Source organism: Gadus morhua, chromosome 5 (assembly GCF_902167405.1).
Source record: "Gadus morhua chromosome 5, gadMor3.0, whole genome shotgun sequence".
Taxonomy (NCBI): domain Eukaryota; kingdom Metazoa; phylum Chordata; class Actinopteri; order Gadiformes; family Gadidae; genus Gadus; species Gadus morhua.
Window position 1 is genome coordinate 13248408 of NC_044052.1, and position 70000 is coordinate 13318407.

The 70000-nt window shown below is 51.1% G+C and overlaps 3 protein-coding genes across 7 annotated transcripts in view; 2 read left to right on the plus strand and 1 right to left on the minus strand.

Moving 5' to 3' along the window:
• Nucleotides 1–3031, plus strand: part of mboat2a (membrane bound O-acyltransferase domain containing 2a) — a 33873-nt gene extending 30842 nt beyond the window's left edge. Inside the window, exon 13 of the mRNA XM_030357416.1 lies at nt 724–3031. Coding sequence (XP_030213276.1) covers nt 724–916 — 193 coding nt within the window. The 3' untranslated portion in view covers nt 917–3031. The remainder of the gene's footprint in view (nt 1–723) is intronic.
• A 1425-nt stretch (nt 3032–4456) lies between these two features.
• Nucleotides 4457–53380, plus strand: kidins220a (kinase D-interacting substrate 220a). Of its 5 annotated transcripts, none has more exons than XM_030357410.1 (32): nt 4457–4635; nt 8175–8336; nt 9559–9657; nt 10365–10463; nt 12169–12267; nt 12405–12503; nt 13108–13206; nt 13514–13711; nt 13957–14055; nt 14963–15061; nt 15259–15357; nt 15689–15866; nt 16220–16384; nt 16860–17039; nt 17526–17691; nt 18187–18338; nt 18678–18778; nt 19236–19421; nt 19851–19991; nt 21530–21767; nt 22365–22453; nt 23969–24113; nt 25033–25195; nt 39727–39905; nt 41751–41959; nt 42525–42647; nt 43629–43685; nt 48112–48228; nt 49002–49100; nt 50022–50249; nt 50553–50777; nt 51825–53380. In XM_030357410.1, the coding sequence occupies exons 2-32, from the start codon at nt 8205–8207 to the stop codon at nt 52647–52649; spliced, it is 5088 nt and encodes a 1695-aa protein (XP_030213270.1). In that variant the 5' UTR covers nt 4457–4635; nt 8175–8204; the 3' UTR covers nt 52650–53380. The 5 variants fall into 5 exon arrangements, with proteins under 5 accessions (XP_030213270.1, XP_030213273.1, XP_030213274.1 ...); XM_030357413.1 differs by having other exon boundaries at nt 50556–50777; XM_030357412.1 differs by lacking the exon at nt 4457–4635 and adding an exon at nt 5428–5734.
• A 407-nt stretch (nt 53381–53787) lies between these two features.
• id2a (inhibitor of DNA binding 2a) lies at nt 53788–56247 on the minus strand. Its single transcript, XM_030357417.1, has 3 exons — nt 55692–56247; nt 55087–55144; nt 53788–54705 (listed from the first exon to the last, which is right to left on the minus strand). The coding sequence occupies exons 1-2, from the start codon at nt 56016–56018 to the stop codon at nt 55091–55093; spliced, it is 381 nt and encodes a 126-aa protein (XP_030213277.1). The 5' UTR covers nt 56019–56247; the 3' UTR covers nt 53788–54705; nt 55087–55090.
• Between the last annotated feature and the right edge of the window lie 13753 nt (nt 56248–70000).

Sequence of the window (70000 nt, forward strand, 5' to 3'; positions counted from 1 at the left end):
TCAGTACAGACCGGGGCACTCAAGCTGTGAAGATCATTTTTGGCTATTCTTGCTAAAAGGAGCTAGGGATCGCACCCTCAACCTCTCGTTTCCCAGACAACCCGCCCTCCCTCATGACACCCTGCCCCCCTAGAAGAGGCACTCGTACTTCAGGGAATGATGCTTAAAGCACTTTACTAACATGAAGTAGGCCTAGCAACCCCCCCTCATAGGAACAGAGCAGGAGGGAGTTAGGAGTGAGGAGTGTTTCTCTTACCCTGCTGTTCCTCGGATCAGACGCTGAGCCACCTTGACAGGAGCTTAACCAGGGCGGGGGGGCTTATCCAGGGAGATGTAAAAGAGCCATCAGCTGTCCGGAACATCTGGAGGAGTGGGTGGCGTTGGAATCAGCTTCTGGAGAGAGGACATAAAGCGGTCTCATCAAAGAGGCCTCGTACCAGAAGTTAGCCTCTCAATGTTGGCCAGTCTCCCTTATTCCTGATGCGTGGATAACAGCAATCACTACCAGACTGAGCTGCGTTTCAGTACAACAGTAGTTACATACACATTCAGAATATTTTTTGTATGTTAATTGGATGGCTATCTTCTCTTTTCCTACTATTTTTAACCTAAATGCATCTTTACGTCAGTTCTAACAACAGACGAGGCTATCAAAGTACAACCCTTCGCTTTCAGCCCATGAACTACAACTCCCAACGGTCCCGTGTGCTTGTGTTTCCCCAGCTCCTGGAGCTACTGCATCCACCTGCTGTGTCTGGTGCTGGTGCTGGTCCTCCCTGTGCGGGCCAGGCGGCCCAGAGACGCGCAGCAGCAGGGGCAGCAGGCTGTGCTGGAAGGAGGCGCGGACGGGGATAAGGTGCACCAGAGCAACCCCCACGCCGCCACGGACAACAACTGCAACAAGAAGGACACATGAGCTCCACAGGGGGGCGCTGGAGGGCCGACCGCCCCGGCCCTCCTCCTGCAGAGCCAGAAGGAGTGCGGAGCTGGACTTAAGGAAGGATCAGTGAGCTCACTGGCAGAGTGGCCCAGTCCCAACACCAGGGACAAAGAACCAAATACAAGTGAACAGACTTCAGACTCTTGGAACAGAACAGACGGACAGCCTCGTTAGGTTCCCAACGTAGCAAAGAATGACTGGAATATTTAGTTGTATTTTTTTTATTTTGAGTATTGGGGGCAGTGGAAAAATGTATGCAAGGCGTGGGGATGGAGAGAGACAATGTGTGAGTGATTCTAGTGGTTCATAATTATAAGTCATAATTAATGGTTGCATACACTTAGTGGAAATGTTGCAGGGAATGTTGACCTGACTTCCAAGTGGCCTTAAACCCTCGGTGAACTCGACTGGTGAAGTGGTAGGATACTGAAAACCTCACCCTGCACGCACTGAGCTGCAGTCTCCTTGCGGGGGGCGTTTAGAGAATAGAGGCCTTGGTGTGTGTGTGTGTGTGTGTGTGTGTGTGTGTGTGTGTGTGTGTGTGTGTGTGTGTGTGTGCGTGTGTGCTTGTGTGTGTGTGTGTGTGTGTGTGTGTGTGATGGGTTTGGTCTGATGCAAGAAGCCTCCAACAAATAGAAAAAAAAATACAATTTTATGGTCAGCTGCCAATTTGTAACCGGCCTTATATTTCTTTCCTTCTGTTTTGTCTTTCTGTGTCCAGTGGGCACACATTACACTGTATATGAACCTTTTTATACTAGAGATATGGATTGAAACACGTTTCTGGGATCAAATGCCTTTTCAACACGGCCAATAACGCCCCAGAGTTTTGGCCCGTCTAAATGAAAACACAGAGATAATTTGATTAATTACAGATTTGTTGGACAAAGTATATTTATTAAATCATCCATAAATGTATTGTTAATGTATTTGTTTTATAGATTTATGACACAGGTTTTTCTGTAATTTAAAAAAAATATATAGATATATATATGATTCTTCTGATGATTCCTATCGGCTATGTTAAATCTTTGCCAATGAAAAGGATAATCAGTATCAAAACCATTCCCTATGTTAAATGACTATATAATAGTCTAATAGTTGATTTAAGTTGGTTTGTCTTCTCTATCATAAACAAAATGTCTAGAGTTCAAAGGTCATTGGGTATTTACCATTGCATCCTTCACAATAATATGACATGTCCAGTAGCAATAATTGTCATTAGTGAATTGGATTGACGACAAAACCAATATATATATTAATGCTCTGTTTATTTCAAGAAAATTTCAATTGATTAATGTAACAGGGATAATATTATTCAATATTGGGAGAATATGATTTGGTAAGTTGTGTTCACTTCTTTGGTCTCCAAGTGTGTCTTTAATGTTCAAGTAAGGCTTCTTTCAGCAATTTTTTCATTGGTTCCTAATCTTATGATATTCTCCTAACAAGTCAATCAGTTAAAAAATAATTCATGTGCTTATGTTCTGTACTTTTACCAATATTTAATTTCCCATGTTTAATGTGTTAATGCACATGTTGAGTTTTCAAGCACAAAATCCCCTGTGTTTTAAATGTGTGCAATTTCTATAAAAAACAGACTGCTTGGCTATCATTTGATTTGGTGTGGGGGGGCTCTTTATCCCCTCGCACCCTCAATAACCTTGCATAGTCCTGCCATAAGTGTGTTTGTGCGTGTATGTGTGTCTGTGTGATTTGTAAATGTTAATGTGGTTTACAGTACACTATATTTGTAGCCAGAGCCTCGGTAGGTAATATGTGACCCAACTAAAGGAAAAGGGACGTCTTCTTCCGACATAGCAAGTACTGCACTGCATGGCGACCAACCAGCAGATCACTGCACACCGTTCCATATGTCTCTAGTGCCAAATCCTGCGTGGCGCGCGTGTTTTGCGTGGGTGGGCGTGTGCCTGTGTTTCCATGTACACGTATGTTGGGTAACCCAATTGTATTTTTGTGTCAAAAGAAGATTGTGGAAAGATTTGTATTGCAGCTCGTATAAAAACAAATCGAATTTATGTGACTAAAGAGAAATTATTTTTCAACACTAATATAAAAACTTTTGTCTGCGTTTGTCTCTGTTGTTCTTAAGGTCTTCATAGGGACTGTTGTGATGCTCATCCACATATCTCTGCTACTTTAACTCCTCTCTGTGGTGTTGGCCTTTCATCCTCTCACTAGCCTTCCATGGTGTCATTTGGAAGTGACAGGGTGGTCGACATTGCGTCAATTGTCAGGTTGTTTGCGATGTCGTTGCTCAGTGCTTGTGTGGTTTGTATATACCTGTGTGAACGGTTGTTACGATGTGTTGTAAGCAGATTATAAAGATACACAGCTCTTATAGATGTGGACAGGCTAAGTTTAAACATTTTCAGGTTGAAATGATTCCCCAAAATGAAACCAAAGTTTAATAATAAATAAATGTAAAAAAATAACTAAATTAGATAAAAAAAAATGCATAAAAAATAAAGCAATGGTAATATTAAATCAAATCCATATTATACATTTTTCAATGTTAGATACCCATTTGACTTTTCCTTGTTAGTTGTGGAATTATGGGATTCAACGGCTTGCAGACCAACCCCTATTCAGCACTGAACAGATGGTAGATAACGGGAAACCTTACCCCGACCCACATCCTACCTCCGGTCAGAAGCAGGTCAAGGTCACAGGCTCGGATTCAGATCAACAACGGAGGCGTCTGCCCTGGAAGATTCCCACAGTTCTCACCGCTCTTCATACTGTAGACCTCGTATTTCTAGACCCGCTATTTACTGATGTTGCCTGCTGTCTCATGTGCATTTTGGTCAAACGTTACAGATGTTATCAGGTATGGTAGACCTGTTAGGAATACAAAGTAGTCAAACATAATCTCATCCACGCTTTGGTGAAGGATATATATATGCATGCACATATATTAATAATATAATAATATATATGTTACACATATAATATATTTGAGGTAAATATAAGATTAACCTCAAATATATTAAAACATAAAAATATTGGGCTGTTCATTTCTTAGGCAATAAAACATAAGTTCCTAATATAATTGAGCCACTTATGCAGAAACAGCAGGAAGAGACAGAGCCGGGGTTGGCAACCAGGTTGTGTTTCGTGACTGATGCACTTTCTGTTTTTTTAGTTCAGTTGGTGTTGTTATGTATACGATAACAACTGTTTAGTTACATTTCCTCCTTAGTGCTTACAATGGAACTGTAAGAACCCAAGTTATTTTGAGTCACCTTTGTATTCCACAAAAAAATAAAAATATATAGATAGATAGATACTGTAATTTACATTTCTGAAATGATCTGGGAGGCCAAATAGTATTTGAGCTTGGCCCCTGACTCCCCAGCAGACTTTCTGGGGAGTCCAAGAAGACCTCAGGGCGGGGGCGGAGTTACCGGTTCACTGTAATAGTTGGGCAGAGTGACCGGTTCACTGTAGTAGCTGGACGGAGTTACCGGTTCACTGTAGTAGCTGGGCGGAGTTACCGGTTGACTGCAGTAGCTGGCGAGAAAAAGAGTTCAAGTAAACACACTAGTAGCCTCCAATATGAGCTGAAAAGTCACCATTATCTCCACCTTATCCCGGTTAATCCGCCACAGAGCGACACGACCATCCTCTTCAGCTGATTAACCTTGGCGCGCAGGTCGTTTTTTCTCTGAAAGGTAGTTCACTTTTTATTATTACCAACAACTTTAATAGCTAGAGCAGGCGGGCTAACTGTAGCATGATAGCTCCGCTAGGGAGCTAACGGGGCTAGCGTCAAGCTGTAACTTCCTGGTGACGTCACGACCCCTCCGCCTGATCGTGTTCTTCTCTAAAAAATTTGGTTTAACATTAACAGTGGGCAGTGGGCACAAGATAAACTTGAGCCATGTCTTGTCACACTTGTCTCTCACACATAAATACCCACACCTTAGACTATAATATATTTACTATACTATAATATATTATCAGCGGGTTGTATTTCACACACATCCTGTAACGTTGGTAACATCAGTGCGCACGAGTTAAACAGTTTTAATGTGTGTGAGTTAGGTGGTTTTATCTGTCCATCTGTAATGAAACACCAGACCTGGCATGCAGAATATCATTTCGTGTTGTAGTTAGTGAGAAGTAGGATCTTGTGACCAAAGTTCTCATTTAGGTGTTTCCAACCACATGACCCGATATGTTACACACTCAATGTGGTCTGGACTGAAGTTACACACTCATTGAGGTCTGGTCTGATGTTTCCACCTAGATGTTGTCTGGTCTGATCTGATGTTTCCACCTCAATGCTCCTGGTCCATGCAGTTGACTGAAGATCTGCCTAGTGAAGGCTAAAGACACTCTTTTTGAGGGTGTATCTTGACTTCTTAGCGCCAGGGGGCCAGGTGGTTTCTCTGACGACAGGAGATACACATGACTCACATGTTGATTGGTTGGATATAAACGAATCACTGTATAAATAGATTCTAAAAAGTTAAGTATAGAAATCGCATCTGCAGTTTCATCTTCCTCCGTCTTCCTTCCGTCTAGTGCGGTAGGCGCTACTGTGTTCGCGTGTGTTGCTTGTCTATTGTGTGTGTGTTGCGTGTCTATTGTGTGTGAGAGCGAAGGGGTGTAGAGTGAAGCCCATCCCCTCATTAACATTCAGAGGCTCGTCAAAGGGGGGATGCTGAGGTTGGTCCGGTGCTTCTGATCATCACTGACCGAGCAGGGATACAGAGGGGAGACCGTTTAACGTTTTTAAAAGCGAAAGCAATTTGAACTAGAATATAGGTAAGCTGTTTATATTTTTTCGCTGCATTTTTGTCTTTGCTTCCTGTTGGCTTAGTAGTTTTTCTATAGATTTGTCTCAGATATTGTGGATTAGTGGCAAGTTTGTGTCTCATTGCTCTCCCTTTAGCAATTTATATTTTATTTTGGGGTATTACTGATTTCTCCCAGATTCGTGTTTTAATTTGTGTTTGGTTCTTGAATTCACTGTGCTGAGTTCAGGAGGGTGTGTCCTGTCTCTTTTGTAAACAAAGGATTCTCTTTCTGTGTGTCCCAGTGTTGCCAATCACATCAAACCAATGTGTGGTTGTAGCCCTGTATGTATTTACATGAAGCACATTATGTTTGATTAAATATTTAAATCTGTTCCACAGAGGAACTTAAGTTGATTGAACGGCTTTAATTAATTGATGGACCTGTCTCCTTTCAGCCACACCTTCTTTTGAAATTTGTATTGACTTGGCTCCTGGCATTACCGCTCCTGTATGTTCATATGGTGAACATTTAAGTGCTTTAGCATCACACGGCGCCATGATGACTATCATGAAATGTCTGTTTTTTTCATCCAGGATGTGGGCAGTAGGCTGTAGGCAGGACATGATGGAGAAGACATGCTTTATGAATGATTAATGACCTTTTTATTGATCGTCTGTACCTCAGACAAAGCAGGATCAGATGGCCTGCTGTTCCTGCTTCCATTAAGTACTAAAACCTAATAATTGCTGTGGTCAGCGAGCTCAACAGATAAGCCACAAGCATGGGTGGCAAGACTGGAGACCATTTGTTGATATCTGGAGTCTGGACACACTGGTGAAGATCACAAACGAATTAACTGCAAGCTGCAATGATGCTGAAATATTACAAACTGAAACAATACATTTATTGATGCACAAATACTTACAAGTAGTATACATTTCCATCAAAAACGACAAACTGATGTGATGGTTGATCTTTGATCTCCAAAGTTAGGGTCGGGTTCTGTTCCTCAGATCAATAAACATACCTCTGCTAAGAAGCTCAAGAAAACCACAGGCAAGAGAACATGGCAATCCATCTGTGTGGGCTGAGTTTCCTTTGTCACTGTATGTGATAACCATCAACTTGTTGGCAACACACCTATTACTACTTCTGTAGGCCTGTGAATTCTCTGTTTCCCATGGCTTCCCGGAGTCGTGGTTAAACGATCCGGTTAATTCGGGCCATTAAGCCATTAAGGCATGCATCTCGGCTTAAGAGGATTGACGTTTATCTCCTGGGCTCTCGCGGTCAACGTCAGTGTGTGAAATCTGAACTGTTTCTGGAAGGGGATTAGAATGCAAAGATGGCAGAATATGGTTCTGGCTGAGTGCTCAGAAGACAGCATCTAGATCTTTCTAATCTAGAGCCAGTTTGCAGTCTACTTGTAGGTGTGGGGTTAGTTATTTTTTCTTGATAGACAACTGAGCACACGTATTATATATCATATGTTGATGTTTATTGACCTTTATAAATCCAAGCATTGTGACTGCCCCCGCTTCTTGAAGTCATTTGAGAAGTCAAGGTCTTATTTTTAGCCTGAGCAGCCAGAGGGAGAAGCTAGGAGAGCTGGGCAACTCGTTACTGGCCACCACATCCCAGTAACAAGCCCCTAATCAAAGTTAACATCAGAAGGAGAGCTCCAAACCTTTTATTCTATTAAGGCTGAGATGCTCGTTGCTCATCATAGGCTACATGGAAGAGTTGCATTATGCTTTAAGGATCAGCCTACATTCTTCAGACTGAAGGTTTAAACGTGTCACTGCCTCTGGCTTATTCTGCTGCGATGGATCTCAATTCCTGGTGTTTAAACAATCATTAATCCGCTGAAAGTAGGCTAAGGTAGAAAACAAAGTATGTAGTAGCCAAGAAGAATTTCTAAGTACCGTAGATAAACTTAAATTCCTCAAAAAGACCATACTTGTTGTGCTGTATTTAGCTACATTATTTTTGCTTGTATTAGTTGGGAGAAATGTGTCATAGCTCTTGTGTAGTCTGAAGACGATATTAATACAGACTTGTATAGGGAAATACTAGACTAGCACATTTTTTCTAAGCACAGTCAAATTAGGTTTAAAAACCAAATCCTCATAATGCCGTTGTGCAGGACAACGGCAGGTAGAGAGCGTCACGTCCTACCCTTCAGTCAGTCATAAGAGACTGTGTGTGTGTGTGTGTGTGTGTGTGTGTGTGTGTGTGTGTGTGTGTGTGTGTGTGTGTGTGTGTGTGTGTGTGTGTGTGTGTGTGTGTGTGTGTGTGTGTGTGTGGTGCATGCTACCATGGCCTACTGCGTGTGTGGTAAATGCTACCATGGTCTTTACTGTGTGTGCACGCACGGGGCACGCACGGGGCACGCGCGTACGCACACGTACACACACACGTGTGGGTGGAGCATGCTTATCAGTCCCCATCCTCTGTCCCCTCCCAGCGGTGCCACGCCCGTGGTTAGTGGTTAGCCATGGACACCACCACCTCCATCAAGATGACCACGCTGGCGATCCAGAGCCTCTTCAGCCACGTGGAGGAGGAGAACCTGGCCGCCATCAAGGCCCACCTGGACAAGTTCAAGGAGGTGGACGGCCGCAGCGATGTGAGTACACATTGACGACATGTAGCAGACGCTTTTATCCAAAGCGACTAACACACACACACACCGACGGCGGTGTCAATCATGCAAGGGGACGGCCAGCTCGTCGGGAGCAGTCAGGGTGAGGTGTGTTGCTCAGGGACACCTCGACACGGGGATCCAACCAGCAACCTTGCGGTTACAAGTCGAGCCGCTCTACCTCCTGGGCTAGGCCAGTACGCATCAGGGGGCTGCTGGAGGGGGGCTGCAGAGGGGGGACTGCAGAGGGTCGCGGGGGGCTGCTGAGGGGGGCTGCAGAGGGGGGCTGCAGAGGGGGGGCTGCAGAGGGGGGGTTGCAGAGGGTCGCGGGGGGCTGCTGGAGGGGGGCTGCTGAGGGGGGCCGCAGAGGGGGGTGGCAGAGGGTCGCGGGGGGGGGGGGGGGTTGCTGAGGGGGGGCTGCTGAGGGGGGCTGGAGCTGTCAGTAACAAGTTACATGATGTTCCTCAAAGTATGAATAAGGCGTGCAAATTATGAATAATGCAGCAATAGTTATTAATGGATATATTCAGTATTGATTTGAACATATTGTGTCTGGTCGTCTAGCTCACTAGCGTTGGGGGGCTGGAGCTGTATAAGTGAATTGTTCCTCAAAGTGTAAATGTACTACTGAGTGATAAATAGTGCAGTAATAGTAGTTATCAATCTATATATTCATTATTGATTTGAACATATAGTCTGTAGGATGTTTTTCGACAGGTTGTTAGGATTTCTTTCTTATCTTTTTTACTTTGTATACATTTTATATTTAAAGTAAAATAGAGTCATGCCTACAAAGGGCTTGGTCTATTCCTCGTAATACTTTGGAAAGTATTTGGATTGTATCATTATTGTTTATTATATCGCGACAAGTGGATTTTATGGAAGTTCATAATTAAGAATGATGATTATTATTTATTGCATACATTTGATTTAATTATTGCCCTCTCTGTCCCCTTTTCACCTATCTCTCTCTTTCTCTGTCTGTCTCTGTGTCTCTCTCTCTCTCTCTCTCTCTCTCTCTCTCTCTCTCTCTCTCTCTCTCTCTCTCTCTCTCTCTCTCTCTCTCTCTCTCTCTCTCTCTCTCTCCCTATCTATTCCTCTCTCTCTCTCTCTCTCTCTCTCTCTCTCTCTCTCTCTCTCTCTCTCTCTCTCTCTCTCTCTCTCTCTCTCTCTCTCTCTGTCTCTGTCTCTCTGTCCCTCCCTCCAGAACGGCCAGACTCCTCTGATGGTGGCAGCAGAGCAGGGGAGCCTGGAGATCGTGCAGGAGCTCATAAGGAGGGGCGCCAACGTTAACCTGGATGATGTGGTAAACACACACACACACACACATACACACACACACACACACACACACACACACACACACACACACACACACACACACACAATGTGGGATTGTGCTTACTTCCAAGCGTTTGAATCAATTAATTAATATAACACTTGACCCACCCTCCCCACATGACAACATGTGACCTTTTGGCCTTGATCTTTCACCCCGCTGATCTCACAACACTGTGGCTCGGTACACAACCATTACGAGCCGTAATGACAGCCCTCTGCTCGCTCTAACCTTTGCTTCCCCAAGTAAATGACAGCATCCACTCACCGGCCAACACCCCACACCTTCCAGTCATCAGTCCCTGCCTCTGCTATTACACACTCACCCTCGCTGCACGGCACACTAGCACACACGCTCGACTCCTGAGAGAGAGACGACCGGAGCGCCTTCTCTCTTTTGCTTTTCCCCGGACCCTTGTAGCAGCTCTCGCCTCCATGAGTCTCTGGTATGACCAGCTGGTAGGTGCAGTCGGTTCGCCTCCGTACCTCCGCACCCTGCTCCCTAATCCCCTCCCTGCCGCGTGTGTGTGTGAGTGTGTGAGTGAGTGAGTGAGTGAGTGAGTGAGTGTGTGTGTGTGTGTGTGTGTGTGTGTGTGTGTGTGCGTGAGTGAGTGTGAGTGTGTGTGTGTGTGTGTGTGGGGGGGGTACTCGCCTCTGACCGCTGGCTCTGTGCAGGACTGCTGGACGGCACTCATCTCGGCGGCCAGAGAAGGCCACCTGGAAGTGGTGAAGGAGCTACTGGAGAACAATGCCAACCTGGAGCACAGAGACATGGTAAGAGTCCTCCTGTCCTCCTGGACCAGGGAGTACCAGGAATACTGCTGCTGCCTGGTTGCTAGGGAGACGATGAGGCTACAGGGAGTACCAGGAATACTGCTGCTGGCTGGGTGCTAGGGAGACGATGAGGCTACAGATAGTACCAGGAGGATTCCTGCTGCCTGGGTGCTAGGGAGACGATGAGCCTAGGGAGAGTACCAGGAGGATTGCTGCTGGCTGGGTGCTAGGGAGACGATGAGGCTACAGATAGTACCAGGAGGATTGCTGCTGCCTGGGTGCTAGGGAGACGATGAGGCTACAGATAGTACCAGGAGGATTGCTGCTGCCTGGGTGCTAGGGAGACGATGAGGCTACAGATAGTACCAGGAGGATTGCTGCTGCCTGGGTGCTAGGGCGACGATGAGCCTAGGGAAAGTACCAGGAGGATTGCTGCTTGCCGGAGGCTAGGGAGACGCTGAGGGGTTTAAAGACCAAACACACTTTAAAGTTGATTTGAACTTTAGTTTAAAAAAGCTAACTTCACAGAAACACGGCATGTTTGCGCAATCGTTTTACAAAAGGTTTTAGCTTTACAAAAAATATTTTAACATTTTCACAAAACAGCAGCACAGGAGGGCATGTTTTGTGCTACTTTATTCTTGCTTGTAATACTTGTGGCTTATTACTAGACGGTAGTTCCTGTTGCCTGTAATGGTCTCTGTCCTCGTTGGGATGAGGCCATATCCATTAGTCTAGAGACGGCCGCAGGATGACATTACCTTCCTGCGGATGCTCTCTCTGCTCGTAATCCCATTAAATGAACTCCGGATGGCCCGGCATCACAGGGAGCTACGGAGCACTACTGATCAGCCCAAATACTAAGCTCCTGCATACGTGTACACGTCTCTTTAGTCACTGGACTATTACAGTTACATTTGACTTTTACATTTAGGGCACTTAGCAGACGCTTTTATCCAAAGCGACCTACTTACATTAGTCCGAAGTTAGAGAAACTAAGGTATATCGCTTTCGGTACAATAAGGACTATTATCCATGTAGCATGAGTGTTGTTGAGCAAATGTACCCATGTAATATATTTGTATGATATGTGTTGAGGGTTGTGAGTTGGAGACACACGTGAGGGGCCATAAAGTGCACATTAATCAGAGCAAGTAGTAGCCATTAAATTGAAGTCGGATGGCATTCAAGCGAAGAATAAACCATACATATCTGACCCTACTGTCTATTGGAGGACATGTTTTCATGTGAGTAGCTTGCATGATTGTGAGTCAGCGGCTCAGTCCCTGCTAGAGGAGCTCAGTTAGGCTGTAGGGGGCGTGACTCAGAGCCTGCAGCCCTGTAATGACAGATTACAGCCCGACAACAGTGGGCCGCAACTGCGGCTGGCTCACTGGAAAAGGTTTCACATCCACCATAAATACACACTAGCAACAGTTTTTCCTGCCGCCCTATTTGCTAATAACTCACCTGCCTGAGACCTGGTTAAGTGTTAAACGCTGTTCTGTGTGGTCATAGTGTTCTCTTGTTTGATTTTATGCACTGATTCAGCGCTTGTATTCAAAGATCACATTTCATCATTCATTTATACGTCATTCATTGACGAAAATGCCTAGAAAAGGAAATGCGATCCTGTAGTGCACGTACTTTAACCCCTAAACCAAATGTTCCACATGGTCGTCATGAGACTGCTTTGTGTTCACAGGGGGGATGGAGCGCTCTGATGTGGGCCGCCTATAAGGGCCGCACCCCCGTGGCCCAGATGCTGCTGGACAAAGGAGCCAACCCCAACATCACAGGCCAGGTACTGGACCTTACCCCAACCTTTAGGACATGTATTCATCGGTTGGAAAAGTGTTTGCTGGATGGTAAATGGACTTACGATGTATACAGCTAGGCCCTGGTTACCGCTAGGTAGTGAGTCTGTCTTTTGTCCCACAGTACAGCGTGTACCCCATCATCTGGGCGGCCGGGCGCGGCCACGGGGAGATCGTCCATCTCCTGCTGCAGCACGGGGCCAAGGTCAACTGCTCGGACAAGGTACCTCAACCTCAGCCTTTATGAGGACCCATAAGGTACTTCACCCTCAGCCTTTATGAGGACCCATAAGGTACCTCACCCTCAGCCTTTATGAGGACCCATAAGGTACCTCACCCTCAGCCTTTATGAGGACCCATAAGGTACCTCACCCTCAGCCTTTATGAGGACCCATAAGGTACCTCAACCTCAGCCTTTATGAGGACCCATAAGGTACCTCACCCTCAGCCTTTATGAGGACCCATAAGGTACCTCACCCTCAGCCTTTATGAGGACCAATAAGGTACCTCACCCTCAGCCTTTATGAGGACCCATAAGGTACCTCACCCTCAGCCTTTATGAGGACCCATAAGGTACCTCACACTCCTTCTTATGAGGACCCATAAGGAACCTCACTACCCACCTTATGAAGACGATAAGGTACCTCACACTCAATATAAATGATGACTGATAAGTTACCTCACCAGGCAACCTTATCAGGGCTGATAATGTTGCCTGGTTTAGGTTGATCTTAATGGTTCTATTGCGGATCTGGATAGACCTCCTAAAGTGAAACCATGAGCCAGGCTTGTGTCCTGTGGTTGAATCTCTCTGGTCCTCTCCTCAGTACGGCACCACCCCACTGATCTGGGCGGCCAGGAAGGGCCACTACGACAGCGTCATGCACCTGCTGGCCAACGGAGCGGACGTAGACCAGGAGGGGGCGGTATGTTGTTCGCCATCATGTGGTCTGTTCAGTCTCTGCTGCTCGTTCAGGGCGTACTCACTGATCTGTATTTTTGGTATTTACTGTTTAGTTAGGCATCCATTTCCTTCCATAAAAACCATAGGCATGCATTAAAAAATGACACATGAACTTCTGTTTACTATGAGAGGGTCCAGCCTCACCCTCATTTTCTGTTGACTTCTAATACATCTGCACTAGTGAGACATTGTTAAATGCTAAGATGTTATGAACAGATAGTTTCTAGTGAAGCTTACTACCGGCTGTAACCACCCTGCGGTCTCCTCAGAACTCCATGACGGCGCTGATCGTGGGCGTGAAGGGGGGCTTCACGGACGTGGTGAAGGAGCTGCTCAAGAGGAACCCCAACGTCAACATGACGGACAAGGACGGCAACACGGCCCTCGCCATCGCAGCCAAGGAAGGCCACACCGGCATCGTCCAAGACCTGCTGGACGCAGGCACCTACGTCAACATCACCGACCGGGTGAGACCCCTCCACAACGACCCCACACTTAACCCTTAACAAGCTTTAAATGGGATGTGGGTGACCCAACACTGAGTCTAATATACGACCCCTTAACCTTAACCTTTAAACGGGATGTGAGACCGCAACACCTAGTCTAATATCAGACCCCCTAGCAACAACCCATCACTGAGTCTAATATCAGACCCCTTAACGCCTTCAAATGGGATGTGGGGGTCTAACGTGTCCTCTCTGTCTCCCTCCAGAGTGGGGAGACCATGCTGATCGGAGCTGTCAGAGGAGGCCACGTCGAGATCGTCCGAGCCCTGCTGAACAAATACGCAGACATCGACGTCCGCGGCCAGGTGAGTCCTGACTACCGCCCTGCTAGATCTGAGTCCACTGGGATGGAGACCGGTGGTTGTATCGCACACCAGCACTGCTCCCAGTATCGATGTCACCATGTCTCTGACCTTACCTCCTGGGTTCCCACATTCTTCTTTTTAAAAAGTAAATCAAATGTTAAGATCAGGATGCATGCGTGCCCCAGTGGTGTGCCGCCCCCGGTGGACTGGTAGCGCCACTGCATTCAGCCCTGCAAAATAAACCTTTCGTAACAATGGCCACTCAAAGTCAAAGCGCTTCAAATATTGGCTCAAATACAACCATTCATGCACACATACACATTCACACACCGCCGTGTCTTGCTCAGGGACACCTCGACCCTCGACGCTAGGAGGAGCCGGGGATCAAACTAGCAACCTCGCGGTTACCAGTCAACCAGCTCTACGTCCTGATCCCTCCCATGTGTCACATAGTGCACCTCAGTTATCACTCAGCACCGCTGCTGGGGTCACAATGCAAAAAGGTTAGATAGTTAACCATCGTTAACTATCTAACCTAACTCTACTCTCCTAATGCTGCTGATTCACTTTGCCCCATTGGCTGTATCCTAAGCCAATTAGAATGCTTGTTACATTCCATAATCTCTATCTGCATAAGTCATCTATTTGACTGAGGCTTCTTTTACACTAAATAAAAGATGAACCTTAAAATATGACTTAGGCAATTATGCTATGAGGCTAATGCAATGTTATATATAGGGTTTTTACTGTTATAATTAAGTATTTTTCTACCTTTTTAATGTACCTTGTTTTTTTTAAATGTATTCTAACAAGATGAACCCATTGGTAGCCAGATATTTTCTATGGGCCCTTGTTGTACTGTGCCATCATTGGTCTTAATGTCAAACCGTCTTCCATCTCCTCCCAGGATGGAAAGACTGCCCTCTACTGGGCGGTGGAGAAAGGCAACGCCACCATGGTCAGAGACATCCTGCAGTGTAACCCGGACACAGAGAGCTGCACCAAGGTATTCCCCTGGGAAACTCAACGCACAACATTCTTCATTCCTCCTCATCCTCCTTTAGGCAAGAATAAAACACATTAAGGGACTCGGATGTAAGCAGCTAAAGCCAGCTTTACACTCACTGTTTTACTGTGTGTGTGTGTGTGTGTGTGTGTGTGTGTGTGTGTGTGTGTGTGTGTGTGTGTGTGTGTGTGTCCCAGGAGGCAGAGACTCCCCTCATCAAAGCCACCAAGATGAGGAACATTGAGGTGGTGGAGCTGCTGCTGGATAAGGGGGCCAAGGTGTCCGCAGTGGACAAGGTAGTCCTCCGAATATCCTCACTTTTCTGATGAGTACTGTAGTAAAGATATGAGTGTGGTGGGTTCTGACTATAGCAAGACATGCATCCATCTGGGTCTCAATTTTTCTTTAACGTAACATACGATTATGAACTACAAATTTCTGATTTTGTTTTATCATTGTATCAAATTGTTTTTTATACTTGGCTTTTTAATATTAAAAAATAACAAACTTGTGATAGGTTAAAGGTGAAAATAGTTGGAAATTATATAAGTACACCAAAGGATGCTTTGCATGTTCAATATCAGTTCACCGTCTCTTCTATTGCCTTTGGTTCTGTGTGTTCTACAGAAAGGAGACACGCCCCTTCACATCGCCATCCGGGGGCGGAGCCGTAAGCTGGCCGAGTTGCTGCTGAGGAACCCTAAAGATGGCCGCCTGCTGTACCGGCCCAACAAGGCCGGGGAGACGCCCTACAACATCGACTGCACCCACCAGAAGAGCATCCTCACGCAGATCTTCGGAGCCAGTAAGAGCAGAGGGCCTCTGAAACATCTGGAATGAGAAGAAGTTATGGTGCTTGTTTCTTAACTGATCTCGTCCTTATCTTCCCTGTGCATCTGTTCCTCCTTCATTCCCTCCCGTCCACCATGCTCTCTCTCTCCCTCTCTTATCTTCTACACTTCTTTTTTCTTATCCCCTCCTTCCTTCCTCCTCCTCTCCCCCTCATCCCTCCCCCTCCTCCTTCCCTCCCCCTCCTTCATCCCTCTTCCATCCCTCCCTCTCCCTCCCCCTCTCTCCCTCACCTCCTCCATCCTTCCCCCTCCTTCCCTCCCCCTCCATCCCTCCCCCTCCTCCCTCCCTCCCCCTCTCCCCTTCCAGAGCACCTCTCCCCATCTGAGTCGGACGGGGACATGCTGGGCTACGACCTGTACAGCAGCGCCCTGGCGGACATTCTGAGCGAGCCCACCATGCAGCCGCCCATCTGTGTGGGGCTGTACGCCCAGTGGGGCAGCGGCAAGTCCTTCCTGCTCAAGAAGCTGGAGGGTGAGAGAGAGACTCGGCCCCACTAGGGGATGGGAGGGTCGGTCCAGAGAGGGTGGTCCAGTGGGCAGTGTTCTTAGTTCCTCCTTACTACCGGGAAAAGGGGCATCCGCATAATAATAAAAACACATCCAATTGATAATTGATAAAAAAGCAAAAGAAGAAGTATGTGTGTGTGTGTGTATATGTGTATGCACACACACATATATATATATGTATGTGTGTGTGTGTGTGTGTGTGTGTGTGTGTGTGTGTGTGTGTGTGTGTGTGTGTGCGTGCGTGCGTGCGTGCGTGCGTGCGTGCGTGCGTGCGTGCGTGCGTGCGTGTGTATGTATCGATATAAAATAATTGGTAAAGCATTTATTTTTCTGAGATCCTGTATGATATAATGTAGTAGTAACCGTAGTAGTAAGATGACTTGAAGATGAACGCATATGCACCAAAGCCCCTTCCCCTCCCCATGTCCCCGGCCCCCCAGACGAGATGAAGACGTTTGCGGGCCAGCAGATCGAGCCCCTGTTCCAGTTCTCCTGGCTGGTGGTCTTCCTCACCCTCCTGCTGTGCAGCTCCGTGGCACTGGTCCTGGGTTTCACGGGGGACCCCAAGCTCGCCATCGCCGTCTCCCTCAGCCTCCTCGCCCTGCTCTACATCTTCTTCGGTGAGCTGGAGGGGTGTGGCTCCGGGGGGGGCGGGGTCTCTGATAGAGGAATCGTAAATTACCGGAATCGTAAATTCCTCCGATAATGCCTATAATAATGCTTATTAAAATACTAAAACGTAGAACAATGTTGATATACAACCTTAAAATGGGCATAAAAATGTGCAGGTTCACAATGATGGAATGGAAAATAACTGACGGCAATTTTGATTTTAGTCAGTCATGCTGTGCCCACTAGAGGGCAGCATAACGCAACAATAGAACATGAGACCATTAGAGCTGAACCAGAACACCATCAAGTAGCGCAGCGGCCAATCACAGGCGACCTCCTCACCTGCAGTTGACTTACTGCACTCTAATTGGTTGTTGTATCTGTAATGATGACCTCATCTGTAATGTGATGACCTCATCTGTAATATGATGACCTCATCTGTCACTGGGTGAGATTGCTGACTCCTGCGCTGATCGTCCCCCTGTACCCTGCAGTGCTCGTGTTCTTTGGGGGCCGGCGCGAGGGCGAGAGCTGGAACTGGGCGTGGGTGATCAGCACGCGGCTGGCCCGCCAGGTGGGCTACCTGGAGCTGCTACTCAAACTCATGTTCGTCAACCCGCCCGAGCTGCCAGAGCAGACCACCCGCGCCCTGCCCGTCAGGTGAGGACCCGCACACACGCACACGCTCGCACGCACGCACGCACGCACGCACGCACGCACACACACACACACACACACACACACACACACACACACACACACACACACACACACACACACACACACACACACACACACACACACACACACACACACACACTTGACACTCACGCACGCACGCAAACACTATGCAAAAACACACTAGCGCAACGATTTCATTTAAGGAAGTTCATTTTTAAGATTGACATTATTATTATTTATTACATTAATAGACTAAACTTCTCTCCAATCTATATCTCTCTTTATCTGTATTAATAAAATACATCATCCAGAGTAGTATCAACAGGAACCTGTCAACAAGGTTTTGTTACGAGTTCACTCGTGACTCGACAGCCCTGGGGGGATTGGCTTGGGGTTAGACCCTGATAATGCCCCCACCTCTCATCCCTGAACCCGGGCCTCTGACCCCATCATCTGTGTGTCCCACGCCAACAGGTTCCTCTTCACTGACTACAACCGGCTGTCCAGCGTGGGCGGGGAGACGTCCATGGCGGAGATGGTCGCCACCCTCTCTGACGCCTGCGAGCGGGAGTTTGGCTTCATGGCCACCAGGCTCTTCAGGGTCTTCAAGAACGATGACATCCAAGGTGAGACTCATCCTGACCCTCCAGCCCAACACACAGTCCACATGTTCTTACTGTGTAACTCAATGTGTGTTACTAGCTACGACAGGCCTTGTTTGCTGTTGCATCGCCAACATTTAGTAGAAAAGTACCAAACGTGTGCATTACATTTAGTACATAAATGTTGACACGACGTGTGCTTGAGTAGGATCACGCCTCTCTCACTCCTTCCTTAGCTTATCCTAATGCCTTCAACTCACACTCAAATGGACCTGCCTCCCTTGACCCTCTAAGAAAAGGCTTCTGGCGCTGCCACCTATTCTGTGTATTCCTGTCACCTTCTTCTCTCGTGTCCCTCCCCAGGTAAGAAGTGGAAGAAGACGTGCTGCGTGCCGTCCTTCGTGCTGTTTGTCGTGGCGCTGGGCTGTCTGCTCACCGGCCTTGCCCTGCTCGCCATCTTCAAGGTAGGTGCCCCTGAGGAAGAGGAGGAGGAAGAGGAGGAGGTGGAGGAGGAGGAGCGGGTTATAGCGAGGGGAAGACGGCACAGTGAGAGTAGTATGCATCTTTAAAGAGTGTTGGGCTGCCTTCCCAATGAGAGGTCCTTATTGAATCACTCACTCCTAAATCCTATTAGGGGTGTTTTTGTTTTCGAGCTGCATTTGTAATACTTGCCTCATATTGCCTAAGAGATGACGTAGTTTATCCAGTTGAATTTGATTAAATTATAACTTCTTAAGACCCCCATACTACACATCCCTTTCCTCCATTCTCTCCATGTGCTCACATCAGAGTTTGAGACCTTTATCGGATCAATGATCAGCAGATTTACTGCTGTCTGTGGTTCCCAGTGGAACATGTCCCAGCTCTGGCGTCTCGGTACGACTGCGTCTTGACCCGCTGTGATTGGCTGCTGACCCTCAGGTGGACCCGCTGAACCTGACGGTGAACGCGGTGCTGATCGGCATGGCCAGCGTGGTGGGCCTTGCCCTGCTGCTCAACGTCAGGACCTGGTGGCAGGTGGCCGACTCGGTCCTCAACTCCCAGAGGAAGAGGCTGCACCGCGCCGCCAACAACCTGAACGCGCTCAAGAGCGAAGGCTTCATGAAGGTACCAAGGGAGAGGGGGAGCCCTAGGAGGAACACAGGAGAGGGGGAACCATGGGAGAGGGGGAACCACGGGAGAGGGGGAGAGACAGGAGAGGGGGAGACACTGGAGAGGGGGAGACACGGGAGAGGGGGAAACACGGGAGAGGGGGAACCACGGGAGAGGGGAGAGACAGGAAAGATGGAGACACGGAAGAGGGGGAGACACAGGAAAGGGGGAGAAACGGGAGAGGGTGAACCAGGGGAGGGGGGAGACACAGGAGGAACACAGGATAGGGGGAACCATTAGAGAGGGGGAGACACAGGAGAGGGGGAGACACAGGAGAGGGGGAGACACCGGAGAGGGAGACACGGGAGAGGGGGACACACCGAGAGGGGTTATGAGGAGGAGCTGTCTACCACGTGCTTCCGTAAACAAATTCTCCCCCTCTAGGTTCTCAAGCAGGAGGTGGAGCTGATGTCCAAAATGGCCAAGACCATCGACGGCTTCACGGAGAACCAGACGCGCATGGCGGTGATCATCGACGGGCTGGACGCCTGCGAGCAGGACCGCGTGCTGCAGATGCTGGATACGGTCAGCGAACATCTTGTCTTTGTGTCTTTTTTTTGTGTTTTTTTAGGAGATTTATTTTTTCAGTTCAACCGATCTTAAAGAAGACCATTGAGAACATATCGTCTCTTACAGTAAGGGCCTGGCCAAGAGCCCAAACACTGAAAAAACACAATCAAAATCCGGTATTTAAAACATAATGAAGACATTATTCAATATCCGAGAGAAAATCATGGACTTAAAAGCATAAATTGATCCCTGATTGGCCAGTCTCCAGGCTGCGGTCTGCTGGAATGAGGATTGTCAGAAGCCAAGCCAAGTCCTAACTGCAACCAACATTTAGATCTGTATTGTTGTTCAATATTTAGCAGTGCTTGCCCCAATTCATAGCTGGCTATGATTGCTTTGAATTATCATTAGGCTTTCCACACAAATATTTTTATATAATATATTTCAATGCCTGAAATAGAGCCGGAGCCTAAGACAGGCTCCTACCGGGCCCCCCTCCCAAACTCATTCAGGCTCCTACCGGGCCCCCCTCCCCAGCTCAGACAGGCTCCAGCAGGGGCCCCCGCCCCAGCTCAGAAAGGCCCCTACAGGGGCCCCTTCCCCAGCTCAGACAAGCTCCTACAGGGGCCCCTTCCCCAGGTCAGGCAGGCTCCTACAGGGGCCCCTTCCCGAGGTCAGGCAGGCTCCTACAGGGGCCCCTTCCCCAGGTCAGGCAGGCTCCTACAGGGGCCCCTTTCCCAGGTCAGGCAGGCTCCTAGAGGGGCCCCCTCCCCAGAGTGTCTTCACAGTGGGCCCAATCGGCCCCCTACCAGTTCAGATCCCCTCTAAAAGCTGCAGGGATGGAATTTCCCCCTGGCAAATGTTGTTATTTGCTGGAGTAATTCTCAGCGGTGGGGGCAGCGTCCTGCACACTAATCGAATCTGCTCTTCCCGGAAAGCACCTCGCGCTTCTCCTCATGAAAGCGTCTCCTGTCTGAGGGCCTCTGCTCGACCCAAACCACCCTCTCATTGTGAGCTGCTGCTATCAGTACTCCTCTGGGGGCCCCTCGGGCTGTCTCTAAAGTCAAATTATATCAAATCATTAGAACGACATTATGAGTGTTTTTATGTGTTAATCCAAAGATACCGCAGCATCTGCGGTCTCTTTGCATTCATTCATAAGCGAGGCCGTGGATCATGCTTGGTCTGAGCTTGTTGTTGTGTTTACAGAGCGCAGTGGAAATCCCCCCTCCCCGAGCGTGCAACCGTTGGCACTTAATGTACGCACCCATTGTGTGTTGTACGTCCTGGCACTTAAAAATAATACTCAGCATTGTGAGAGGGGTGGGTGTTAGAGGCTGAAGTGAGCCATGGTTGGATCAGTTAAGGGTGTGTAACGCTGCTTGACATCAAACTTTCCAAACGGTGATTGATGAAACCGGTGTTGCTCTGCAGCAGTCACAACGCTCACGTATGATCAGTCTGATCACCATCGCAGTCGACTCCAAGATGGTGACCAGTGCTCTTTCTCCTTCATCTCTCATTCTCTCTCCTTCTCCCCCTCCCTCCCCCAGGTGCGGGTCCTGTTCTCCAAGGGCCCCTTCATCTCCATCTTCGCCAGCGACCCCCACATCATCATCAAGGCCATCAACCAGAACCTGAACAGCGTCCTGCGGGACTCCAACATCAACGGCCACGACTACATGAGGAACATCGTCCACCTGCCCGTGTTCCTGAACAGCCGGGGGCTGAGCTCCGCCAAGAAGCTCTGCATGGCCACGCCCACCAACGGAGACGTGCTGCCGGCTGAGGGTACGGGGGGGGGACGCACACACACACACACATGGGCGCACTTCAACATGCACACACACACACGCATGCACGCCAACAGACACAAACAGATGCACACCCACACCGACGCACACACGGACACAAACACACACACACTTAAGCACAAATACATTTAAGCATAGACACAGACACCGAAAAACACACACACAGACAGACAGACAGACAGACAGACAGACAGACAGACAGACAGACAGACAGACAGACAGACAGACAGACAGACAGACAGACAGAAACATTGACGCAGACAGACAGACACATCGACACAGACAGACAGAAACATCGACGCAGACAGACAGACACATCGACACAGACAGACAGACACATCGACACAGATAGACAGACAGACACATCGACACAGACAGACAGACAGACAGACAGACAGACACATCGATACAGACAGACACATCGACATAGACAGACAGACAGACAGACAGAGAGACAGACAGACAGACACACTTAAGCACATAGCTACATGTAATAACAAGACTACTTATACCATTTGCGTAGGTAGTAACTGAATTATTTATGTGTTTACCCCGTTCTCTTCCTCGTCTCCAGGGTTGATGGAGGACATGGACCGGAAGCTGTCCCAGAGCAGCATCACAGACCAGGCCAAGTTTGGCAGCAAGAACGCCTTAAACCGCAGAGTAAATGAAAGCACACAAAGCCTTTCTCCTCCTCCCCGTATTTAGACCTTATGATATACACTCACCCGCAGAACAGAGGAGACACTCGTAAACACAGCATGACCTCCAGGGAGACTCTCAGGGGCATTAACGATGAACAACAGCAAACACAATGCTGGTCATAAATTACTGGACAAAACACAGCGCTACATGACATGGAATGGGTAAGCTCTTCCAACCCCACCCTAGCTATGCCGGCACGTCGCACGCTAGCTAAATAGAACACACTGAGCCCATCGGCCTGTTGATCACTTCAGCCCTGTAGTGAGGAGGGCTGCAGAAAGAGCAAGGGAGGAGAACTCTTCTGACCCCGTATAACCTTCTCATACACCCTAAGATGTGAAAGAGAGGGGGACGGAGCGAGAGCGACAGAGAGATAGACAGGATGTGAAAAGAGAGAGGGAGACGGAGAGAGAGTGAGGGAAAGAGAGACGGGGTGTCAGAGAGAGAGAAGGAGAGAGGGGGAAAGAGACAGGGTGGGAGAGAGATACAGGGTGTGTGAGAGAGAGAGAGAGAGAGAGACAGGGTTTGAGGGAGGGGTTGCGGAAGAGCGGCAGGGTGTGAGAGAGAGGGAGAGAGACGGGGTGTGTGAGAGACGCGGTGTGCGAGAGAGACGGAGACAGAGTGCGACAGGGTGTGGGAGAGAAGCGAGGGGGAGAGAGGGACGGGTTGAGAGAGAGAGATGGGGTGAGAGAGAGGGAGAGGGACAGGGTGACAGAGGGAGGTGGCGGGGGGTTCCTGGCTGTGCGGCCTGAGAGCGGGGGTAATTGATGTAATGGCTGTTTATCTCCCTGCTGCGGCGGCCCATCCTAATGACTGGGCTTAGCAGCGGTGGGTCTGGTGACAAAACACTGGCACCAGGGGCTGCTGGCGGGGGCCTAAGTGTCTCCGCTGCCATCACCCCCTCCCCCCCCCCCCCCCCCCCTCCTCTCGCCGTCTTGTTTGTTTGTGCACTCCCCGCCCCCCGCCCCCCCTTTAATCAAAGAACAACATGCTGTCGTTTCGCTCCCTCTCACTCAAAGCCTGCTAATTACTGGCAGTGATGAGCACGTGTGTGTCAGTGGTCTGCTGTATCTTCTGCACGGTGCACACCTCCCTGGGTCTGACTCACTGCAGCAGAGAGGTCACAAGACCGGAGTCACGAGCCTGGAGCCAGACCCAGACTCACATGCATCCGCCTCATGGCCCCGATGGGAACATCTCAGTCCGTAGAGGGAGGGGGAACGTCTCACCCGTAGCTGGAGGGGAACTTCTCGGACCTCCTCACCGCCAAAATATAAACATTTCTACGCTGTTGACGCATGAAATGGAAAAATATAGAGCTGGAATACATGAAGACTCATTTTATATAAGTTCATGTTAATGATCATCTAGCCTTTCTTTGTCATAAGGCCTGCAGCTCCTGGGACCTGATTGTTACTGATCAATAATCCATGTTGATATCAGTAGTGTGACATTGAGCCCTCCGTTCCCCAGGACACGTACCGGCGGCGTCAGATGCAGCGCACGCTGACGCGCCAGATGTCCTTCGACCTCACCAAGCTGCTGGTGACCGAGGACTGGTTCAGCGACATCAGCCCCCAGACCATGAGGAGGCTGCTCAACATCGTCTCCGTCACGGGTAATGCACCGCTCCTCCACCCTCTCCTCCTCCGTCCACCTCCACCCAGGGGTACACTGAAGTTCCACCTCCACCCAGGGGTACTCTGAGGTTCCACCTCCACCCAGGGGTACACTGAGGTTCCACCTCCACCCAAGGGTACTCTGAGGTTCCACCTCCACCCAGGGGGACTCTGAGGTTCCACCTCCACCCAAGGGTACACTGAGGTTCCACCTCCACCCAAGGGTACACTAAGGTTCCACCTCCACCCAGGGGGACTCTGAGGTTCCACCTCCACCCAGGGGGACTCTGAGGTTCCACCTCCACCCAGCGGGACTTTGAGGGTTTTTACACCTGATTCGTACTGGAAGCCAGTCACCGTTTACGTGGGACGCTGCTCCCTACAACGCGCGCGTTTGAGAAGTGTAAATCTTCTTTACTTGAACGTTCTGTTTAACGTTCTGTGCAAGTTTCTCATTGCGACGAGGTCCAGGAGTTTACAGAGGAACTCGCACTCGCTCCAACAGCATGTGTTCTAAAACGTCTTGGTTCGTCGTTAATGGCAGGTACCTTCACCAGTAGCTAGGGGCCATTGCCTAGCATGCTCGCCGTCAGGTAACGCCCCCCGGCCGTGCTGCTGTCAAAGGCAGCAGCAGACAACATGAAGCCACTGACTTACCGACGCAGTAATCGCGGCTGCCACCAGGGGGCGGAAGGCATTGTCTGATTTGTGTTTGCGAAGTTTATACACCAAAGTACACACAAAACTCCACAAACCCTTCTTAAGTATTCAAGATATGAGGTGATTAGAGCAAATTAATTAACGCTACTAGTAGAATCCATGCATCCATCCCAAACACATTAGAGTGTAGAGCTGCAGCGTGAGGCCTGGCCCTTCGGTGTTCCCACAAGAGCCAATCCCCTACTCTGTCCCTGGTAGGTCGTCTGCTGAGAGCCAATCAGATCATCTTTAACTGGGACCGGCTGGCGTCATGGATCAACTTGACGGAGGAGTGGCCGTACAGGACGTCCTGGATCATCCTGTTCCTGGAGGAGACCGACGGCGTCTCGGACCAGGTCTCTCTGAAGAGCATCTACGAGAGGTACACACACAGAGACACACACAGACACTCCCTCACTCCCTCACTCCCTCCCTCCCTCCCTCACTCACTCACTCACTCACTCACTCACTCACTCACTCACTCACTCACTCACTCACTCACTCACTCACTCACTCACTCACTCACTCACTCACTCACTCCCTCTGTATCTCCTCATCCTACTTTGACTTTTCAGGGAGATGTACAAACTAAGCAACCAAAGCACATATATCTTTCTTTTTTATTATTTCATTCTTTCTTGTGATATACTCTTGCCCTCAAGCAAGGAAATATCTAAGTTTCTAGCACAAACCAATCCTTTTGTATATTTGTGTGCATCATTGCTTTAATTCTGGTTCTATGGCATCGCCCATCACTGTCTCTATATCTTCAAAACTGCTTCTATCAAACATGGTCAGTAGATGGCAGTATAAGCTCTATATCTCAGCACAGGGAACACTGGCCTTACAGTCACTGCCAGGGGCTCATGGAGCCAAACCACAAAAGGCCGTAGATTAAGAGGTCTTGTAATTGATCATAATACGCAATATAAATGGTGATTGTGTACAAATCACCCGTTTGTATATAAAACCCATCAGTGAGTGATTCAAAGCAGCCTTTTTTTAAATGCCACTTCCAACTTATGGGCCCTTTACGTTAGGCTTCACAGGCCGCGAGTCAGGCCTGAACACGGCCGGTAGGAGGATGAAGAGCATCAGACGACAGCGTGTTTGTTTCTGCGGCGGTTGCCATGCATGAGAAGTGGAGGGCGGTAGCAGGCCGGTCGTCTGATCTGGGAGCTGTTGTTCATCAGTGGCTGGCCTTTAAAGGTTGCACTCTGTCACAATACACTAGCGCCTGGGACTCCCGCGGCAGAGAAGTGTCACAGGCGCTTACTGTCAGCCGCTCGGCCAGCCTGAGTCAGAAGCACCCCCCCTCTCCTCTAACACACACCCCATTGCTCCCCGTGATGCTCACACACACAAACACACATATACACATATACACATACACACATACACACACACACACAACCCTCCAAGCACTTTCTGTGATGCGAACAGCAAACACACACATATGCAATCACCCAATCGCTCTGTGTAATTCTAACAGCAAACACAAACACACACACACACACACACACACACACACACACACACACACACACACACACACACACACACCCAATCGCTCTTGTGTTGCTAATAGCAAACACACACCCAAGCGCTCTGTGATGCTAACAGCGACGCACCCTGACTGGTTAGCCCGCTGCTCCAACTGCTAGAGCCTCTGTGGTGATGCGCAGGCATCGCCTGGCCTGGTTTGCTATTTCTATAGCGTCCCAGAGTGATGTTTATACGCTGTCGCAAGCGTTTAGGGTTTGAGCGGAGCGGCCAGCGCCACAGGGCCTCGTCGGTGAACACATGAGAGCACGTCGACGCGCGCCCTCTCTTTATCACTATCTGGATCGGATGTCTTTTCTCGTTCGAGCGTGACTCCATCTTAAACGTTGTCTACGGCTAGGGTTTTTCCACCAGACTTCAACGTTCTAACGGTGTGGTTGAAAGAGAAGAAGAACGTGCTACAGTTTAACATATGCAGAGGAGTGTGGTCCACTGCCGGGCTCCACCACAGAGCTGCAGTCGACCTCACGTGAGGCCGCGCTGCGGCTGCAGCGCTGCTCGTTACCAACGGTCCTGCCCGGGCTTATCTCCCCCTCGCTGGTTATCTGAGCAGAGGGCTGCAGTGGTTCTGCCGCAGCCATCTAAGGGCCGGCCCTAATGATGATGACAGGAAGCCTCAAACGGGGCTAAACAGGGACGCCTCGCCTGTAGCCCTTATCTCTGGCGCTGATCTGCAGCAGATAAGCCCCCACCCCCTCTCTCTCTTTCTCTCTCGCATCTCTTTCTATCCCCCCTTCTTCCTCTTTTTTGTGTTCCTGTGATCTGAGAGTCCTTGTCTCTTGTTCTAATGTTTTGCTCCTCGTTCTCTTCTCTTACTCCTCGTTGGAGAGATACTCGCTGGAGCTGAGCTTCTCTCTGGCCCCCTCCCAACCAGAGAGTCATCTCCTTCCTCACAAAGAGTCCACTCCTTCCTCTCTCCACCCTCCCCACCAGAGAGTCCTCTCCTTCCTTCCAACCATAGTCCTCTCCTTCCTCCCAACCAGAGTCCTCTGCTTCCTCCCAACCAGAGAGTCCTCTCCTCCCTCCCAGAGAGTCCTCTCCTTCCTCCCAACCAGAGAGTCCTCTCCTTCCTCCCAACCAGAGAGTCCTCTCCTTCCTCCCAGAGAGTCCTCTCCTTCCTCCCAGAGAGTCCTCTCCTTCCTCCCAGAGAGTCCTCTCCTTCCTCCCAGAGAGTCCTCTCCTTCCTCCCAGAGAGTCCTCTCCTTCCTCCCAGAGAGTCCTCTCCTCCCTCCCAGAGAGTCCTCTCCTCCCTCCCAGAGAGTCCTCTCCTCCCTCCCAGAGAGTCCTCTCCTTCCTCCCAGAGAGTCCTCTCCTCCCTCCCAGAGAGTCCTCTCCTTCCTCCCAGAGAGTCCTCTCCTCCCTCCCAGAGAGTCCTCTCCTTCCTCCCAGAGAGTCCTCTCCTCCCTCCCAGAGAGTCCTCTCCTCCCTCCCAGAGAGTCCTCTCCTTCCTCCCAGAGAGTCCTCTCCTGCCTTCCCAACAGAAAGTCCTCTCCTTTCTCTCCCTCCTCTCCTTCCTCTCTCCTTCCTCCCAACCAGAAAGTCCTCTCCTTCCTCTCCCTCCTCTCCTTCCTCTCTCCTTCCTCCCAACGTCCCCCCCCCCCTCAACGTCAGACAGTGTGTACTGTCCATGCAGCTCAACCAAGAGAAACCACGCTCAGCGACCTTATTATTTGGTTATTCAAACCTAACTTGAGTACAATCTGCACTAATCCGTAAATTCCCCCGCACCACGAGGCCATGTGAACGCCGGAGCCAGCCTGTTATTCTGAGCTGCGGCCTCCGGCTAGCCTGATTGAGTTTGTCTGTTATCAGCAGCAAACCAAAAGGCAGTTGAGGCTGTGTGTTTGTATCTCTGTGTTGACGCTTGTGTGTGTGTGTGTGTGTGTGTGTGTGTGTGTGTGTGTGTGTGTGTGTGTGTGTGGTGTGTGTGTGAATGCTCACACGTTTTTTGTGTGTGTGTGTGTGTGCATGCTTGTATGTATGTACGTGGCGTGGCACGGGTGTGTGTGTGTGTGTGTGTGAGGTATGAACGTGCGGTTCGGATGTGTGTATCTCTCACCGCTGTGCGTGCCCTCCTGTAGGAGCGGTACTGCCCCCCCCCCCCCCCCCCACGCGCTGATGGCTAAGTGAACGTATTAGTGGTGGAGCGAACGCGGGGTGAGTCAGCCCTCTAATAGGTCAACTGTCGCAGCGCATCGCAGTCACGCCATGGCGGCTCCTCTTCCTCTGCAGGACGCTCAGTGCGCCGCAGCACAGCGAACCCTCGCCAGCCCCTCGGTGGGTTCGAACAGCGGACCTCCGATCGGACTCTGCTGTTGTCGTGTGAATCGATTATACAGCTGACGAGGGGGATCGCCGCGTTCTTCAGAAAAACGCCGCTCGCGTTTAAAAATAAATACGAAACACTTTAACAGAGTACGTCCCCAGACACGCATCACACACGCTGGTGTAATGAGGTTAGTAAGAACGGTGGGGGCGGCGGTTTAGATTTAAAGAGGCAGGAGGGCCTCTCTTCAGCGCCGGCTGGCATGAGGCTGGGGGCCTTCCTCTTTCACAAGCAGGGGAAATACCGCCTCCTCAGACACGCTCTTATCGTGTTCTTCAGCATTTCTCACAGTGCGCTGTCAAAATGGCTAAAAGCTGTTTTCAGCGGCTCTGCCTGGCAGTGGCTCGCTGTGTGTGAAGTTCAGTAGCAGGACGGACCAGAGGAGAAAACACGGAGCGCTAAGTCCTCTATCGGGACGCTGCTCCAGCCTCCAGACTAATCTGATGGAGAATGCCTTTGTTTGGTTCCTTTTATTTTTTTTACAAATCTGCAATTTTGTTCTTTAACCAAGAAAGTTTGTGACCTGAAGAAGAGTTTTCTTGAATTTAGCAACCTCACACACACGGACAAGCATCGACCATGCATACACACACAACGGGTCGTTTCTGGGCCCTGAGTCCAGGTCCTGAGTTCTGGGTCTGGGTCCTTCGTCCCTGGGTCCCTGAGTCCTGGGCCCTGAGTCCAGGTCCTGAGTTCTGGGTCTGGGTCCTTCGTCCCTGGGTCCCTGAGTCCTGGGCCCTGAGTCCAGGTCCTGAGTTCTTGGTCGGGGTCCTTCGTCCCTGGGTCCCTGAGTCCTGGCCCTGGGTCCAGGTCATGGGACCAGAGCCTGGATCCAGGATCCGGGTCTGAACCAGCTCTGACATCTGGTGCCCTGTCTCTGCCAGGCCGCCCCCGCTGCACACAGTACTCTTTCCTGGCGTGGTCCCTGAATATGTTCTCTTCACTAACATGCACTCACACGCACACACAGACACACACACACACACAAGAATGTATGCACACACACACACACACACACACACACACAACACACACACTTGTGTACACATACATTTGCATGACATATACGCTCAATGCAACATGTGTATACAAAGTTAAGTAAACACAGGAAACCTGTCACAATTTCTACACACCAAACCTGCTTTCCTCACACCCCCGCACACACGGAGCTGTGACAACAGTGTAGGAGCATATGCCCTGGGTCCTCTGGGAACCGGTATAATTAATCAGATACTAGGATGCAAGCGGTGCTTAGCTTGGTACACACACGCACACACACACGCACACAAAAACACACAGGAAACCTAGCGTAAGAGAGCTAATGTAGGTTCTTAGAAGTCTGACTTATTTCTGGACTTCTTATTTTTTGCACCAATAATTACATTCTTCTTCTTCGCTTTTTTCCCCCGCTTCCTCCTCGCATCCTGTTCTTCCTCTGCAGACCCGCCCCTCTGTTAGAGCCAGCCGCTTCTCGGACCCCACCCTCCATACGCACACACACACCCAGTAATGAGTGTGTGTGTGTGTGTGTGTGTGTGTGTGTGTGTGTGTGTGTGTGTGTGTGTGTGTGTGTGTGTGTGTGTGTGTGTGTGTGTGTGTATATGTGCGCAAGGCTTCCGTGCAGCCTTAATTAGAGAGACTCCTGTCCCGAGCACTAAAACATTAAGATGACACCCTCGTCATTCACCACTCCTTTAATCTGCACAATTATTGTAATTTGTTCGCAATAACGTGTAATAATAAAAGCGCTGGAATAAAAGCGCAGGCAGCTCTTACAGAGAAGCTCTTGAGTTCTCAAAAAACTGGCAGGATCCATTTGTTCTCATCGGATCAATACTTCTGAACTTCATCTGCCTTCTTGGGAGAAGACTTCGCTCTTATTCCTCTGGCTGTTGTTCAGGTGTATACACGGTCTCCAGCCTCACACCAGATGAACTGTGGAACACTCCTGGTCCTCCTAATGTCTGTCTGTCAGTCTCTGCAGCCTTGTCCTCATGTCTGTCTATCTGTCTCTATACCCTGGTCCTCATGTCTGTCTGTCTGTCTGTCTCTACAGCCTTGTCCTCATGTCTGTCTGTCTGTCTCTATAGCCTGGTCCTCATGTCTGTCTGTCTGTCTGCTTCTATAGCCTGGTCCTCATGTCTGTCTGTCTGTCTCTATAGCTTGGTCCTCATGTCTGTCTGTCTGTCTCTGTCTCTGCTGCCCTGTCCAGCAGCAGGACCCCGAGAGACGGATCTCAACAGAATAAAAACTAACTCTCAGAGCCGCCCTAAAGCACCCCTGAATTTGTTTAAAGACAATCAAATCAAATAAACAAAGGCGGCGAAGAGGCAAACATGCCCCCCTCCTCCCCCACCTCACCGGGGGAGACACCTTCTTTATTTAGCCTACACACACTGGGTCACTGGCCCCCACCCAGCTGCTGGTGGTCATGTGTTGACGGAGGGACAGCGGACCCTGAGCAGCGCTGAGGGCAGTGGAGCCCTGGCGGGGGTGGAGGGAGGGAGGGGACAGGACGGAGGAGGTGGAGGAGGTTGGGGTTGGAGTGGGATCTCTGATTGGTGGATTCCAGGCAGAGTGTGTATGTGGTGGAGGCCAGGGGGGGGATGGGCAGCATCATGTGGGTGCTCTCACCTGCTGGGTGAAACCCGGGGGGGGGGGGGGAGGGGGGGGCTTGCTTGTCTCAGGTGTGGCTGCAGGCCCCCGGGGGAGGCGAGCTGCTCGGAACACACACACACACACACACACACACACACACACACACACACACACACACACACACAAACACACACACACACACACACACACACACACACACACACACACACGCGCGCACGCACGCACGCACGCGCGCGCGCGTGCGGGCACGCACGCACGCACCCCTATCTACACACACACCTATACATACATACATACACACCAACACACACACCCCTATAATGCTCACACACTGCCCTGTCAGGCCCCTTGGCTGTTATGCTGTTTCTGTTTTCAGAGGGAAGCCAGTAATCTGGTGCTGCTGTTGTGACCGCTGTCTGTGTGTATTTAGGGTGGCGTCCTAGGTGTGTGTGTTTGTTAATTTGCTGAGCTGTTTGGGTGTGTGTGGGTGCATGTGTTTGCTCGAGGCCTACGTTGTTGATCCTCAAGCCCTCAGGTGTTTGCATGACATTGGTGACTAACGCGTGAATCAGCCTCCCCCTCCTCCCATCACCAAACCCCCACTGAGCACTGGTCACAAACCACATCGTCCACACTGTGTGTGTGTGTGTGTGTGTGTGTGTGTGTGTGTGTGTGTGTGTGTGTGTGTGTGTGTGTGTGAGAGACAGAGCCTACCCTGCATCTCCACGCTGTTGCAAAAATGTGTCAATTTCGATGTTATGTACACACCAGTATTACAAGTTGAACAATTTGAAGTTTGTGTGCGCCTATTCTGTCAAGTGAACTCGACAAGAGCATTCTTTGTAAGCAAATCCTTAAAGCCCTTTTCATTCCTCTTGCTAAGCTCCGGTAGGATTAGACTGAGAGGCACGATCACATGAACACCTTTAATGTGGATTTAGAATAACCACGCTAGCATTTATGGATTCAATATGAAAAACAAGGACCTGTCCCAAGGTGATGGACCGCGGAATTCTGTCAGAAAGTCAGAAATGTACACTTTTTGGGCCGCAGGGAAAACCAAAAGTATTTGTTTTAAACCGGTACGACAGTGGTAACGATAGCTATGCTGCTGGTGTACTAGTAGTCCATAAAAAGAGCATGTTGGCCCACATTTGTGCCTATAGATACAGTGGCCTGGTGAATTAACGCGTTCTGACAGTTGTGGTTTTGTTTATCGACCTGTGGGTGTGTGTGTGTGTGTTTCTGTGTGTGTGTGTGTGTGTGTGTGTGTGTGTGTGTATGTGTGTGTTTCGTTGGAGTGTGTGTGTGTGTGTGTGTGTGTGTGTGTTTCGGTTTGTGTGTTTGTCTTCAGATGTTTATCACATTTCACACACTGTTCTCACTAAAGATTTATCCGGGTCTGTTTTGTTGTTGGTTTAATTTATCATATGGCAGTTAAGTTCAGTTTAGGCATTTATTTGATCACCCGCTCAGAGAAACTGTACAGAGAAACTGAAACTTGATTAACTGCTAAGATAAACATTATGTTAATAGTGGCTGTGGAACCATTTGCGTCTTTGTTTGCAGTGTCTGCATACTGTTTTAATGTCGTACCAGGCCATTGGTCATTGGAAGTCATACAAAAGTGTGTGTGTGTGCGTGTGTGTGTTTGAGCCTACGCTGTGTCTCCAGGCCGTGAGAAAGAGCACGGGTATCTCTGTTTTAAAGAAGCTTTTCATTCTGGGCACGGCCGTGCGGCCAGTCGGTGTACAGCTTAAGGATTTCAGCTATCAGATTTGCCTGCTAAGTTGTCTGGAATGATGCGGTTTCATCGCTGAAAAGGTTCCCTGAATCGCAGGCGCCTACCAAGATTCCCCCCCCCCCTGGCCGAGTATTCAGGACATTGTGGAATGAAATAAAGGCGGCATCCAAAAATGGACCCACGTTTTGGAATAAACTCCCCCTCCCCGCTCCCTCCCTCAGTGGATCTCATGTTTAAGGTATTATCTAACCTCAATTCATCTTTCTAAAGGTCAGCCTGTCCTGTCTGTTATGCTATGACTCCGATGAGGGCGTACTTGTTGAGGTCTGCTCCCTGGTCACGCAGAGGGCTTTGCTTGGCTTGTAACGATGAGGCTCATCGCCACTTCTCCTTGGAGTTAGATAATCCATCCCAGACAAATGGCGTACATAAAGCAGATCCGTTTCCTGCTCTCCTCCTCCTCTTCCTCCTCCTCCACGCCATGAGATGATATGATATTAACTGGCCCTCACCGCCATTAGTCCACCACAGCTCCTCCATGGCTCAATTAGTGTCAGAACGCCTCTCTCCGTTTGTGATTAGCCCCTCACATAGCCCCCCTCCGGCCCCTAGACTTCACCGTTGGATCCTCCTGGTTCAGGACCCTCACAGCATCCCTCCCTGTTCATAAATCAGACGGCTTGAGGTTTGCAGCCTGGTCATACTTTCCCTGAACGGGGCCGGGGGCTGTTCTGAACCGAGGGTTCAGCTCAGGTTTTCGGGGTCTGGAACGGAGTGGCTGAGTTCTTGTGTTGTTTTTGTGTGTGTGTGCGCACACACGGCACATGAGTTTAATCAAGGTTTTGGAGCAAGCAGGCCGGGGCCCGCGCCTGACGGGCCAATCACGCCGGGGCTGCCGGGGAGTTTTATCAGCCTGGTGTGTTTCCCATTAGCCCGGCTCGTCTCTGTGGTTGGCGCGGGGACTCAGAGGTCCGGCTCAAACATAGCAGCGCGCAATTACGCGGACTTAACGGCCGCAGATGTATATGGAAAGCAGACGCCACCGCCGTACATTTCTCTCATTGGTTGGTACTGCCCCGAAATCCAGCAAAGCTGAGGGGGGGAGAGAGAGGGGGAAGGCAGCGAGAGACAAAGACGGATCGGGTGAGAGTGGGGGAGGGGGAAAAGGGAGGAGGGCGGGGGGAGAAAGGGGGGAAGAACATTTCTTGCAGCATTTGATTCAAATCAATGAAATATGTCTGGGGTTTAGAGCGTACAGAGAACATGGCGTCGGCCAAAGTGAAACCACATTTGCGCTCCCCTTCTCCGCCTCTGGGGTGGGGGTGTGGGGGGGGGGGGGGGGGGGGGGGGGTGGTGCTGGCATCCTCTCATGCAACAATAGCCCCCCCATCCCATTGCTGACGCCAGCGCTTTGGCCTGTCAGTGGCCCAGCCCGATCAGAGCTCTGTGGGGCGTGGGGGGGGGGGGAGAGACGCGTGCCAGCACGAGCCCCGCATCTAGAAGATCACCCGGCGCAGCGCTGTGCCTCCGACCCTCCTAATCGGATTCTGGAGACAAAGACCCCACCGCTGTGTGCGAGGCGCGTGTGTCCGGGCCTTTTATGGGACGTTTGTCAGGGAGAGATTCTGCTGCGTGCGGCCGAGCTTTAGCGTCTATGGTGGCGTCAGGACTTGGCAGAGTCAGCCCACTGATGCGGGGGAGGCAGGCAACGGAGAGGGTGAGGGTGAGAGGGAGGATAAGGGTGAGAGGGAGGGTGAGGGTGAGAGGGAGGGTGAGGGTGAGAGGGAGGTGTCTGGACTCTCTCCGGCCCGCCCCTCGGCCCCAGTGCCTGCCAGGCTGAGGGCAGCAGAAGAAAGGCCGGGTCCCTCAGAAGACGCGCAGAGACCTATTAGCATTTGCATAAGCCGAGAGGCCCTCAAGGGGCCCGCCGCACGGACGACGGCCGGCCCTCAGCACTCTTACCGCTGCCGGGCCCGGGGCCCCGTCAATGGGCCCTTTGTGTGCGAGCCGCTGCAGGGACGGCCCGAGTGTATCTCATCAGCCTGTTTAAAGGCAGCATGACAGCTTCCTCTGCACTCAAACGGGGGGCGTCCATCTTGTCGGACGACGAGAGATCCCTGATACGGAAGCTTTGTTCTGGGGTCTCAGTCACCGTGTACTGGGAGGAAGGAGAATGACAGATATCATTTGTTTGATGACTTGAATAACTAGTCAACATCAATTGACTCTAAGTGGTCTCATCACAGAGTGTGAGCCGTGTGGTGAACACTGCCAGTGTGTTCTAATGGGCAGCGCTTACCCTCACACCCCCAACACTCCCAGGCCTCCGAGGGACTTTCCTCCTTTTTTTCTGTCCCTTCATTCTTCTCTCATTTCTTCATTTCATTCTGGGTCGCCTCCCTCAATGAGTCACGTTCCTCCTTTTCTTCTTTCTGTCTTCCGCCATCTTCCTCATCCTATCTGGAGGCTGGTAGGGGGCGGGGCTAGCCCGCTCTGATTGACAGGAGCATGGGGAGCCTAACTAGGTCAGTGGAGAATGCCGGTTGCGGACCGGGTCAGTGCGAGTGATAGTCACTGCCTCTCGGTCAGTAAGCCCGGGGGGAGCTCAGTGATGGATGCAGCACATCAGCGTTCATAATCATACATTTGTTTGTTAATTTGGGTTGTTTTCAACAATGACATTGGGAACTGCGATGTAGCATGCAGAGTTTCCCTTGGCTTTGGCCTCAGCCACAATGTAGGGTTTAATGTTAACTTCACCAATAACTGAGGTACCCTCTATCCAAAGGGAAAGTTTAGCTGAAACCAGATGTTCCTAGCCAAAACATTTCAAAACATGTTCTACGGTTAAAGAATTTTTAACGGTTTTCTGGGTTGTTTTCGCTCGCTTATCTGGAAGCCAGTGATTAATTATTGTCCCATAAATGGAGAAGAATCCTCGTAAATTCATTGGATATTTTAGTTCCACAGAAGACGGAAGTGTATTTGTGTGTGTGTGTGTGTGTGTGTGTGTGTGTGTGTGTGTGCGTGTGTGCGTGTGTGCGTGTGTGTGTGTGTGTGTGTGTGTGTGTGTGTGTGTGTGTGTGTGTGTGTGTGTGTGTTCGTCTGAGTCATTGGCTCCTGTTAGTCCGTGTTCACAGACCCACAAATAAACAGCATTGAGCAGCTGGAGGTGGAGGCAGAATCACAAGCCTCTCTCAGTCCGCAGACGGGTTAATACAGTTCATGGGAAAGGAACTCACACACACACACACACACACACACACACACACACACACACACACACACACACACACACACACACACACACACACACACACACACACACACACACACACACACACACACACAAACCCGTGCATAGCCGCTGTATGATTCCCGCTCAAAGTTTCAGTTCACCACTGGACCGTTGATCCTGACGGATTCTCCTTAAATGTGAAGAGAGCATCGATGCCTTTGATGCCCTACAGGGGGGCAGGCGGACACACACACATACACACACATCCACAGCATGTAAAAGGTCCACCACAAAAGAGATTGATGCCTTGGTGCACACACACGCGTGCCCGCCTGTACATGTTTGTGTTTGTGACATCTGTCTCGTCCTGCCTCCCCCCCCCCCCACGAGTGACGAAGGTCACATGGGCCCGGGGTCATCAGTGTGCCAACTGGGTGACCTTCTGTGCGACCTTCTGCTTAAAGGTTCTCACACACAGAAAGTCAGTGAGTGGAGGCTTTGTCCGCTGGAGCACAGCTGTGGCCCGCTGTCCTCTGCTCGCCCGGCGCCCTCCCATCCTCCCTCTCTTCCCCCTCTCCCTCCCCCCCACCCCCCCCCCCCCCCCTCTACCCGCCCGGCCGCCGCACCCTCTGTGAGTGGGTGGATGACACAGATCCACCTGCAGCCGCTGGCGGGATGATGACACGATGCACCCCAGTCACATGACATGGAAACAAACAATGGTGCTGTGAGGCGATGGAGGGCCCGCCCCCCCCCCCCACAGCCCAGGGCCCTGTCACTCATCCCCGCTGCCGCCACCAGGCCCCAAGCTTGTCAGTCGACGGCCATTGAACGAGTGACTGAGTCTGATGTCTCTGGTGCTCAACGGCTCCTTTACCTACTGAACGATAGAGAGCATAGGAATTAGGGATCAACTGATACAGATTTTTTAGGGCCGATACGATACCGATATTTTTTCATCAGCCTTAGCCGATACGCCGATACGCCGATACCGATATTTAGAGCCGATACTACTTTTTTTTTTTTTTTTTTTTGCTCCCTCAATCATAAAAATTACACTGATAACAAATGTTACAAGTCTCAATTAAAAAAAGGAACATTTATTGAACTTCAATATAAAAAAACATATTTAACAAATAGTAAAAACAGGTGAGGTAGAACAAGTAAAAAAAAAAAAAAAAAAAATTGGTGAAAAAAATATCGGCGAAAATCGGCCGCGTATCGGCCGATACCGATACACGTAAAAAACGCGAATATCGGCCGATAATATCGGCCGACCGATATATCGGTCAATCCCTAGTAGGAATCCCATGGCTTAGCTTTCCTCTTCTGAACCGGTCCAGTGTACACTCGACTTTTCATCTCCTCAATGTTGCCCAGCATGTTGTCTAGTTTCCTCTTTCGGCTCTGTGTCCTCGTTGTACACTGTATCGTTTCGGAATAGCCAACATTATAGAGTGGCCCTTCTTCAGCTGCTAAGCTAAATTAAGTGAGCTACTTAGGATTCCCAGTGAACAGGACACAGGGCTTATTCCCAGACAGATGCTGACCTCCCCTGGAAAGCTTTAGCGTGTTACTTCACTGCTGGGCCCCAATCAACCAATCAGGCCACAGGACAGGCTGGGTCTCTGGTCACATGCTGTAACAGATCGGAGCACGGGGGGGGGGGGGGGGGGGACATGCCCCCCTTCTCCCGCTGCGTATCAGAGGACGATGAGAAGTAGGAGAGGATGGGGTGGGGTGGGGGTCAGCGGGGCCGGGCTGGTGGTGGTGGTGGTGGGAGATGGTGGGCCAGGGGCCGGTGGGGTGGGGGGGTGGGGGGGGGGGGGGGCTCAGGAAGGACAGATGAGGAGAGCGGCAATCGAGTCAACATGGCTGCTCGCTGCTCCGCTCATCTGATAAGGGCATGCTGGGCCGGTGACGGACGGCTGGCGTCAGCGACGTCCCGAGCACCATCTCTTTCAGTAGGACTGATCGGATTAAGTAGATGGACTGATTGTCGCCGGGCCATTAGCAGGTAGACGGGCCTCATCCGTCTGCCCGCACGCGCCCCGCTGGCCCCTGGGTACGTTACGGTGTTGGCTGACCTTGTTACTTGACCTTGCTGCTGAGGCGTGGGCCGGCATGTGGGCTCACAGCTCCCGGTGTCAGTGGAGCTCTGCGTGTGTAACACCCAAACGTCAATAAGTATCTGGGCCTCGTGTGTGGTTGTTGTTGTTGTTGTTGTTGTTGTTGTTATGTAAAGCTCTAAATCACGTTCACAGCGCCAACGCCCCTTTATTGTTATGTATCTGTCAACCCAAGGAAGCGAGTGCCGGATCGCACATGGCGGCGTTTCCTCTGCAACGCTGGCTATTGACACAGGAAACGGTAAATCATGCAGAGATGGAGCTATCGGCACGGCGGCTGTTTGCTCGGCGGGGCGATAACGAGGGCGGTGCGCTAACTGTGACAGAGCATCGCGTGCGGCTTCCGTCGGAGAGGCCTGCTAAATTGCGCTGATTGGCATCTTCTCAGATTTCCTCCTCTGCACAGCAAAGATAGCATCCTCCCTCCCACTCTATCTGCCCTCCAAACCCCCGCCCCTGAACCATCTCCCCCCGCCACCCCCCAAATCGACTTATCTCCCCTTACTTATGATGAGCAGCCTAATGGTGGCCGTTGTGTGCTGTATCGCTGCCATCCACCGCCCCCCCCCGCCCATCTCACTAATGTTCTGCTGAGGGGGGTGTTATTTTACGCCCATCGCAACAAATTTGTCATGACATGTTTTGTTTAACTTGGTGCATTTTGTCAGCATTCGGGCCGTTATGCACAGTTCTATTTGGTTTCCCTTAAAGCCAAGGCAAACTGCTCCCACTGATTTGTGGTGATGCGGCTCATTTATGTTTTTTGTTAGTTTTTAGTTGGAGCAGTGCGGTAGAAACACTGAGCGGTTTGGTGACGCGGTCTGTGGAGCCGTCTGTCTGTTGATCTGTTGATGCTGTGTTCCTCATGACCGGTCCACTAGCGCCACTCCAACGTATTCCACTCTGTTGAATCGTCTGCACTAGCAAACATCAACTTCCCCGTTGGACCTTTTTCATCATGCATAAATTAAAGTAGATCATTTCCTTCAACTTATTTCAGTGGCAATCCTCCTCTTAAATACCTCTCTTTGAATTAACGATGACACAGGGAACCTGGAGCTTGCCTTGGCCACAGCCACAATATAGGGTTTAATGTTATCTTCAACAACTGAGGTGCCTTCTATCAGAAAAACGTTCCTGGTTCTTTTGGAACAGATTTTCATCTTGTTCCGTGTTATCGTCCTCGTTAAGAGTTTGCACTGCGAACGCAAACAAGATTACAATTGATTGTATCTGAATACTCCTAAGTTCTTCTCCTGCGACTCACATGAAGCCTCCGTCTCCGTCTCCCCAGGATCTCCAAGAACATCCCCACCACCAAGGACGTGGAGCCACTGCTGGAGATCGACGGGGACAGCCGCAGCTTCGAGGTGTTCCTCTCCTCCCGCACGCCCGTGCTCACCGCCCGCGACGTGGACACCTTCCTGCCCTGCACCGTCAACCTGGACCCCAAGCTGAGGGAGATCATCGCAGGTCTGTAGCCCCTCAGTCAGGCTGGTGTACCGCCCACGCTGTAGTCCGGGTGGGGGACACAGGTGGAGTTCCCAGGTGGAGGTAGGGCCGCTATTGAACCACAGTACCTGCTCCGGCCCACCGTCAGGTGGAAACACCCACCAAACGAGACGCGGCTGTCCTGCCCCTCTGAGGACAGTACTTACAGCAGACCATCACACACACTCAGCCACTCATTAGCCATTCAGCCATTCATCGCTACTTCTGACTCTTCCCAAGGGACCGGTTGTCCCCTGTCACCGTTGGCACCGCCGTGTGTGTGTGTGTGTGTGTGTGTGTGTGTGTGTGTGTGTGTGTGTGTGTGTGTGTGTGTGTGTGTGTGTGTGTGTGTGTGTGTGTGTGTGTGTGTGTGTGTGTGTGTGTGTGTGTGTGTGTGTCCCGGTCTGTCCTCCGTCCCTGGGAGTGCCAATGACGTGTGGTGTTATGTTGCTGCATCATGGCCTTACGAACCAACAGAGACACCGCGGACACGGACGTCTGTGGTGTCGGCCCGGGGTTGAGTCACTGCGGACGGGCCGGCCGAGGTTTCTCCGTCGACAGAGACGTCCAGTCAGTAAATAGTAAATGCTGGGCTGGCTCGATCCTGTGTGTGTCCGGGGAGGAGGAAGGTGACCTGTGCTTTGGCATTGAAGTCGTTCTGTCCCACGCCGTGATGTAATGACTGGAAGGCCCACACGCCCTCCCCTGTCCCCCCTCCCCAGCCTGGCCTCCCACTCAGGGGTCCCCAGTTTTCACTCTGTGATATCTAAGTGTGATGCAGAGGGGTCCACTCTGTGATATCTAAGTGTGATGCAGAGGGGTCCACTCTGTGATATCTAAGTGTAATGCAGAGTGGTCCACTCTGTGATATCTAAGTGTAATGCAGAGTGGTTCACTCTGTGATATCTAAGTGTAATGCAGAGTGGTTCACTCTGTGATATCTAAGTGTAATGTAGAGTGCTTCCCTCCCACTCAGTGCTCGTTTGGCTCCCACAAAACCACCAGGTTAAACAGGATTTATTAGTCACTTAATATATGTTGTTTTTACAGAGTTGTCCTTTTTGTTGACAAATTCAGCAATGAATCCAGTGCCAAAGCTCTCTGCTGCCATGTTATTTGTAGAAGGCAGACTTGGCACATCTCCTGGTGGCGTTTAAAGTTACTTAGCAGCAATCAAAGTAGGAGGACGTATCACCAGTGGATCTCATTGATAAGAAAACCCACTTTTTCTTCCGTTTGCAATCGGGATGAGAATGCTCTTTTATTCTGGATGATAACGTGTCTTCGCCCCTGTTTTGTTCGCTACAGCGTGGTGAAACCTCCTAGATCCTCCCCTGTGCCCTCGTCTGAGAGGCTGGAGTCAGGCTAAAGCCCTGATGAGTGGGCCGATCTAAAGGCTGGTCAGAGTCAAAGCCAACATGTGATCTCCATCTGAAACACATCGGTTTCCTTGACATGGTCCCTCTCCCTCTCTCTCTCCCTCTCCCTCTCTTTCTCTCCTCCCTCTCTCTCTCCCTCTCCCTCTCTCCCGCCCCCCTCTCCCTCTCCCTCTCTCTCTCTGGATGATAAATTAGAGTTCAGTCCAAAATGAAGTGTTTAGCTGTAGAGCGTGAACACTGCCTTGCCCATGGGAAGGATTCTAACCCGAGACCTTCTCCTGTAAAGAATCCATCAGAGTGAAAGACCTTCATCATGTATTAGCATGATGATCATCATGATCATGATGATGATGATCATCACGATGACAATGATGACGCTGCTGATGATGATGATGATGATGATGATGATGATGATGATGATGAACGACCGGTCTCCTCCTGTCTCCAGACGTGCGCGCGGCCCGAGAGCAGCTCCACATGAGCGCGGTGCCCTACCCCACCCTGCAGGAGGCCCCGCCCCGCGCGGCCCCCCACGGGTACGGCCCGCCCCCCGCCGCCTGCTCCCCAACTGGCTCCTTCCCGGTGCCCCCGGCCCCCCAGCCTCACAGCTCCTACTTCAGCGGCATGACGGGGCCGCAGCACCCCTTCTACAACCGGGTAAGAGCACTGACCAGGCCCCTGCCCCCCCCCCCCCCCCGGGTCCCTTAGACACGTCCCTAGCCCCCCTGAGCCACTCAGGTTCTCCTCCAGACCGTTTGGATCCCCTCCTGACAGAGGACCCCGGTCAGGACCAGAGGATGATGGTTTAAGGGGACCCTCTTGTCCTCTGGCCGTCTGACGCTGGCAGACTGGGGTTCAGACTCACAGTAGAAGCACTGGACACTAGCAAGCTGCCTGCTCCACCCTCCCTGATCCCCACACCCACCCCCTCCTCCTGGTAGCCATTGAAGTGTGTGTGTGTGTGTGTGTGTGTGTGTGTGTGTGTGTTTGTTTCTGCGTGTGTGTGTGTGTGCCTGCCTGCGTGTGTGTGTGTGTGTGTGTGTGTGTGTGTGTGTGTGTGTGTGTGTTTGTGCCTGCGTGTGTGTGTGTGTGTGTGTGCCTGCCTGCGTGTGTGTGTGTGTGTGTGTGTGTGTGTGTGTGTGTGTGTGAGGTCTCCCCTGGTATGATTTCCATTGTGTTGTGTTTTTAACCCCTGCCTCCATCATTTTGTTTGTACCCATAGCCGTATTTCCCCAACCATGTGTATCATCTGCCACGGCATTACCCCCACCACGTCCCCTCCTCCTCCTTCTCCCGCCCCTCCTTTAAGGCCCACGGACCGCCCAAGGAGCACGCCGGCGGCCTGGTGAGTAGACCGAGCCTGGAGCCTTCAGTACGCTAGGGGCGTGGGGACTAGGAACAGCCGGGGTCCGCTAGAGGACCAGCGCCTGGACTCTTAACATCATTTTTATTATCATGATGAATTTGAGGATGTACTTCTATGTCAACCTATGTCTAACCATTTCAGAGCCTCTTTCTATCTCTCTATCTCCCTATCTCTCAGTCTCTCTCTCTTTCACTCTCACTCTCTTGCTCTCTATCTCTACGAGTGTGAATTAACCCTAGTTTAAGCTCCAATTCAAACACTTTGAGATAAACACGTTTTTTTGGGTGAGACTTCTAGGAAGGAGGGTGATGTGTTATAGATGTTATCCTCATGGTTATGACCCGTAGTAAACTTGTGATGCTGTTTCTGTACCTGGTTGTGTACGAGTGATACACAAGCGTTGTTTTGTAGGCTAGATGGAATACTTCACACTATAAACGGTAGGGAAGTAAAGCCCTCTCGGACGCGGACATCTAAATCTGCCGTTGCCCAGAACAGCTCCCGACACCCACAAGACACGTGACCATGTTATAGAACACCCTCACTCCCCCTGAGTCCTCTGGAGTCTTTATCTGTGATCTTCCCCCCTGGTGTCAGACCAAGTTTAGCTTGAACCCCAAATCCCAATCCCCCCCCAGTACCCCAAACCCTGGTCGGGCCCCTGGGTCTGGTTCATAAAGTTCTTGTCTCTCTAGTAGCAGACAAACTCTCAGCCTTGACTCCACTCAGAAACCTAAGCATTAATGATCCCGTACTCTACAGTAGTAGTGTAGACTCTGATCAGAGCCGCTTTGGGGAGGTCTCTGGACCCCCGCTGGTCTCTCCGGGGTCGGAGCGCCCCCAGTCCACCTCACAGACCCAGGACCAGAGGGGGAGTTCCGTATTACTTCCAGAAGCCATGTATGTACTGAGCCAGCCCCCCCCATACAACCTGCTGTCCCTTTGTCTGTGGCGTGTCAGGATGTTATCGCTGAGGACCCCAAAGAAGAGCCCCGCTGCTGCTCTGAGCCCCCAATGGTAACCCGACTAACCAGCGCTGAGTGGACCTATTGGAGCACGCACGCACGCGCACGCACATGCATACACATGCACACAAGACATGAACACTTGCACACTCACAAACACAGCCACATGCCACATGCGCGCACACACAGACACAAATGCACACATACGCACAAAAACACAGCCACAAACATGCCAAATGCCACACGCACAAACACGCAGCCACACACACACACACAGCCACATTAACAAACACAAACACACAGGCACACACAAACTCACAGGCCTGGTTTGGTTGAGGCATGGAGATGGAGAATCGGTGGAATGCAGCTCGATATCTAGTTATTATAGGCTGACTAGCTATTATGGGACGTATTTGCTAGCAAAAACGACCCCAGACACCTTTTTGTGTGTGTAATGAGCTCACACGCTGAATGCATGCAGCTGAGAGAGGACTCCTCCTCCAGGTATCTGCATGGCCTGGATGTGAAACAGGCTGCTGACTGCTGATCCGAGCATCCACCGCTGTGGTTAGTGGAGATCATCATGGAAGCCTTGGCTCTTATCACCTCATCACTGTCACACACGGCTGTATTCTGGTAGCATCCTGTGTGAGCTGTTGACGCACGCAGGGTTAACCACCAAGAACACGTGCCTCACCAACACTCAGCAACGGCCCGGAAACCCAGAAGGTGACCTGAGGCTCCTCTCCGTCCTCTCAAATCTGTCCGCCTTGGCCTGAAAAAGTAGGTGGAGGGGCGGAGTCTCTCTGCGTTTCCTGTTTTGAGGCCGATCGTACGCTCTCGGCCGAGAAGCAATACAGTGGTTTTGCTCCTATCGGTTCGGTTATCGGTTCTTCTAGGTCCGAGATGAACCGTTGTATCTCGATGGTTGTTGGTCTCCAGCAGGGGTCCGTTCCATGTGACGCCCGGATACAGATACACCCTCCCAGCAATGTGATTGGTTGAAGCAGATCTGAAGTGAAGAATTGATTCGAGCTCCTCAGCCATCAGACGTTATCTACAGTCCGATGTCTCTACCAACTAGAGGGTAGCAAGGGTTGAGATCTCATCAGCAGAGCAGAAGGCTGTCTGTTCATCGACCCTCTGTCGTTTGAGGAAAGGGGGAAACAATTTGATGAAGACTTTAAACAGCCCATGCTCCGTGACGTCGCTTGTTACAGGCCGACCGTCAAAGATTAAAAAGATTCTCTCTTTCCTGCCATTCCTCTCCATCTCCCAACTCTTCCTTATCTTTGTCTCCTCTCTCCTCCCTTCATCCTAGTTTCCCGGCTGTTCTCCACGTTCATAACCATGCTCCTACCGTTTCTGTGCGTGAAATCTTTCACAAGCTCAATAATGTGTGTATGTCTGTATGTGTTGTGTGTGCTGGTGTGCGTGCGCAGTGCGCACTTGCGATAGCCTTTGTGTGTGTGTGTGTGTGTGTGTGTGTATATATCTCTGTATGTGCTGGTGTGTGTGCGCACTTGCGATAGCCTGTGTGTTTGAGTGTGTCCCTGTATGGATGTTTGTGTGTGTCTCTGTATGTGTGTGTGTGTGTGTGTATATGTAGCAGGGCCCAGCCCTGTGTAATTGCCTGGCTGATATAAGCACAAGTACAGATTCCTCCGGCTTGCCGGGATTATCATCAGAGAGACTGTTGGGGTTGGCAACACACACACACACACACACACACACACACACACACACACACACACACACACACACACACACACACACACACACACACACACACACACACACACACACACACACACACACACACACACACACACACAGTGCGCGGAGGCGGTGACAATGAGCCTGGCGCTCGCAGGGCTTATCTCCTTAGCGAGACGCTTCCTCCCTGGCTGAGCTCTGTTTCCTCTTCCCCATCGCGGTGCCTGGCCCACAGCTCAGCCCAGCTGTAATTACAGCCTTATCACACTCACTGGGAGGGTTCTCCACACACAAACACATCTACCGCACACACACACTTGCCCGGAACGCACACACACACGCTTTCACATTCGCACGTTTGCTTTTCCACACTTGTTCTTAGAACAGTCGCTCAGCAGTCTGAATTGAGAAATAGTATTTAAGTCTTCTTCTTCCCTCTGAAACTTCTGCTTTTCCCCCTGTGTGGAGCGAGGGGATGTCTCACTCTCGCCTCTGTCTGCCTTCTGTCTCTCTCTCGCTCTCCGTGTCTGTCCTTTCTCTCAGCCTCTCTCTCTGGCTCTCTCCATGGCTGCAATTTCTCTCTCTCTCTCTCTTTCTCCCTCCCTCTGTGTCTGTCCTTTCTCTGTGCGTGTCTGTCTCTCCTTCTCTCTCCCTCTCTCTGTGTCTGTACCTCTCTGTCTCTCCTCCTATGTCCATCTCTCTTCCTATGTCCGTCTGTTATCTCTCTCTCCCTCTGTGTCCGTGTCTCTCTCCCTTCACGTGTGTTTCTATCTCTATCTCTCTCCCTCTGTGTGTGTGTCTCTCTGTATGTGCGTCTCTCTCTCTCTCTCTCTCTCTCTCTCTCTCTCTCTCTCTCTCTCTCTCTCTCTGTCCCCCCCCCCCCCCCCCTCCCTCCCTCCCTCCCTCCCTCCTCCATGTCTCTCTCGCTCCGTGTCTCTCTCCCTCCGTGTCTCTCTGTGGTTCCAGTGGGCCCGGCTGCAGGGCGGTGGTGTTCTGGTCTGCAGAGATTAGCTTCCACCGGCTCACCGCGCACCAAGCCGTAAAACAAAAACCCAATAATTCTGCTCCAAATAGCCCGGTCCTCGTCTCTGTGCTGTCTTGACCCGACCGGAGAGACGCTTCCCCACACCCCTGTCTCCCCCCCCCGTCTCTCCCCCGTCTCCTCTGTCTCCCCTGCCCTGTTGGGAGACAGATAAATGTAAATGCGTGATGTCCTGGGCTCCAGGCCGGTGTGACTGCCAGTGTCTTTCTGTGTGTCAGCCTTTCAACTGTCGCTCTCTGTTTCCCTCCCCCCTTAAGAAACACTGAGGGAAAATGGTGGAGTTATGCCTTTCGCAAACTGATGTCTGCCCGCATTTCTCTCTGCCTGACGTGCTCCATGTGCTTGTCTGTCTGTCTGTCTTTCTCTCCCCCCCCCCCCCCCCCCCCCTCCTCTCTCGAAGCAGTCAAAGTTGATGTCTTGCAAAGCCAAGCAGGTACACCGCTGGTTTTTACAGTCATGTTCTCTATCTCTCTCTCTGTCTCTGCTCTCTCTCTCTCTAACTCTCGCTCTACCTCTCTCCCTCTCTGTTCACACCTCGGTCGCCCTCATCTCATCACTAACACCACCTGCTCCAGAGCTGCGTACTGTTAGAGGAAGCATGAACGCAGACTTACTACTCGGGAATGAATGCATGTTCGCCACTAGTTCACCGCTAGTCAAGTAGCGTAAGCGACATAGCCACGCCCCCGTGGAGTCGACGCCCCCTTCTACTCCTCATCTACGGCGAGCGGAGTGGAGGTGATCTTACTCTAAGGCAGGAAGTGTCCTTCTAGAGCCAGCCGCTGTGTCTTCACCAGAGGAGCCTGTGGTCTCTCACAGGGTGGAGGGGGGGGGGGGGGGGTTATCAAGTGGTTAAGGGAGAGAGAGGGAGGAAGAGATTGCACAGACAGAACACAGGGCAAGCTGTTGGAAAAAGGGGAAAGAGGGACGGAATTTTAGAGGGATGGTTAGGAGGAAAGGAGGGAGGGGGGGAGCGAGAGGAGGAAGGAAGCAAGCAAAGGGTTCTGAGACTGAGCAGCAATGGGAGATAGGAAGTGTTGGAGCGAGCGGAAGTTCAGAGGAGGAGCACAGAGTTAATGTGGTGGTGGGGGGGGGGGGGGGGGGGGGGGGTAGCGTCTCGGTGCCAGTGGGGGGGAGGGGGGGATGGTAGTGGGGGGGAGGGGGGGATGGTGCTGGGGGGTAGTGTCTCGGTGCCAGGGAGGGGGGTGGGGGGGTGGGGAGCAGCGTCTCGGAGCCAGTGGGGGGGCGGTGTGTTGTGGTGTGTTGGCCGTCTAGGGGTCCTCACACCTCCAGGCCAAGGGGGTGTCACGGAGACGGAGCGCCCAGGGGCGCCGTGCCCGCGCCCCGCTGGCTGAGGCCCCCTGGCTCCCAGTCCTCCCAGCGCTCCCAGCACACTTCATACCAGACGTGTCTACAAGGAGCATGTTTCAGTTCCGGGTCCCGTTGACTAACCCTTTGCGCCGTGTGACTGATGCAGAGTATTACTGTGTGGTTGGTTTGATGCACCTTGTTTGATAACAACAGACGGCCCGTTTGTCTCCCAGTCCGTCCGTAACACAGATGAGTTCCTCCAAATTGGTCGAACAAGATGGACTTGGAATCCATTTTCAGGTCTGCTTTTAACTGTGTTTGTGTGTGTGTGTGTGTGTGTGTGTGTGTGTGTGTGTGTGTGTGTGTGTGTGTGTGTGTGTGTGTGTGTGTGTGCGTGTGCGTTCCACAGGTCTCCAGAAGTGTCTTGCTCAGCAATCTGAACACGGACGCAGTGTGCGAGCGCCTCCAGCTGATGGAGGGAATCGAACCCAACATGGTGCCCCTGTACAGCGCCACCATCAAGAAGGTGCCATGGTTTCCCATGTTCTCTGGGGGCACGCTGTCTCTATGTACCGGGTTTCAGGGGGGTTCAGAAGGGTGTTATGGTGTCCATCAAACATTTACGGGTAGCTTTGGAAGACACAGCACAAAGAGTCTGACAACAACTTGATCTTAGTGTTCCACGTAAGTGAAACAAATAGCAAAAACACCGTCAACAGAAGAAAAAGCCAAGGTGGTTACCAATTTACAGTAAAGGAAAACAGAAAGGAAAACCTCACGCTTACTTGCTGGGTGGTACAGCTTACCTCACTCCCGTGTCCGACGCACACCTCGCGGAGCAGGCAAATTAAACAGTGAGTCTTCTGGGTACTGTGAAGAAAAGAACCACCAAGGTAAAACAAGGATAATGTATTCAACAATGTTAGTGATATGTGTAAATGAAGGTACGGGTGTGCTAGCGTCTGTGTTCACGACGAGCGAGAGAGAAAGATTGAGCCGCCATCTTCAACCCGGCTTTATATGAGTGGGGGTGGCGCCAACAATCAAGGAGAGCCACCCAGCATCCCGTAACCACAATGCCTCGCTACAGGGGTTGATTGAGACATTGCAGGAGAGGAGCAAGGCAAAAGCAAAAGCGTTAGTGCAACAACACACAGAGGCAGCTCAAGATCCAGAACCACGTAGCACTACCACGTAACAGGGGTTAATAGGTGTTCATAGGGTTCAGAGGGGTCAGTTGGGGTCAGAGGTCACAGGTGCATGGTGGTGCGTGATGCTAACCCTTGCCCTGTCCCCCAGGCCAACGTGAACGGACGGGTCCTGTCCCAGTGCAACCTGGACGAGCTGAAGAAGGAGATGGAGATGAACTTTGGAGATTGGCAGCTCTTCAGGGGGATGGTGAGACCAGTCACATGACCCACTCTGTAGAGCACGTTTGTGGCTTCAGCCAAAGGGCCCTGACCCTCAGCCCTCTGATGGGGCAGAACTAGCAGTAGCCTGAGTGAAGATCACACAAAACCTAGTTAACTGAACCCATCTGCCGCACTAACAACCAACCACCTTCCTTCCAGGGCGAGCCCTACAGGTTTTATATCCTGAGCTGTCATCGCGACTCTGTGGTGGAAGAATTAGACGAATGGGCTAGTGTAGCATTTCATTGAACTGAACATAATCGCCATCATCTTGGTGCATGGAGGCCAAGTGATTTGAAGACCCCCACCCAACTACACTCGCTACAGACCACCATCTTCTAAATATAGGCAAACAAGGCCAACATCCTTCAGCAAACTGTGAAACGTTTTGCAATTGGTACCGCGAGAAGGTTCTCGGTCCTCCTAAAAGGACTTAGTTGTTTATGCTAGTAACACGCACACACACACACACACACAAACACACACACATGCACGCACCACAGTGCTGCATTGTGTCTCGGCGCAGATCAAACGAGCAGCTCGTACGCCGGCAGCTGGCGCAGCAGTCCTCGCGTGTCGCCGCGCTCCGAAGACCGGCCAGTGTTCGGCTCCCAGGAAGCGGCGGCACGGCCATCTGGACCGCGATTGGCCACCCCGTGTTTGGATGAAGGGAGGGTATTGTCAGGGAGGAGCCCCCCCATCCCAGCCGCGGAGGTCTCCTCCACACAGCAGGGCTCCGGGACCCGCCATCTGAGGAGGGCTCAACCCTTGTCTGTTTATCTCTGGTTGTCATGGATACCTGAGGAATTCTCCTCCAAGGTTTTACAAGCACCCTGCAATGAGGACTCTTACTCACCCCGCTACCATGAGCTCATTCTCTCTCCCCCCCCCCCCCCCCCCCCCCCAGGTGATGGAGCTCCGGCACACTGAGAGTCAGGCCGTGCTGCAGGACGAGTCCAGGGCTGCCAGTGAGCAAAGCAGCAGCGTGCTTCAGGTGGACCTCCCCGCCCCGCGACCCCCCAATGGGGGCCTGGCCCAGAGGGACATGGGGGGCTACAGCCTCAGCCTGAGCTTTGAGGAGCTCAGCGCGGTGGGGCTGGAGGAGCCCCCCAGACTCTGCAACCCCCACTGGCCGGTCAGTTAGCTGTGTGTGTATGTGTGTGTGTGTGTGTGTGTGTGTGTGTGTGTGTGTGTGTGTGTGTGTGTGTGTGTGTGTGTGTGTGTGTGTGTGTGTGTGTGTGTGTATTTATCTTTTTAATTGATATTTAGCTAGTCGCATCTGTGTTAATCGAACCGGTTATGGATTGGTATCGGTGAATCGTTCCACCCCTAAAATATTTCAATAAACATTTCAATCGTTTTTACTGAACTTTTTAAATCTCTCTCTCTCTCGCTCTCGCTCTCTCTCTCTGTGTCTGTCTGTCCCTGGTCGTCCCAGCAGGTGGCCAATCACCGCACGGCCAGCATGTCCAGCCTGAACTCCCAGGAGTCGTCCAACGACATCTGCAAGCTGACGGACAAGCAGCAGGCCGAGTACCACGACGCCTACCGCGAGTACATCGCCCAGATGACCGACGTGTCGGGCGGGGCCGGCGAGAAGCCCGTCCTGCCCCCCCTCCCGGGACAGTTCCTCCAGGCCGCCGCCGGGGGCGACGACAAGGCGGTGAGTAATGGGCGGTAGAGTTGTTTTCCGATACCGGCATCGGAAATTCCTCAGATAATGTCTGAAATGCAGGGTATCGGCGAGTACGCAAGTCCATGCGCCGATCTCATACCATCACAAGCCTGTTTACTACACAGGCTGAGAACATCACAAACACTACAGTGTTGTGCTGCGTTCGTTAACGGTCGAGTTGGGAAGACTGAAGTGGGAAACGCGTCATCTCCGACCTGCATGCGTTCGACGACCAAGTCGGAGAAGCATGGTTAAGCTCAAGCTTAACCAGAAGAATACAAATGTATTATTATAATTATAGATTATAAATGGAAATGATCTAGTTCTGGAGGAGAAAATTGTCGACGGTTAGTGAACCGATTACACACTGCTGTCAGGGTGGATCAGGAGGGGGCGGGGTCATATAGAACGTCCGGTTCTCCACCTCAAGGTTCCCCAGGAAGGGTAGGAGTCGTGTAGAACATCTGGTTCTCCACCTCTGGGTTCCTCAGGATGGGGGGGTGTCCTGTAAAAGGTCTGGTTCCTCAGGAGTGGGGGGGGGGTCCTGTAAAAGGTCTGGTTCCTCAGGAGTGGGGGGGGGGTCCTGTAGGAGGTCTGGATCCTCAGGAGGGGGTGGGGTCCTGTAGAAGGTGGGGTCGTGGGGTTCCTCAGGAGGGGGGGGGGTCGTGGGGTTCCTCCGGAGGGGTGGGGTCGTGGGGTTCCTCAGGATGGGTGGGGTTGTGACCGCGGCTCTAGCCTCTCACTCTCCCAGTGTCCTATCGGGCTACAGGGGGACCTCTCCACTCCCCTCCATTCTTAATCATAGGATCACTGTTTGTTTCTCCTGGCACACAGTGAGCCCCTTTAAGAGGCCTATTGGACACACACACACACACACACGCGCACACACACACACACACACACACACACACACACACACACACACACACACACACACACACACACACACACACACACACACACACACACACAGAGACAAACACACACGCCTGCCTATACACTCACCCCCACTCACCCAGATCTCCCCGTCCCCAGGCCAAGGACGGGGGCGACCCAGACGGCCGCAAGCCTTTCAGCAAGCGGGGCTCCAAGCCCGGCGACGGCCCCGAGTTCCTCCCGGCCGCCGACGCCCCCCTCCTGGACCCCATCAGCGAGGAGGACGAGAAGCTGGACCACAGCGTCTCCTCCAGGGCCTCGCGGAAGAGGGGCCCCGGGCCCCAGTACCACGAGCTGCCCAGCGACGACGACGACTCTGGCTCGGAGGACGCCGACAACAGCACCCCCCTGCTGCCCAAGCAGGCCCGCGGGGCCCCGGCCCCGCCCGCCTTCCTCAGCGAGGCGCTGCTCGCGGAGAAGGACTCGTCGGACTCGGGGGTCCGCCCCGGGGACAGCTCCTCCGACCGCTCCCTGGAGGAGGAGGACGAGGACGGGGGGACGCCGGGGCCCCTGGAGTCGGAGGGCCCGGGGGGGCTGGTGATGCGGCGCGGCGTGCTGCCCAGCAGCCTGCAGGACGCGGCCGTGGCCCGCATGTCCATCTGCTCGGAGGCGGCGTCGGAGGCCAGCCTGATGGCCAGCAGCCCGGACGAGGGCTGGCCCGCCGCCAACCTCAACGCCAGCACTGACGGGGCGCTGGACAACGCCCCCGCCGCCAACACCAACGCCAACAACAGCCAGCAGCGGCAGGACCTCCGCCCGGACAGCCACACCCCCACCTCCTCCTCCTCCTCCTCCTCCACCCTGGGCTCTCCGTCCGACGTGGCGATTACGCCCGGGTCCGGCAGCACCACCACCGCCACCGTCCACCACAACCAGAACCTCCGCTCCATCAGCCTGGGGGACGAGAGGGAGAGCGTCCTCTAGGGCGGCCGCTGGGGGGGCGACCGTTGGGGGGCCAACCGCTGGGGGGGGGGGGCGACATGGAGAGCGTCCTCTGGGAGTTTAAGATGGCGGATTTGGAGTCTGGAAGTCGTCGTAGTTTTGGTGTTGTGATGTGTGTGGTACCAAAGAAACGTTTCATTAAATGTTACAAAGCTTGAGTAAACAAATACAGGATCATATTAATGTGAATTTTCAACACTTTTTACATCAATTACGTAGAAAGATTGATTTTGGCGAATTGTTTTAAAGAAAACGTTGATTCAATGAGAATAATGTAAGCATCGTTAAGTAGGACCGTTTTGTGATCTTTAGTTTTTGAAGTCCTCCGCCGTGTCTGACTGCGGTGTGTTCTGTACGGACTGGTTACCATGTTACATCTCTGTCGGAGCTAGGGTGTAGGTCCATCATATGTGAAGATTTGTTTTGCTTATGTGATGGGGTTTTCCTCTGATGGAATGCAAATGTTAGGTCAAAGTTGTGGATCTAAAGAATACATGTTCGTGTTCCGTTCAGCTGGCGTTCCACTAGTGTAGTGACGGCTCTGACAAGTGAAGTCATCTGAAGTTGAATTGGGTTCCACTCTGCAGACTCAATTTGTGGTTGTTTGTGTTATAAGGGGTGGTTTCTGCATACTCCATTTGAAAGTGGTGATTTATTAGTTCAAAAGTACTTTCAGTTTGGTGACTCAATAAATTGTTAACTGTTTCAACTCCTGAAATGTGTCCTTTCCTCTTGCCTGAAGATTTCTGTTCAAAGGTTAATATTGAAGGTGGTGGTTGGTATGAGCATGTGATATTAAGTGTAAAAAATTAATGGTGCAGAAAACTTGAATAACCGTCGAGTATCTTCAATTACTAAATTTCCCGTACTGGTGTCTTCAGTGCTCTCATCACCGGTATGTCTCAGGTTCGCCGGTAGGGGGCGCCATCGGCACACAAACCTGGCGGAGGTGAGCGGTCATGACCGAAAGTTCAGGTAAGTTAAAAGCTCCGCTCTTTTAAATTATTGAATTTAAGTAATACCAAATATTAACCAACTTGTGGACAGCACGCCTTTTGAAAGTTTCGTAGGCAACTGAATTTAATTTGTAATTCAAGCAGCACCATTTTAGTGTCAAAAACCTTTTTACAAGATTGCCCATTTTATTTGAAATTCATTTTGAGAACAATTTTAATAAATATGACTACAACCATCGTCTTGAAGACTATTGGTAGCACCGTCTTCATGGTTAACTGTTTAATCCAGTTTGGGCAGCCCGCATGAGGTTTACCTTTTCCTACAGCTCGCAGGCTGGACCTAGACCAGAGTCTGGACCCTAGACCGGAGTCTGGACACAAGACCAGAGGCTGGACTCTAGACCAGAGTCCAAATTCAAACCGACCAATGCGTAAATTACACTTCATACAACGATTTCATATGACTTCCCATATTTTTACACTTTATATTATTTACAGTAATAGATATTCACGTGGCCTTTTGGATTTATTTTGTATAAAAAAAAAAAGGTACGATTTACATTACTTTTATAAAAAGTTTCAGCATAATTAAGTACAGCATTACACTTTTGCAGAAGTTTGAAATTCCCGCAACTATACACAAGATCAAACTCCAATACGAGTTCACGAGCTTCTCATTCTCTCAATTCTTTTTTTTTTTAACAACGTCCAGTCCTTCACGTGCCGACGAGACGAGACGAAACTTCACAACAAACCGAGTCTTCCTCCGCGTCCGGCCTCCGCAGAAAAAAAGCGAAGTCTTCAACGAGGAGATGCGGGGGTGGGGGGCGTCTCCTCCTACTCTTCCTCCCGTCGTCATGAGAACGACCTTCCGATTCCAGGAAGGTCCGACAAAGTCTTAAGTTAAATTAAACGAGTCCAACAGAAAACACATCACATAAGATTGTCCCGTACGGCCTAAAGTCTCTTGATGTCAACGTCACAAGAAAGAAATCCATGTGGGGGAGGGGGAAGTCCTGCTCCCCTGTTCGTGCGTGTGCGTGCGTGTGTGTGTCTGTGTGCTGTGTGTCTTGACCAAACACCTGCAAAAGATTGAGAAAGAGAGGCGTGTTTAGAAAAATGCAAACAGGGCAGAGATCCGGACAGCCTGGCCACACGCACGCAAACACGCACACACGAGGTAATTGCCGCTCAGCCTCTTCTTGGACCAATTATGTGGAGACGAGGAGTTGAACCCAAATCCTATTATTTAGTGTTACGATACAGATGCTCTTCATTATGGGATAGGAACGCAACGGAACCCTGGCGTCGCTTTTCATAGGAAAAAGCCCCCAGTCAGCGCATTATCACTATTATTATCATCATCACAACGACACACACTCTCACAACGACACACTCTCACAACGACACACAAATACACAGATGGGTGGTTATATTTCCTTCAACACACTGAGCCTACTTACCGCTTTAACGTCGCTGAGCTCGGCTGTCATCTGTCAGGTCTGACGGACACTCCGGAGACTGGAACCCAAAAGAAAAGAAACCGTGTTAATTTAACAGTTCTGAGAAGTAGCACAGCTCGAGTCCCGAACAGCAGTAGGCGACACCGCCCATACATATCCGTGACCAGTCATGTAAACCTCAACATGTTAGACCCGGGACGCTATACCATGCTAGACCCGGGACGCTAAACCATGCTAGACCCGGGACGTTAGACCCGGGACGGGGGTCTGGTGCTGCAGCTCACGGACGCGCAGACATCAAAACACTGACAGCTCTGTCTATTTCTCATCAAACGAGTCTGGCCCTAACCGCTGTCTAAGGGATTTTCGGTCGGTTCTCCCCGCTGTCTAATGGGTCGTCTATCTGGTCTTTAAGGGGGTCTACATAGTCTTCTAAAGGGGTCTCTGTCTAAGGGAGTCTGGGTCGGTCCTACCTGGCCTCCAATGGGGTCTCGGTCGTTACCTGGACTCTAAGGGCGTCTCGGTTCTACGTGCTCTAAGGGGGTCAGGTTCTATAAGGGGCTCTATATTGGGGTCTCGGTCTCAAAGGGGTTCTCGGTGGTTACCTGGAGGGACAGAACGCTGATGTCCGTGTTGAGCGCGCTCAGCGGGGGCCGCGCGTGCTGCAGACTCGTTATCGCGACACTGGAGTCCAGCGCGAGCTGCAGGTCCAGGATGTAGTCGATCACATGCTGCAGGATCTCCATCTTGCTCACGCTCTTGTTCTGCGGGATGCTAGGCACGAGTTCCCGCAGCTTGGAGTAGCAGTCGTTCATGTTGAGCAGCAGGCTGAGGGGGTCGTCTGCGGGGGTCTTGCTCCGGGAGATCAGAGCGTGGTCCGACAGGCTGGAGCCGTTTATCCGGAAGGAGCGCGCGGGGCTGATGGCTTTCATCTCGTAGTCTCGGTAGTTCTCGGAGGGCTTCGTTAGTCTCGAGGTGTTCCGTAGTCTCGATCTCTGGTAGTCTCAGTGTTTAGTAGTCCGGGAGAGGAGGTCGGACGACGGGACTGGATCATCGAGCCGTCAGCCGAGCTTATATAGCCGGCCGCCAGCTCTCCGACGCCAGGGCTGCGGCGGCTCCGATTGGAAGAGCTCGGTGTGGCAATCATCGCCGCTCCGCTCTCTCATTGGCTCGTTCTGCCGAGCGCTCCTAGCCCCACCCTTATCTTCCGCGTTACTAGGGGCAACGCGTGTCGGAGGCGGCGCCGCGGGGCGCTTCAGCTCCGGTGGGCAATTTGGGAAATTGAGCCCTTACCTGTTTGTGATCAGGGAATTAATGATTCCTAATTCAGCAGCAGACCTGGAGAAACGGCGCTCGCGTGTGGCGGGAGGTTTATCGATGCATTATTTTATTAAAATCTGAAAGTATAATATCGTATATAATACCAATAAACCCAGCAAACTATTGTCCTTTAGTTTGACGAGCGCCACACTGACTGTCGTGGGACCAAGCGATGGGGCAATTTACACTAAATATTTAAATGTTCTTTCATTTACAATCAGCGTTTCTTTTCATTAAACGTCTAAATGTGCGCGCGTCCCAGTGCGTCCCGTGCATACGGGAGATGATGTTCTTCACCCGAAGATCCGGAAGATCCTGTCGGAACGAAAACCGTTGATCTGAATCTCAGTGGGACTGCATGGTGGCCCACCTAGCAACACTGCAGTTCCGTGGGGGCCCTCCTACTGCACCTGCATGGGGGCCAAATAGACGAGTGACACTGCACCAGCGTGGGGGCCACTAGTGACATTAGGCTACACGGAGGAAGCCTAATGTGTTCCCTCTGACATCAGAGTGTCAGGAGGTGGTTGGACTGAGGTGTACATGTTGGGTTTAGATGCAGTGGACTCTGCACACACCTGGAAGAATAGCATTTTATACTTCAACATCTGCTTGAGGAACGGGAACATTTCTATTTTCTACGTGGAGAAATTACAAACTTTGACCCTTCCGTGTATAACTACGCTCCGTTCCTCCTCTGACACACACACACACACACACACACACACACACACACACACACACACACACACACACACACACACACACACACACACACACACACACACACACACACACACACACACACACACACACACACACACACACACACACACACACACACACACACACACACACACACACACACACACACACACACACACACACATTGCCCCGGGGCGGCTGGGGGCAGTTGATGGCTCCTTCTTTGCGTTTGGATTACATTGATCAATGCATTTATAAAGAAGAGCGGAACAGGTCAGATAACCTGAATATATGAACTGCCACTCATAAACTGAAGATATGACCTAAGACGCGTCATTCATAACCTGAATTTGAATGTGTTTGCAGAACACTCGCCTGAATCCTGAATCCAGCCTCATTGTTTACTGTAAAGGGACGGTGAACTGGGTGATCTTGTGATGCTTTGTGTAAAATACAGTAGAACTCAGTTTTGTCATTTATATTGTAATATATCATATATGCTTTACATTGGCATGAGCAGAAAGAGGTCTATTGTCAAACATAACGCAGTGTTCACTGCAGATCCACGCCGATCGCGGTGAACAGTCACTTCTGCAGACTTTGGTTCTTCGGTTCTTTTGGGATCGTTTTTTCACAAGTGAGTTCTTGCAGTCGTGTCCACATCTGGCGCGGACGGGTTTTTCCATTTTCTCTCCCTTTTCTGCCGCTCGCGCAGCTGTGTACATCTCGGGTGACGTGCGACAGGTGATGGACCGCTACGAGACGAGGCCGGTTCAGACCCGAGCAGAGCGCTCCGATCCCGGCTCCCCTCTCTATCTGCCTCCGTCTCTCTCCCTCTCTCTCCCCCTCGCAGACTCTCTGGCGCCGGCCCCGTGACGTCACCCTATTCACACAGCCCGCGAGCCAGTCCTCGCGGCGCCGCCGAGGCGGCTACCATGGCGACCGGACTGTCAGTCTCAGCTGATCAATGGGGCCGAACGCTGGGAGATCGGAATGTGATCGGGCCCCTCCGTTTCTTTAGGGACCTCCGGGGCCCCTCTACACCTGCATCGATTATTAACACGTCTGAAGTTACAACACTAACTTAAGTTACAACAGTAAGAGCCATCTTCAGCCCAACTCTGGAAGTTCACATCTCGGTTGAACCTACCACAAGTTCATGCTCACCGGACATTTTGTTTAGAGACTAAATAGTTTGACGTTACGGACGCGGCGGACATTTTAAAGCTCCGCTATCTTCCACCGCCGAGTCAAACAATGTGAAAACTTCTCAAGCAGAGTGAACCAATCCACGTTCGGCGAACCGTTAGTTTGGGTTCAGGAGAGAAGTTGGGGAACAAACGAGCAGAATCCGCGCGCCGGACTGTCCGTTGGGCTCGCGGTCAGCTTGTGAATGTGATCCCGCAGCCTCGCACCAATAGCGCGAGATTACAGCCGCCAGACGCGCTCCTTTCCCGCACCATGAATTACCGAAACGGTTTAAAACGTAGCCTTTAATCGGTGAACTAAATACCCGACCAGTTCAGAAACGGCTACGTTTCCTCCTCAAACGGTCCACGTCAGTTAGATTCAGGGTTAAATTCTTGCGCTCCACATTAAATTATTTGGATTAGGTTGAATCGAGGAACAAATTAGCAAATTGAATGCGACTTCATGCGATCTCAAGACCATAATTAAAGATATATTCGACCCTACAACACGAACCGCGTTATTTTACTCTGAACGTGTTTCCTTTTGTTTTTACAATCCCGTGTCCGTCATGAGCAGCACCGGTCCGTCCCGCATGAACCCGGCGCGTCGGGAGGAAGAAAGAAGCGGTCACGCGCCTGTCGCGTGCAGGGGTGTATGTACACAACAGGAGCTCGCGACTCTTGTAGCAGCGCCGACCCCTCGGGGCGTGGTCTGCATCCAGCGACCCCAGAGAAGAGGGCGTCACCGTAAATAAATAAGTCTGTCGTCACAACGCCATGCTGCGGAATGAACACAGGACTTGTTTGATTTAAAATCAATGAAATATCGGATCTCTTCCTCTTGGTAAATCAACAGCCTGGCCCATGATGATGGCACGATTCACCTAGGTCTGATGAAAGTCTGAACGATTTATTCTCTCTCTCTCTCTCTCTCTCTCTCTCTCTCTCTCTCTCTCTCTCTCTCTCTCTCTCTCTCTCTCTCTCTCTCTCTCTCTCTCTCTCTCTCTCTCTCTTCCCCCACTCTCCTTCTCTCTCCCTCCCCCCTGCTGTAACAGGAGATGTTCATCCAGTCAGGGAGGATGCAGAGCCCAGAGATGGGGTTGCCAGATTGGACGTCTGAGACAAAGGCCCGCCGGGCCCCCTGAGTGGCTGCTGGGGCCGGTGTGGAGTGGCCACTCCACCAGCATCCCTGGGGGCACCGCCCTCCCTCTACCAAAGCAGGTGGTGCACTGGAACACACGCACATACCAGAGGGTTGTAAAGACACAACTGGACACACAAAGACACACATGATGGCTGAATCACATGCAGGAACTAAACAACAAAGTGGGTTGGGAACCCACAACCTTTGGTCAAGGTGTCAAGACTACTGGCATGCTACCTAATACCATGTGGCACAATGACGTTTAGTATAGAACGTTCATTATACTTCACTCTTATTTTTTTTGTGTATTTAAGCTCATCTTAAACACCTGGTCACATCACTTGTTATTAAGTAGATAATAGATTTTGAGATTTTCTCTGAAAGGTTTCTCTGATGTTGATCTTTCAAGCTATAATATCTCTATATTTTTTCTGTCCCATTTAAAAAATCAGAGACAAACGATAAAGCTTTATTATAATGTGCTTATTTAAGGGAATGGAGTCAAAGAGAGGATGTAAAGAGCTTTTAAGTTGACATTTGAAGTGTTCTCCAGCCACTTCCTCTGTTCCAAAGGGAATTGAGACATGAAACCAGAATTTTGATTTCGCTTTAGCTCCGACTTCTTGGATCCTGTGGTAAGATGGATGCCTGCATGAATCTCCTCACTAAATACATAAATACCAGATTGGGGGAGCATTCTCTAAGCCCCCCCCCCTCTTTACCGGGGTGGGCTGGTAAAGAGAACCGGGGGTTCGCGTGACTTCATACTCTACAAACAGTTAAAACCTTGTTTCTGAGAACGTCTTTCAGATAACAATGGTTACTAAGCGATACCAGTAGAAAGTCCTTCTGCGCTACCATTGACATGTGCGACACATCCTCTGCCTCCCAAGTGAAGGTATAATCTATATGTAAATCAAGGCGCAGCTCAGGAGGTCACGGACACATTCAGCGTGGGGACATCGCAGGCGCCGCTGCCTTCACTGGCGTGTGAAAGGAAAAAACGGACAAGGAGGGAACTACTTTTTTGGCGGGGCTAAACCCGAATGAGGTCGGTTCCCGTCGGCCCTATCTCTGGTCTGCAGCCCGGCTCACTTCCTTATAACTCTCAAGCCACAGGCGAGCAGCAAGTCCCTGCAGCTCTTTCTCAATCCCCCTCTATTTATACAACCAGAGAATGGGAAGAGAGAGTTAATGTAGGAAACACGCTTTCTTTGTGACCAGGCAGCGAGCACACGCACACAGAAAGACAGACAGATAGACACACACACACGCACGCACACACACACAGACACATACATTCACACACACGCACGCACACACACACAGGCACATACATTCACACACACACACACACACACACACACACACACACACACACACACACACACACACACACACACACACACACACACACACACACACACACACACACACACACACACACACCACCACCACACAGCCTCTGAATCATGGCTCTCCAGACCAGTGCTGACCACCCGCACTTCGCTTCCTTATTACGCCCCAGTGGGGGGTAATTTATGTCTCCTTTTTGTTGTGTGTGTGTGTGTGTGTGTGTGTGTGTTTGTGTGTGTGTGTGTGTGAAGGAGAATGAAAAGCAGGGTCAGCAGGCTGGTGTGGTGGTTGGCGGTGCTGCTAGGTGTTGTCATAGACCTATAAATTGCTTTTATCTGCGCTCCGGATCTGCCAAAGACCTTCCTGCGTCTCTCCCCTCCACGCAGAGCACCAGTGGAGGGGTAATGCATGGAGCCGTCCATCAGTCCCCCGCCCGCTTTGCTTTCTGAAGGTGTGTTGAGGAGGAGGTGTTTATCATCAGGGGAAGATAAGGAAGGAGACTGCCACCATTTTGTTTTCACTCCCAATGTCCTGGTATCGATCAAAAGTATAGGCCGTCTTCTCCTCTTCAGTCTTCATCACGGCCTCGTCCACCATCTTGTCTGACTGAGGGGGGGGCCGAGGTGTGTCCACCATCTTGTCTGACTGAGGTGTGTTTGCTCTCTGCAGGATCCCCGGTCAGCGTTGAGGTGATCAGGTGATCAGGTGATCAGGTTGAGCTCCATACAGGCACAGCGCTTTTAACTGATCACAACAACAAAGGGTCTCAGCCCTAATCCTCTTTAGCTCTCATCTCCCCGAGCCCCCCCCCCCCCCCCACCCTCATTCTTGGTCCATCTCATCGGCTCACATGGGATCAGCCCCCCCCCCCCCCCCCCCGCGAGCCAGCCCCCCCAGACCTTCGCCGTCTCCCTTTCTCTCTCTGGACGCCCGGTTAATACGCCTCCGTCGCTTTCTCTCCCCCACAGCTTATCCTCTCAGCCTATCAGCATGCCCTCACCGTCTGACAAGCTAGAGAGACACACACACGCCGCACACACAAGCACATACGCACACACAAAAGCACACATGCACACCCAAACACAAACACAAACACACACACACACACACACACACACACACACACACACACACACACACACACACACACACACACACACACACACACACACACACACACATTATCACTCTCTCTCTCTAGCTTCTCTCCTTCCCCTCCTATGCCACTTTATCTGTCCTTTCCCGCCAAGGGCACCAGGCCTTAAAGGAGGGCTGCTCATTCCTTTCGGGTAACAAAAGCCAGAGTCACTTTTGAAATGAAGAACGGGCTCTTTGAGCGACACTCACTAAGCCCCATTTAAAGAGTGAGAGAGCGAGGGAGAGAGGACTCCACTCACTCCTTATCCACAATGGCTCCTGCCCCATCTGTGGACCACGATTAGGCATCAGTCTATTCATCCATTCAGCGGCTGGGAGCTCAGCGGCACGGGAAGGAGCGTTTTTCAAGAGACCCGTTGAATTTAACATCAAAATATTGATTTATTCATGGCATTATTTTTTATAAATGTGTTGATGTAGTGGAACTAGGTGTGTGTGTGTGTGTGTGTGTGTGTGTGTGTGTGTGTGTGTGTGTGTGTGTGTGTGTGTGTGTGTGTGTGTGTGTGTGTGTGTGTGTGTGTGTATGCGCATTTCAGTAACAAACACACATGCCTACGCATGAACGTCACACGCAGACGTGCTCACACACACACGCACACACTCACGTTAGCATGCCCACACACACTCTGATGCACACACAAGCACACGCAGTAGCCTCTCCGCTTGGGCATGTTCTTGCTAGCTCCAGCCAGCACAGATTAACGTAGCCATTTTCTCTATATCTGCAGAGTGAATATATTTAAGGGCTATTAGTGTTATTAAATATTCCCCGGAGAGGAGCGGGCCTTCAGCCTGATGCCAGCGGGCTCGTTGGGCGTGTAGCAGTTACCTTTAGATGATTGGGATTTATTGGAGTAACAAGCTAATGGAATTAAGGTGGCGGGTTTGGGCGGCGGTGCCAAGCTAGGGCGTTTAGCGGTGCGGTGTGTTCTGAATACAGAGCGCTGTAACCAGAGCAGGCCCTCACCACACAACACGCCTGGCTGAGCGCTACTGTTCTATGCTTGGCTCCCGAGCCACTGAGACTGTCAGGTGTGCTTCTGACAGTGGATGGACGGTGGAGGTAGGAGGGTAGGATGGACGGACGGACGGGGAATCACTCATTCATGCGAAGCTCTATCGCTGGGCTCAGAGAGTCGTCAAACTCTTCAGAAAGAGCGGGAAATCAACTTTTCCGGTTTTGAAGCTCCCTCCAGTATTCCTTGTCGGGGAGATTGAAGCTGTGGTTCTGAGGACCGCTGCTGGAAGCACACCATAGACGTCCCTGCCTTCTTCTTGAATAACATCCACACGCGTCTTCCCTTTTCTCCTGCGTCGCTCCGTCGTTCAGATGCAGTGTTCTACGAGCTAATTGCGAACATGAAAAACGGGACCAAAACGAAATCCAAATATTTACTAAAATAAACGCGTGTTTTGTTCCATTCCTCCGTCGTCGCTGCCAAACGCGCGCCTCTCCATTACAGATAATTCATCTGATGTTTGTGTTTGCTGGTGGATTAGCTGGGAGGCGTTGCTGTTGGCCCGCACTGTAAAACGCTCTCATCTGTATTTTAATAGACTAAGAAGCAGTGGGAGGATGTGGCATGGAGCCACCGCTCCCAGAGAAAAGGGATCATATGTAGCAGGTAATCTATTTGTGAGAGCGTTTTATCTGTATAAATGGAATTAGTGGATGGCTTGACAAGCCATTAAAGGCAGTTCTCTGCGTGCGTGAGTGTGGAGCACGGCTTCCCTGCTTAGGATCCCTATTTGATCAGCTCTAATTGGGTGGCTGGGCTGGATCCCTGTGTGCTGTAACTAGGCGATGTAAAACACAAACACAGAGTGATACACAACACGAGTGTTGGGTATGAAATAAGGTTTGCACAGGGAGCGCGCAGGATTGACTTCAGGGAATCACCATAGCATGAAATGTAGCGTGACCGCGGTGTAGCCTCCACAGCATAACCCATATGTAGGACGAATTAATCCAATTCCTCTGCTAAGTCTATAGCTGAGGCATCCCTGCTTTTTACTATAGCCTATATCCTAAAACCTGACAAATAGCCAGGGATGTTATTTCTTAATTATAGGATTCATAAACAGAGCTTGAACGATGCTAGGCAATTACTAGTTTTACAGGGCCGGTGAGATTTAAAAAATATTAAAATGAGGACTGTATGCCTTCAGAGAACGTGGGTGTTAAAAGGCACACATACACGCACAAACACACACACACACACACACACACACACACACACACACACAAACACACACGCACAGCGACTGCAGATGGCGGGGTCCCTCCAACGCAGGCTCCTGCGGCCCCTCTCAGCGTGGAGAGAGAACCAGCGAGCATGTCTTCCCTCAGCCTGTGAACACAGCGGTGTTGACATTGGGACGGCACCTAATGAGGTGAGGCTCCCTCAGCATGAACGGTTAGCTAGGCTGGCCCCGGGCCCCGGGGCCTCCACGCATCCCAAGGTGACTGCTGTGGGGCCGGGGGCCGCACGGCGGCAGCCACGATGTATCAGGCCGCGGCTAATGTCCTGTGATGCTATCTGTCTTCCAGGGGTTTAGCGGACTACATCTGGACGTGGTAGCTCTCTGCAGCCTCCCTCCATCATCAATGGAGGATGGAGGTCACGGCGGAAGAGTGGGCAGAGATCTGGGGCTGGACCGTGAACGTTCCCTCTCATGGTGAAGGCTTGAGGATCTGAGTTTTACTCATGAGTCTGAGTGACTGCTGTACTGCAGGGGGGGGGGGGGGGGCGGGCTCCCAGTCCCAATCCTAGTTCACTATGGTTTTCAGATGACTTCTTTAAAATCAGTGGAAAGGGGATGTGAGCTCAGAATAGGGATGTGATCCCTGCATGGACATGTGCCACGGACAAGAATCCCACGTAGAATTTCAACATCATGAGAGCGAGTGCTGTTTTTTTTTGTGTGCGTGTGTGTGCCTGTGTGTGTGTGTGTGTGTGTGTGTGTATGCATGTGTGCGTGCGTGCCTGTGTGTGTTTGTGTGTGAGTGTGTGTGTTCCTTTGGAGGATGTGCTAATGTATGTAAAGTCAAGGCTGATTAAACAAATGAAGCGGTCTCAGCCTCTCCAGGTCAGATTAGCCTCACAGGTGTCAGAGTACAAATGAGATGATTTGGACGTCTGTTAGGGGGGGGGGGAGGAAAAAGAGAAAAGAAAAGGGGGGAGACTCGGGGGAAGTGAGAGAGAGAGCTGGGAACGTCTGGACAGCCTGTGAGAAGGGAGAGAACCGTAGGGAGAGGGAGTGTGGAAGGGCGGGATATGTGGAACAAGAGGGTAGGAGGGGGGGGGGGGGGGGCGGGGCGCGGGGGGGATGTCCGGTCATGCTTGTTTCCAATGTCTTTCAAATTGAAGGGGGAGAGAGAGAGAGAGAGAGAGAGAGAGAGAGAGAGAGAGAGAGAGAGAGAGAGAGAGAGAGAGAGAGAGAGAGAGAGAGAGAGAGAGAGAGAGAGAGAGAGAGCTAGAGCAGGAGTGTGGTTCTCCTCCACCCAGGCTTCATTACCATGTCACTCTGAAGAGGGAGAGATGGAGAGGGAGCGGCAGGCCGGCCGGGCCCCAGCAGTGGGGCCGGATCCATATGGTGCTGCCGGCTCTGGATGAATAGTGAATGGCCCGGCTGCTGGAATCTGCCTCCAAGCCTTTGTGAGCAGGATGACCAAAGACAAGTGGGAGCCCTGCAGATGGCCCGCGCTATAAATAGGTAGCGAGTCTATCTCCACGCTGTCACTCTGTTCGTCTATCTGCCTCGCAGCTCCCTCCCTCCCTCCCTCCCTCCCTCCCTCCCTCCCTCCCTCCCTCCCTCCCTCCCTCCCTCCCTCCAGCCTCACTCCCCCACCCTCTCTATTCTCCCCCATTGGTCACCGCTGCCAGTCCCAGGAAGTGAGGCGCCAGCCCCACGGAGGCCCGGTTGGTCACATGCAGTGAAGGGGGCCATGGGGGTGCGGCGGAGGCGGAGCTCTTCATCCTCCACTCTTCCTCATCTGCTCCTCCTCCTCTCCTCCTCCTCCTCCTCCACTCCTCCTCATCTGCTCCTCCTCATCTGCTCCTCCGGGTGAACGGTGCAAGGGTATTTCAGCTCTACTCCTCCTGAGCCGGAGGGCGAGGCAGGGTGTGTGTGTGTACCAGAGGAGGTCCGACACTCAGAGACACACAGAGAGAGAGTAAGAGCCTCCCAGATTAAGCAGTGGTGTTTTCAGTCCAAACTTCTCGCAGATGGACTTTAAAGTGAGTGATAAATCCCCGTCCAGATTGAGGGTCCTTTTGTCATTAAACTAAGCCTGGGTACTGCCGTCCATCTGGCTGTGTGTGTGTGTGTGTGTGTGTGTGTGTGTGTGTGTGTGTGTGTGTGTGTGTGTGTGTGTGTGTGTGTGTGTGTGTGTGTGTGTGGACAGTGCATGTGATCCGGTGGAAAGAGCACCAGAAGCCTTCCTTTAAAACTAAGCTAACACACGCACACACAAACAGACGTACACAGACACACACAACCACAGGCACAGACACACACACTTTCACTCTTTGGCACCACTACTTGGAAACACATGTTAGAGCCAGTGTATGCTTCGGCTACATGGAACCCAGACTCTAAGGTGCCCGGTCTGGGGTCATATAGGATAACTATTAGGGAGAGGGAGAGGGAGAGGGAGAGAGAGAGAGAGAGAGAGAGAGAGAGAGAGAGAGAGAGAGAGAGAGAGAGAGAGAGAGAGAGAGAGAGAGAGAGAGAAAGTGAAAGTGAAAGTGAGAGAGAGAGAGAGAGAGAGAGAGAGAGAGAGAGAGAGGGAGAGAGAGAGAGAGAGAGAGAGAGAGAGAGAGAAAGTGAAAGTGAAAGTGAGAGAGAGAGAGAGAGAGAGAGAGAGAGAGAGAGAGAGAGAGAGAGAGAGAGAGAGAAAGTGAAAGTGAAAGTGAGAGAGAGAGAGAGAGAGAGAGAGAGAGAGAGAGAGAGAGAGAGAGAGAGAGAGAGACAGAGAGAGAGAGAGAGACTGACATCTGCAGTTTGCAGGATACATTTAACATGACTCTCTACTGTACAGAATTATTGTCACTTGCCATTGACAGAGAAGCGGGCACATATTTTTGTTAGAAATAAGGATAGCAGAGGATTTGCTATCTCCTCATCAGTGTTTGTTGTTTGTTAATATTTTTGTTGTATTTTGCCCATGTTGCGTTCCGGAATAGTAATAATGACTACTGGCTGTGTACACCCTACCTTCTCAGTCACGTGTGTGTGTGTGTTTGTGTGTGTGTGTGTGCTGGCACTCTGCTTGGTGAAAGCAACCAGGTGCTCACCACAGGTGCCATCGCCAAATCCCCTCTGGAGCTCTGAGGATCCAATCCTCTGGTTCACACCCTGCTTCTCACCACACACGTGTTTCACTCAGGGCACTTATTGGGAGTGTGTGTGGGGGGTGGCATGCATACAAACTTCAAACTACTAACTACTCTGTCACTTAAATCCACTTTTCATCTGTTAAGAGTCAAGGAAGCATGACACAAGCACACACAAGCACACATTCACAAACATAAACACACACACACACACGCACAAACACAGGCACACACACACAGACACACACACAGGTGGTGGGCAGAATATACACATGAATTGTTCTGTACACTTGTGATTGGTCACAGCATGACAAGGATAGCATGGTCCTCATGAATCGATTCAAATAAAGCATGCTTCATACACAACGATATAAGAAAATCAATGGAAGAATATATTAGTACAGTGAGAGTCGATCTGACAATGAAAAAGGGCTGAGGAATATTTTGGATGAGCGGGAGTCGATTTACTCCATAAGTGAGTATATGGGCTTTGACTTGAGCAGCCTTGAGGACAACAGGATTTATTAAAATAGAAATATTACTGAGAGAGAGAGAGAGAGAGAGAGAGAGAGAGAGAGAGAGAGAGAGAGAGAGAGAGAGAGAGAGAGAGAGAGAGAGAGAGAGAGAGAGAGAGAGAGGGGGACGATGTGAGGTGTAGGACAGATGAGGACGGGATCAAGGCCTCCCCCTGATTTGCTCTTTGTCAATCTGTCTTTGACCCAAACCTTGACCCATGTCCCCATGTGACAGAGGCCTTCTTAAATCAGTGTCATTATGGCCGCATAACATGTAAACATCACCTTGTGTTTCAACAGGACATTGTTCCAGGCTGTAGACAGCGATGGCCACGCTGGGCTCACACGCTGCCGTTCTGCCCACTGTTATAAAGAGTACAAAGTCAAGGTCATCGGTTTTACAAGAGTAATTATTCAAAACAAATATGAGAAATAATGAAAAATAACAGAAAAAAAGGTCAAACTGAAACAAAATAGGAGGACATTCAGAGTAATGTGTTTCATTGTTTGTCTGCTTTCTGTGTCTGTCTATCTGTCTGCTTCCATGTGTGGGTGTCCATCTTCTCTGTGTGTCTATCTGTCTCCTTCCATGTATGTGTGTGTCCCTTGATCCGCCTCTGGCTCTGGCCTGTGTCTCTCTCTCTATCTCTCTGTCTGTGGGCCTGTCTGTCTGTCGGTCGGGCTGTGGGCCTGTCTGTGTGTCTGTCTGTCTGTGTCTCTGTTGGCCTGTCTGTCTGTCAGTGTGCCTGTGGGCCTGTCTGTGTGTCCGTCTGTCCATGTGTCTGTGGGCCTGTCTGTGTGTCTGTCTGTCTGTGTCTCTGTTGGCCTGTCTGTCTGTCTGTGTGCCTGTGGGCCTGTCTGTGTGTCCGTCTGTCCATGTGTCTGTGGGCCTGTCTGTGTGTCTGTCTGTCTGTGTCTCTGTTGGCCTGTCCGTCTGTCTGTGTGCCTGTGGGCCTGTCTGTGTGTCCGTCTGTCCATGTGTCTGTGGGCCTGTCTGTGTGTCCGTCTGTCCATGTGTCTGTGGGCCTGTTTGTGTGTCTGTCTGTCCGTGTCTCTGTTGGCCTGTCTGTCTGTCTGTGTGCCTGTGGGCCTGTCTGTGTGTCCGTCTGTCCATGTGTCTGTGGGCCTGTCCGTCACCACAGTAAATCAGAGGGCTCGCTGGCTCTATCTGCGGGTCCTTCTGGCCGGGGACGGCTGCAGCAGATGTTGGAGGCGCGGGACAAAATGGATCCCCCCCCGCGGAGAGCAGCTTGTCTTGCCCCGTTTAATGGAGGCTCCTTGAAATGCTAATGCTCGCCCATTAGCGTTAGCGGTGGTCTGCGTGGTTCTGCTGGGGGAGACGGTGGGGAGAAGAAAGAGGGCTGTGATCGCGGTCAAGGCCTTTTGTCGAAGAAACCGCCCCTCCTCCCATGGAGGGGGGAGAGAGAGAGAGAGAGAGAGAGAGAGAGGGAGAGAGGGGGAGAGAGAGAGAGAGAGAGAGAGAGAGAGAGAGAGAGAGAGAGAGAGAGAGAGAGAGAGAGAGAGAGAGAGAGAGAGAGAGAGAGAGAGAGAGAGAGAGAGAGAGACACAGAGGCACAGAGACAGACTGAAAGTCAGAGATACAGAGAGAGACAGAGGGTTGAAAAGATGAGGAATATAAGGGATGATAGAATCCTACCACACACATACAGAGTCAGTGTGTGCGGTGTGTGTGCCAGGGTCTGTGTGTGTGTGTGACGGAATCTTATCCGTTTGCACCCCCATCTGCCTGACTTCCCTCCTACCCCCCACCCCCTCGTCGTTCTCCTACCCAGCCTCTCTACCCATCAGCCTTTGCTCATGGCTTTCCCGCCCCTCAAAAGTTTGATCTGAAAAGGGGGGATAATGGAAATCTGGCACATGAATGCGGCACCCAAAAGCAGCACCGGTCTCTTACATACCAGAGCGCCGTTGTTGAAACGGTCGCTGGGGCGATGCCTTAATTCACCAGGCTTAACTTGTTGGGGACCTTTGATGAGCGGGTGGCGGTTGGGCTGCTCTCAGGATGTCACGCAGCGGACAGCAGATCTGTTCAGTGGAATGTCCACCTTCATCAAAGGAGGAAGGGAAATGTGGTTCGCCTGCTTCTACTGTTGGAACAAACGCTCTGGAACTCCAGAAGCACAGAGAGCAGAAACACGGTGGATTCATTTAATTAGGCTCCGTCCA

Excerpts from the sequence above, each read along its gene's own strand:
- id2a (XM_030357417.1), bottom strand. The coding sequence starts at position 56,018 with ATGAAAGCCATCAGCCCCGCGCGCTCCTTCCGGATAAACGGCTCCAGC. Across the intron at positions 55,145-55,691 it reads TCAGCGTTCTGTCCCTCCAG|TCTCCGGAGTGTCCGTCAGA; the intron begins GTAACCACCGAG and ends TTTGGGTTCCAG.
- kidins220a (XM_030357410.1), top strand. The coding sequence starts at position 8,205 with ATGGACACCACCACCTCCATCAAGATGACCACGCTGGCGATCCAGAGC. Across the intron at positions 24,114-25,032 it reads CAACATCGTCTCCGTCACGG|GTCGTCTGCTGAGAGCCAAT; the intron begins GTAATGCACCGC and ends TGTCCCTGGTAG. Across the intron at positions 48,229-49,001 it reads ACAGCGCCACCATCAAGAAG|GCCAACGTGAACGGACGGGT; the intron begins GTGCCATGGTTT and ends CCTGTCCCCCAG.